Raw genomic sequence first — 60,948 nt, forward strand, 5'->3', positions numbered from 1 at the left:
AAGAAGATATACTACCCCGAGGGGTGGGCCCGACGGCGTGTAGGGAGGAGCTGCGCCTGCGCCCTGATGGCTACGCCCAGCGAGTGTGGGCTAAGCAAACTGCGCAGGCGTGACGGGTGAAGGGCGGGGAGGTTGCTGGGATAAGGGGCGGGGCTTAGCTCCTTCTGGCAGTGCCTTTCCCGAGTGGAGGTCGGGAAACCCGGGAAGCGCAAGAAGGGAGGAGGCACGGCAGCAGCAGGTATAATTATATTTACCGAGCGCTTCTGCATGCCGGGAAGGAATTTTTAAAATCCCTTTTACATATGGGGAAATGCTGCCAGTCTTTTTAAAAACGAGAACGAATTCTGTAAAATTTCTTAAAAGGTTTGCGTGCCTGTATTTTCACCGTGAGAGTTTCTCTTTGAGTAAAGTATTACCCCCAGTAGGTAATGGTGGTTTAAAATAAAAAACGTAAAAAGTTCATTTCTTGCAGAAAACTACCTGCAAATAAATTAATATTTCAACCAACCCCCGACCTTCCCCCAGGCTGCAAGTGTGATGAGGGAGTGAGAGTGCTGCCTTGGGCTTAAGGTAGGCCCTAACTGAGTGTGTTTGCTCCGTTGTGAAATGGAAGTAAACATCCATTCCCTGCCTGTCTCAGGATTGCTGTGAGTGTCTGGCGAGCAATGCTCGTGAAAGAGCCTCTTGGACTTCCTTCCCATCATCCACCCGACAAATGTTCGTTCCCTTTCCCCTTCTAGGCTCAGTCTTCTCATCTGTATGATGGAAGGAGGTCTGGAGGTCTGGAACAATAGGGAACATTCAAGGCTTTGCTAGATTTCCCAGTCTGGGTGACGGCTGGAGGCAGGGCGGGTTCTCCCAAGCTTCTGTATTAAGTAAGTCACTTCCAGAATCTCTCAGTTCAACCTGAAAGCCCCTGTGTAAGTTGACCTCTCCCACCATCACCTTCCAGGCCCATCCAAGCTTCAAATCCTCAGAGGCCGCGCTGGCCTGTTCCCATCTCTGTTCCCTGAATGTCTCAATAGCTAGATGATCCTCAGTCACTCAGGTCTGTGTTCCAACCCAGGTTCTCAAAATTGCTGTGTTCCCTGCATGGCAACCAAGTTCAGTTAACAGCAGAGATGAGGGCTCTGGGGGGCTCAGAGGAGGAACAGCTTAAGGAAGGGCTCCCCAAATCAGATGGAGCTCCAGCCATGCCTGTGGCTCCCTTCACCACACACTCTACACAACTCCTGATAGTGGGGCAGTGGGAGTGGCAGCAGGAAACTTCCAAGAGGCTGCCGTGTTCCTGGGGGCCAAGGGTGGTGGGGCATCTTTTACTCAGCAGGTGAATGCTCTGCTCCAAGGTGGGGAGAATGGCTGGGCAGCTAGGCTGCAGACGGCTTTGTTTTCCTGTTGGCTCAAGATCCATAAGAATATTTGGAGCAGGGAATGAGGAAGCGAGCCAAACTATCCCTCTACCTTCAATACATTGCCTCTCCAAGGATCCTGTCCTGCCAAGTTTTGCCCTATGGGGGCTCTTTTATCTGTGTAGCTGAGGCCTCAGCTCTCTCTCTTTTTTTTTTTTTGGTACGCGGGCCTCTCACTGTTGTGGCCTCTCCCGTTGCGGAGCACAGGCTCCGGACGCGCAGGCTCAGCGGCCATGGCTCACGGGCCCAGCCGCTCCGCGGCATGTGGCATCTTCCCAGACCGGGGCACCAACCCGTGTCCCCTGCATCGGCAGGCGGACTCTCAACCACTGCGCCACCAGGGAAGCCCAGCTCTCTCTTTTATCTTCTCCTTTCTCTGTCTTCTCCAAGCATCCCTCTCTGAATTTCTCAAAGAAGTTTTGTGAGGGCTTCCTGATGTATTCAGACATTCTCATGTAAGGTGCAGGCCTTGGCCACACAGTTCTGAGATAAGTCCATGCTCATATGGTGTATTCCAGAACAACTATGATCCCAGAGCCTGAAGTTTCTAAGAGTCTAAGCTGTCCAGTAATTGAGGAGGTAGTGTGTGACCTGTCATAGGAGGTATGCAAGCAGAGCCACCTTTTAGAATGCTGGACTGGGGCCTCCTCTGGTAAGCCAGAAGAAGGGGCTGCAGAGTGCAGGGCCTTACAGATCCTACAGCAATGAAGGGAGGGATACCGGGCATCAGGAAGGGAGCTAGGCAGCTAGCCAAAGACAAACGATTCAACAAGCTATTATATGTCAAGCATCTAGAGCTGTACCTAACACATAGTATTAGTTATTATTGTGAATGATCCACAGACTGTAATGAAGGAGCTTAGAGATCCATAAGTCCCTCACTCCCACACCTGATCATGAAGTACATGCCAGAGTACCTTGGGGGCTGGGCTGGGACTGGAACCCAGGTCTCTGTCTCCCAGGAGAGGCACTGCACAAAGCCAGGCTGACTCCTTCTCAGGTAGAAGGAAGAGCTCTAGGTGGGCCTTTGCTGACTCTTAAGAACCAAGCTGGTTTTCAACTCTTGGCTGGGCAGTTGAGGGTAAGGGGCAGTGGACTGACAGCAAGACCTGAGCTAAGAGCGTCATGTGTCTCCTGGGGAAGAAGCTCAGGAGTCAGCCCCATGTCTTGCCACCACTTGGAGCTCTAGCCAGCACCCGACAGACAGCCTTCTTTTGAGAAGCGTTTCCTCTGCTGTGATTACAGTTAGGGCTGTATTTCTGCCCTGTACCTTAACCCATTAGCTCCAATAAACCACCCAGATTAAGGGGGTGGAGTGAGAGTAGCCAGTGCCAGGTGACCTGAGCTGAAACAAGGAAAGACTTTCCCAAGAGACTGAGTTCCCCGAAGGCAAGGGCCAGCCCTCCCCACTCTGAGGTTCCTAGCCTAGCCCAGGAATTCTGGGTCTAGGATTCTCAGAGCCCTGGGAAAACTTTGGTGACTCCACCCTGGAGAGCTGGGCCAGACATGACCACATCAGCCAGCCCTCCACATGGCCCAGGACCTCAGGACAAAAAGCCCTCCCTGCCCCATTCTGGCCCAGTTCCTTCTACAGCCTGCCCAGGAGCCATGTGGCACCCAGACCACAGCTTCCCACCAGGGCCTTTAGTTTGCCTCCTTTATTTTACCAAAAATAACAACAATAAAATTTCCCTCTGTTTCACAAAAAAATACATCCCCCGCCCCCTGCCGCGTAATCAGCACTGGCCATAGCCTAGACTCCATCTTCCAATCCACAGTCCTCCTTGGCAGAATCTTTTGACACCGCCCCCCCCACCCCCCCTCACACCAGAGCTTCTGGCAAAGCTGCTGGGCCAGTGCTTCCCTCGGGAACTTCTCTGGAGGCAGCTGTCCCAGGTCCAGCTGGCTGGACCCAGGAGCCCCATCTGCTTCCCCAGAGATCTGGCAGCTGCGGGGCCATGGAGAGGGGCATGATTTTGGAGGTTTGGCTCAGCAGACAACCCCAGCAGACCACAGGGGTGGTGGGGCACTCTGGCATCAGGCTAGAAATCCTTGCTCAAAGCAGGAACAGTTGTATCCTGGAGAGGGGCTGTCAAACCCTCCTTTGGAGTGCATCTCATTTCCCTGTGTAGCAATCCACAGGCCAGGGGTGGGAGTCAGAACCCCTGGTTTCCGCTCCAGCTCCACAAAAGCTTTGCTGGGAGGCCTTGGACAGTTTCTCCCGCCTCTCCTCTGGCTTCAGTTTCCTCCCATGTACGTGGATGATTCTGTGAGTGAGACTGGATGATCCTCAGATTCCTTCTGGCTCTCCATCCTGGCCCCCCAGCCTGGAGTCTCCAGGAGAGGAGGGCCTTGACCCTGCCTCAGTTTCCCCACCTGTGGGTCTGGGCGCAGGGCTGGGCATGGCGGTGCTGAGTAATAAGTGCTGAATGAACATGCCAGTTTCTCTGTGGACAGCTATGCTCTGAGATCCAACCAGCTGGAATGTTTCAGGGATGGTTGGGAAGGAGGCAGGTACTTGCAGGATGGGGGCTCTCCAAGCCTGGAAGAGCCCATTCACAGCTATGTGGTCCTCAATGTCCCAGGCGGGAGATAAGGCTCCGGAGCTTCCCAATTCAAGCTCACTAGCTTTGTGGGTTGGAGGATTATCTTGTGCTGGGCTTCAGATCCTCACAACCACATCTGGAGATTCAGGAAGCTAGATTGGAGTATATGATTCCTGATTTAAGGACTGGGGATCTTTGTGGATATGAAGAATCACCCCTGACGCCCATGAGGCTATCTATAATCAGGCCTCCTGGAGGCAGAGGGATGAGGGAAATGACAGCTCCTGGGCATCTCTAGCTGAGCAAATCAGAACCTATGGTGGGCCAGGATTTTAGTCAGGGCAGGGCCCCCCTTCCTACCTCCCCCCATCAGTAGCTCCCCAGAACTCATGCTGATGGAAGATGGTAGCCTGGAAGATTCAAACATGGAGCTACATCTACAACCACAGTTTGTGCACTTACACACATAGTCAGACACACCAAATGGGGAGACTGACTCGTCATCATTCCTAAGTGGTCATGGTCCGATGGCCCTAATCCCTACTTCCTTCCTTCCTTCCTCCCTTCCATCCATCCATCAATTTACGTAACATTTATGGAGGACCTACTATGTGCCAGGAACAGTCTAAGGCACGTAGCTCTCACAGACACACCCCACAGTCAAAATCATACACATACACACCGATATACACATGTCATCCGTGTCCACTCACACACAGGCTGCTCATGCTCTTGCATCTTTCTTGCCGTCACTTCAGCCACATCCACGTTCCCCAAACAGGCTTGGCAACCACCGTGGAAGGGTCAAGTGTCAGAGCAGACTAGACTTCATGCTAAGGGTTTAGCTGCTCCTTTTTACCTGTCTGCCCACCTTTAAGCTCTTCCCTACTCCACTCACAGTCAGGGGGACATGTGGGCAGACTCCTGAGAACCAGAAGTCCAGGGGCTTTGGGTGTGTGGAGGGGCCCCAGGGCCTTCAGGTCCCTCTGCTACCAGACTTCTGAGGGTCCCCCCCCTGGCCACTCTGTGTTCAGATGGTCCATCTGATGGGCAACAAGGTCCAGGTCTGGGCTCAGTGACAGATCCGCTCTGTCATCTCCCTCTGCAGAGACACAAGGTGGGGAGGGGTCAGTCAGAGCTCAACCTGCCAGGCAGCCCGTTTCCAAACCACAGGGCCCAGCTACTCTTCTACCTGAGCCTGGCCCCTTCCCGCCGCCACCGCCTCCCAACTCCAGGCTGCAGATCTGTGTTTGTAAACTGATACTTGAATGAAGTTGCTATTAAAGTGCAAAATCCATTGTTAAATGAATTGCGGTCCCCTAACATATCCACTTGGATGTTGGATTTTCTTAAAGCAGGTAGCCTTCGGATCTGAAAACTCAGAGGCTAGCTCTGGTTGGGGAGGGCAGTGGGGGCTTGGCCTCACCAGTGGCTCCAGCTCCCGCTGGTCCACCAGGCTGAACTCGCGGATGAAGTAATAGAAGTGCTTGTAACAGGTGTTGACGTGCGCCTCGGCCCCCATGCTGAGAATGCTGTCGAAGTGGTGGATGTAGACATGCACAAAGACGCGGAAGAGGCGGGTCAGGATCTTGGTGCAGACCTGCTGGAAGTTCTTGGGGAAGGGAACTCCTAGGGGGCGGGATGGGCAGATGTGGGGCATCAGCAATCTGATGATGAAACTCTGCCCAACCCTGCCCTCCCCCCCACAGGCAGCCTTTGCCCAAGATGGCCTCTTCCCTAGCACACTTCCCTGTGGGAAACAGAGATCAAGGTTTGCTTTCTCCCATACTTCCCTTTTTAATGAAGCACTGTGCCTCTCCTCTGCTGAAATACAAATCATCTTCTGATTGTCCCATCACCCTGAACAGGACTCTGCTACTTTGTTGGGTCACTGACCAACCCTTCTTAGACTATAATGGAAGTTATGCCAAAACTCTCCCCAGAAACATGTGCATCTGTAGGTGCTCGCACACAACACCCTTGGATGCAATTCCAAGGAGAGTTCATCAATATCTGGGGTCCATTTTTAAAAATATGGGCCTTCAGGATTGAGTTCTAACTTCCCAGCATGGCACCTGCTCAAGGCCTTTCATGATCTGATCCTGACCTGCCTCTCCAGCCCTACCGACTCCTTCCCCTTCGCAACATTCACACAGCAGGCCCTAGACGCCAATCCTGAGAATTACTAAATCTTCATGAACAAGTTCATATATCTCTCAGTCCTTCAAATAGTCAATAAGACTCACAAGAACCTTCCATCTGTGAGCCAGGCCCTGTGCTGGGTCCTTTGCACCTTTGGCCTGGTATGATAATGGGTATGGCAGCCATTCTAGATATGATAAAACAGAGGTGCATAAATGTGGAACCACTTGCCCAAGGCCACACAACTATTAATTAGTACAGACTGGAGGCAGGATTCAAGCCCTCTTTGCACTGCACTGCAGCACCCCTCAGAGATAAATGCCACAGACCCTGCCAGAGACAAGGTCCAGGACCTGCGAAAAAGGCACAATTTCTGTACAGTCCCCCATGCTCACGGTGGAGAACTTGGTGGCTACTCTCTCTTCTCTGCTGTGGCAGAGCCATCCCAGGATTAAGGCACAGGCACCTGGGATCTCACAGGCCTGGGGGTGAAGGCTAGAAGGGAACAAGCGGTCAGACGCAGGCCCACACTGACTCACCCCACTCCATGAGGCCCTTCCCCCTCCTCACTGCTCTCGGGTGAGGCTGAGCCCTGTCTCCCTGTGAGCCCTTCCAGGCCCAGCCCAGGTCCCTCAGACTTGTCCTGTCCATCTAGACGTGGGGCCCTGGGCCTCAAGAGACCTGAGCTGGTTCTGAGTCCCTCCTGATTCGGTGCACTGTCCCTCTCTCGGCCTGTTTCCTCTCATGTGAAATGAAGATACCCATGTTGGACGTGATAGTGCAGGAAATGGAAGGCCACCGACTGGGGAGGGGCGTGGGCACTGATTTGTGACTCAAGGCCCTCAGCATTCAGACTTCTCCCCTCTGGGCCTGACCACCCTGCCCCGCCCATCTCTGATTCCCATAGCCTTAACACAGATGAACAGGAGGCCAGGTGGGGCGCGGCTGCTGTGATGAACACAGGGTCATGCCTGCTCAGCTCCTGAGCCAATACCTTGTCTTGCTGCCCTTGGGTGGGGAAGCCAGGCCAGGATGACATCATTCATCTCCTCTCCCCACCCTCACCTGCCCAGGCTGCCCAGCTAAGAAAAGAAAAGGCTCCATGGATTGGGCTTGACAAGGGAAAATTCTGCCTTTAGAGCCCACTGAGGAGGAGATACCGTCTGGCCCCCATGGGGCCCCACCCCCTTCCCTTTCCTGGGGCCAGGAGTCAGAGGGGACTCCCAGGAGGCAGCAAGTCAGATCAGCCCAAGCAGGGCAACCTGCTAGGAGCACCTTGAGGCACCTGTTCTGGAAGGTTTTGAGAATCATAGTGGTCTTGCCAGGGTGTTCCCTGGAGAGACACTCAAGCTTCAGACAAAAAGAGGCCCCAAACTGGGAGCCAGGCAGCCCTAGCTCAAGATGCCTGATCTTGAGCAGACACGATCTCCCTGAGCCTCCGTTTCCTCTTGGCTGTATCAAGCTAAATGCCTCATCTGCGTGATGGGCCCCGCTGGCTCCCTTCCTCCCTAGCCAGGCCTGACCTGCCTGCCAGGCGGCACTCACCCACGCGCGTGGGAAAGACATCCTCGTCGTTGATGAGGCCCTCAATCCAGTCCATGAGCAACGCCATGTAGCGCGGCGCTGAGAGCTTGGCCGGCCGCCGGTACTGGCGCTCGTCCTGCCAGCGGTACTCGTAGCGGGGCCCGCCGGCCATGACCGGGCAGCTGGTCTCGCTGCAGCGCTCGGCCATGGTGCCGTAGATGAGGTTGATGCGGTTGAAGAAGTCCACCACATGCACGGCGATCCAGTCGTCGATGTTCTCGCCCGGTGGCAGCCTCACCACACTGCGCAGGTCCAGACCCGACTTGAGCGACGCCTGTGCCTTCTTATACAGCTCAAAGCGCTGTGTGCCCGGCTCGAAGCGCTTCCGCGGCCTGAACGTCTTGTCCTTGGCGAACACCTGCTTCAGGCACAGCGCCATGGCCAGGATGGGCCGAGGGCCAGGGGTCCAGGGGCAGGCCCTGCGGATGCCCTGCCAGGGCCAAGGGCATGGGGGAGCATGGTGGTCAGGTCCTTACCAAATGGGCTTGACTTCCCAACACATCATTTCCCTCCCACCTCTCGGCTTTTGGCCTGGAATTCTCTGCCTGGAATCTAAATCCTCCTCATCCCCACAGTCCAGCATCCTGCCCTATTTCCAGATACCCTAGCTCCCCCTGCCAAGCGTCCACAGCCCTCCCATCTTGTTTAGTTTCCTCTCCACTTTCATTGTGTCTCAGAGAGGGCTGGGCCTGGGCTCCAGACAGGTGCTCCTCAGACTTGCTGTGAACCATTAGAGAGCTGGCAGAGGCTTCCTGCAGGCAGAGGCCCCTGCAGGAGGCAGGGGCCTGCACAAGATGACCTCTGGGGATCCCATAGGCTAGTTGGTAAAGCGTGGGAGAGCCGGCCTGCATTGTCCTGGGGGTAGGGGGAGAGCCCCCGCCCTCGGCTTCCTCTGAGATATCCCACAGTCCATCCGGCCACCGGGGATTCCCAGGGAGCATGAGGGACTTTTCTACCAAAAATGTACTTTCCTTTTATTACCCTGAAAGGAAAAAGCTCTCATATGGCCAGCTGGGTGGCCTCTGAGTGTGGCTGCAGGCACTGGAGGGAGGGGGAGGTGGCAGGTCTAGAAGGGCACCACTTCCTCCAGCAGTGGCTGGAGATCCTTCCTCCCAAGCTAGCCTCCTCCAGCCTGAAACACAAACCAGAACAGCCGGTGGCCCCTCCCACTGCACCTGACATTCAGTAGACATTCCTAGAGCACATACTATGTGCCTGGCACTGGAAGGTAGGAAAATGCAGTCAAATCACCCAGCTGGGCCCATCCAGAATTCAGAAGGATTTGCTTTGCCTCTTAGAATTGAAGGATCTCAGTCTCCGAACAGACTTTGGGGACGGTGATAAGAGCCCCAGTCTTTGAGGCTGGAGACCTGGGTTCTAGTCTCATCCACCACTGCTGGGTGACCCCTACAGCAGGCATGAATTGGGCCATGCAACTTCCTCAGTCACTCACAGGCCAAGTTCCTGGGGCTTCCAGGGTAGTCACCTCATCTCCCCTGTGAATGTGTGAGCTCTTGGGAAATGCAGAGCCAAGTACCCACTGGAATTTAGCCACATGAGCACTGATCCTGACCCCAGACTGAGCACTAAGGCTGAGTGTAGGCTAAACACTGAGCTTTTTGGCTGGAGGCTGAATTATGACCTGGCCCTGACCCTGGTCAATTTGAGTCCTGGACTCTAACCCTAGACTGAGGCTTGAATACAGCCACAAAGCCTGGCCTTGACCTCAGAGCTGACACTGGAGTATTTTCCTTTCTCACATCTCTAGAAATCCTGGGACAGGTTTGGGGAAGGGAGGGTGGGAACAAGGTGACAATTGGGTGTAACCAAAGGTACGTGTGGGTCATCATGTCAGACAAGTCAAGCTAGTGGAGAAGTCTAAAACACACAACACACAGGCCAAGAAGGGGAAGTCAAGTAAAATGAGAGGAGTTTGGAGAGTAGGGGCAGGTCTCCCAGCAGGATCTTGTCCTCTTGAAAAAACCTCAAAGGTGTGGCAGGTCATCCATCCCCTACCCCTCAACTTCTCACCCAAAGAAGTCCTCACTGTGGGACTTCCGGATCCAAGAGGAGATTTCCATGCTTGAATTGCAGCCTGCATTCTAAACTCTGCTTGGGGGCAGGAGCTTCCAAAATCATTCAGACTGCAATTAGGTTGGGTCCCTGGGCTCTCCACCTTTGCACAGCCCCCCTCAGTGACAGCTACCAACAGACCCTCACCCTGGCATTCAACACCTCACCCTAGCTTTCCTGCCTCATTTCCCTACAGAAACAACCCTGGGCTTCTTCCTGATCCCTGAACACGCCCCCAACTCCTGCTTCTGTGTGTTTTCTTACACTGGTCCCTTGGCTTGACTCAAACTGTCAGGTTGAATGCTACCTCCTCCCACAGCCCCTCTACTGAACCCAGATCTCTTTGTCCTTGGGTGGAGATTACTCTTTGGCCATTTGGTCCCCCACCAGCCCCACCCCCCAGCCTCAGTCAGGGCCTGGCACATAGCAGATGCTCAGGCTTTCAGGAAAGCTCAAAATCAAGAATCATAGGGTTGAAATAGCCCTGAGAAATCAACTGGCCCAACCCACTTCTTGTATGGATGGGGAAACTGAGGCCCAGTAAGGGGACTTGAGGAGACTGCATTCACAGAGCAAGTTACAGGCAGGGGATCTCCAATGGCAGAACTGGACACTGGGATAAGGTGGGGCATGACAACTAGTAAAGGGCCATTTTCCTGCACTGGCTGGTCGCTGGTCTGGTGGAGATAAGGGGAAAGGAGGGGAGTGGAGGGAAAGGGGAAGCATCTTCCCATCAACTAGACCAACCTAATTCCTGTTCCCCCAGCACACTGAGCCTTCCCCACACCCCACAGCAACTTTGGTGTCCTAACCAGTGAGCTAGAGTCCCACCTTCCTGCTGCAGAATTTCAAGGCCTGGGTCTTTCCCCAGGAAAATGAAAGCTTGGGGGTGGGGGGATGGATAGATGCCCTTGTATCCATGCCACTTGTCTGTCTTCACTTCCCACTCCCATCCGTTTACTGAGTTTCTAACTCTCACAGAATCTCTGTCCCCTCCCTGAACTTCCAAACCATGGCCATTCCCCCTCTTGGCCCCCGTTTCCTAACTCTGGATGTCCTTTCACTCCTAAAGTGGCTAGTGATGGCTCGCTCCCTGGGTGAGCATCTGGGTTTCCCAAATGAAGACCACAGAGGGGCCCTGCCTGCTTCTGATGCTCAGCCACACCTGCCACTCCCCCAGGCCTGGCCCAGGATCTTGGCCCCAGTCTGAAACCAGAATCCAGCCTCGAGTAGTGCGGGTGTGTGTGTGTGTGTGTGTGTGTGTGTGGTGTGTGTGTGGTGGTGTGTGTGTTGTGTGTGTGCGTGTTGTGTGTGTGCTGGTGTGTGTGTGTTGTGTGTGTTGTGTGTGTGTGTTGTGTGTGTGTGTGTGTGTGGTGTGTGTGTGTGTGTGTGTGTGTGTGTGTGTTGGTGTGTTGGGGGTGGGGGCAGGCGGGAGGGCTGAGGGCAGAGATCCAAGAGAAAAGTAGAGGCGAGGACTCCCTGCTCTTCCCCACGGCGCTTGGCCACCTACGACCACTCCTCGGCCTCTCCCAGGACCCCTGACGCCCCTCCCTCCCCAGCCCAGCCGCCGGGACAGACGGGTCGTAGGACCCAGAGGAGCAGGCCTGAAATTTCCGCCTCCGAAGACACGCCCTCCTCCACCGACTCGCCTCAACCCCAGCCCCGACTTTCCAGCTCAGAGCTTCGGACCCGGACCGAGGGCTGTGGCCAGCCTGCTCGGGCACAGGTCGCCTCGCGACGGTGCCAAGCCGGGACGGCCGGAGAAATGAAAGTGGAAACGAGGCTGGGCCGTGTGCACGGCGCGGCGCGAGGGGCACTCACTCACGGGGTCCGCCGGGTGGGCTAGCGCGAGTCTGGTCTGGCCGCGAGGTCACATCCCCAGCAGGCGGTCCCCTCCTTTTGCTCGTCGCCGGCCGCGCCGGTCCTCTCGCCCGTCTGCCTGCCCAGCCCGCGTCGCCCTCCCGCCCCCAGGCGACGCGAACTCCGCCCCGGCCCTCCCTGCCCGGCCACGCTGCGGCCACGGGGCGGGGAAGGGGCGGGGAGAGGGGACCCCCCCCAACCCCAATACCCCCGCCTTTCCGGAGAGTCTGTATCGCTCCCCCAGCTTCCCAGGGGCAAAGGACTAAGAGCTGGCCCTCTCAGGAGGGCCAAGGAGGCAGCCTCAACTTCTTCGACTGTAAAATGGGGACAAGCCCAGCTTCTGTCTGGAGCTGGATAATGGTGGTTTCCTTGCCCTCCTAGAATCTTCTGTGTCTCGTGTGTCCCTGAGCTCGAGATCACTATGCACTCCCATACCCTCAGCTCCTGGCATAGTGCCTGGCACATAGCAGGCACTTAATGAATGAATGCCTTGGGTACAATGAGCTGAGTCCCTTACCCCAGCACTGAAAGGACTGGCCCTCAAGAGTGCTCAAATCACAGACTTTCACCTCCCCCACCAGGGCTGGGGTCTTGGCTTAGGCTGGGCAGATTCTCCTCACTCCTTGGCGGAAGTCACCCCATTTCCCCCACCACATTTTTGTTCCAGCTGTTCCCACTTTGGGATATCTTCTTTCCTTCCTTTCTTCCAGCCAAATCCAAAGCCTTCAAGACCTGATTTGCTTTTGCTACTTTTCTACTTGGGTTCTTCCCCTGAGGGTAGACAAATATTCTGCCGCAGCACAAAATGCACACGGTGCGCCCCAGACCCAGGGACCAGTTGGCTGGCTCTGCCCTAGGGTGGTAGGGAAGGTTCGAGGCCTTCTACGGTGGGAGAGCCAAGGCAGACAGGTGGGCTACAGAAGTCACCTTGGAGGGGTATGAGAGGTGAGCACGCAGGGCTAAGGGAGAGCTCGAGGCAGGAGATGGGCATTTACTTGGCACAGAAGCCCCACTGGGCTCCCCTTGTGTCTGGATCTTCTGCTTGCTGGATGGCATGAGAACACACTGGATCCTTAAAAATCTTAGCTCATAGAACTGAAGGTTCTTTCTTTTGTTGAATACCTATTTTTATCCCAGTCTAAAGCTCTCTTTTTTTTTGACGTCTGAGTCTTAACTCAGCCCCAGATCCTCTATAGGCCAACATTTGCGTGCTCTAGTGTATGCAGAAGGAATTCAAACCTAGTCCTTCATTTATGTGATATCCTAATTAATACCCTTTATTGAGCATGGCTGTGCACTGAGAGCAGGTGACGGAGCTGACCCAGTTGCTGGCCTCAGGTGCTGACAGGTGCTGACACAGAGATAACACAAGGTCAGAGCTTAGTCATCCAGTTGTGAGAACACGGTTATGGACTGACAGCGAGCACTTGGTAAGTGTGGAGTTATTGGCGTGAAACACAATGGAATACCCAAAGTGGGTGCTTTGAGGAGAGTTTAAAGAAAGCAGTGTTTAGAAGTATAGTCAGGGTGTAGGGAAACCACAGGGATAGCATATCACCAAAGGACTAGTAGCCCTTTGCTGTCTATCCTAAGCTGGAGGGAGGGGTAAAAGTGGGAGCCATGAGGATGGCACTACTGACTAGAGCTGTGGCCCGAGCTCAAGGGACATACCCAGCCCACAGCAATCATACTGCAAAGGACTGGGGGTAAAAAGGGGCCCCACTTCCCTCCCTCTGATTTCTGGCAAGATTTCTTCATTGGCCAAATCCTACCAGAAGCCAAGGACAAGGGAACCAGTTGATGCAGCCCATAGAGGTCAGCCTCCTGGGACCTAGAGCTTGGAGGAGGAGGTTGGAGTGCATCTGGAGGGGCAGTGGAAGATACTCAGCACGTGGGCCCAGGGACTTTGACTTCACAAAGGAAGTAGAAACTGCTTGTGCTTTCCTTATCATTCAGTTCTAAATATTTCATAATTTCATTGTCATTTCCTCTTTAACCCATGGATGATTTAGAAGTGTGTTTTTTAGTTTCTCAACCTATGGGAGGTTTATATCTCTTGTTGACTTCTAATTGTATTTCATTGTGGTCAGAGATCATGGACTGTAAGATTCTTTGGAATGTGATGTGACTCCCTCTGTGGCTTTGTACATGGTCATTTGCTGTACCTCTGAGCTGGGTTTTATAAGATAGGCAGGAGTTTGCTTGCTGAAGAGTGAAAAGCATGGAATCTTACACTATGGGAAATTTAGATGATCTATTTTGAAGAAACTTCAGAAGTTCCCAGCTTATCAACAGAGCCCCTGGGTGTCTGCCTCAATACAAGCTGACAGGCTGGCATGTGGGATCGGAGGCAGGTGGAAAGGTTGGGAGAAGCCAGAGATAGCCCAGATCCCACAAACATCCCGTACCCCCTTCCTGTGACTCTCAGTCTGGGCTAGAGAGACTGTGTTCTTCCAGGAGGCTCTTTTGGGGCTGAGAAAACCCAGACCTTGGAGAACAAGGTCCAGGCTTTACCATGTATTAGCTCTGTGTCCTTGGGTTACTCCTGCCTTCTCTGATGGCATGCTGTAATAGCACAGCACTGCATACCTACACAGGACAGGCACTATTCCCTGACACTGTGTCCTGAGTATGATAAGTGCTCACATAAGGCCATCTCTGAAGCTTGGCAGGAGTCGTCAAGGACCTAGTTGAAGATGTACCCTCTCCCACTGCACAGCCCAGGCTCCTTGATGGGAGAGCCAAGTGGCAGTGGAGTGGTGTCCAGACCTGGGCTCCTACCCTGCTCTGTGTCTCTGGGAAAGCCTCTGCCCCTCTCTGGGCCTCACTTTTCCCCATTTGTACCACAAAAGCATCTTCCAGCCGTACCATTCCAAGTGCCTTATCAAGACCAGCTTCCTGCTCCTGCCTCTGTGGGCCTGTACCCACTGACTCCACTGATACAGAGTGACCTCTCCCTGGGAACTCCCCAGCCCCTCCTATGCCAGGAAAGGCCCCCCAATCCCAAACTTCTCCCAGAATGAGCAACAGTAGTCCCAGCTCACCCCACTAGGCATCTGGCTGCTCCTGTAGTCTGATGGGGCCCACCTTTTCCTCACTCTCCCAAGAAAAGGTTCTATTTCAGTTTCTGCCCCTCCCTGCCCAGAAGGCAGGATCTCCCATCCTGGGTCTTCCATCCTGGCACACTGAGGAAAAGCAAAGGACACCCTCATGGCGGTAAGAGGAATTAAGATTGGACTTCCTTTAGCTTGAAGAAGACAAGTTTCAAGGGAATGTGACAGGGGAAGACAAGGTTGAGAAGTATGTACATCAAAATTCTGTGGGACCTCTCTGAGCCTATTTCCGCTTCTGTAATACAGAAACGACAACAACTGGGACTTCCCTGGGGGTCTAGTTGTTAAGACTCCACGTGTCCACTGCAGGGGGCATGGGTTCGATCCCTGGTCGGGGAACTAAGATCCCACATGCTGAGTGGCATGGCAAAACAAAACAAAACAAAACAAAGAAGCAACAACAAAAATAGTAATAATAAGCCTCCCATGGAAGAGCTGTGAGGATCAGATATGCTAGTCCTCGTAAGCAGCAGAAGGGTGCAGCCAGTCTTTCTGGGGGTGCTGCCTTCAAGCACCCTGCAGGCTTTTGTGTAGAAGAGGGATTGCACTTATTTCTCTGGTCCTGGAGGGCATGGGACAGAGACCAGGATAACACGAGGAGACCCTTGGCACATCAGAGCTCTCCAACCATGCAGCCTGGATGGCTACACTCACTTCTCTGGAGGGAAGTGTGCAAGCAAAAATGGCACAGCCCCCCTGTGACATGGGCTTCAGAGGGTTTCAGTCCCTTTGAAGAGCAGGAGTGCCCTCTTGACCTTGAGAACCTTGCCCATGCTCCAAGGTCCTCCTCCCACTCAGCTCCCCATCCACCTCTTGAGTTGGAGGCAAGGAGACCTCTAGAGGCTGTGGTGGAAGACTGGGTGCATAGGGGCCTTAGGACAATTTCACAGACCCCCGACCTGACCCCCAACATGGCCCTGCTAGGCACTGCCCCCTCCCCCAGGTGCACGCCCTCCAATCACTTGGGTTTGTTCTCAGCTCAGAAGTGTCCCAGGAGTGGAGGTGATAGTCGGGTGGGGGGAGGTTCACCAGTGTCCCAGGCTCAGCCTTCCATAGAACCCACCACGAAGCCTGCACAGGACGTTCTGTCCAACCCTAACCCCTCCTCTGCCACAGTGTTGCCTCACATTCAGCCTCTGAAGCTGCCTGCCTGGAGCACCACCCCAGTTCAAAGCCCTTCTCCTACAGGCAAGCCTCCTCAGACTGCCCCAGTCCCCATGGCATTTTCTTCCTTCCTCCGCAGTATCCTTTCTCCAAGTGTGTTCAGTAACACGTGCCTCAGAGTTGCCAGTGGGGATGGAGGTTCCTTACAGAGAACCATCTGATTCTGACTAGGCCTGGAAATCTAACTATCAGTTATATGAAGGACTGGGAATAGAGGAACAAGTGAAATGACACTGGGGATGAAATCAGCAAAATCCAGAATGAGGAAAATTCTATAGGTTAGATTCTCAGTAAATAAATAGCAAGAAAACAAAAGAGATGAAGGGACACCTATTAGTTAAAAGTGACAATATGGAATATTACTCAGCAATAAAAACAAATCAACTATTGATATTTGTAACAACTTGGATGGTTTCAGGGGCATTATGCTGAGTGAAAAAATTCAACCTTAAAAGGTCATATACTATATGATTTCATTTACATAAATTCTCAAAATAACAAAATTATAGTGATGGAGAGCAGATCAGTGGTTGCCAGAAGTTAGAGTTGGCAAGGTGCATGCAACTATAAAGACATAGCACATAAACCATAATGGAAAAGACTATGAAAAAGAATATATATACATATATATGTGTATATATATATGTGGATCACTTTGCTGTACAGTAGAAATTAACACAACATTGTAAATCAACTATACTTCAATAAAATAAAATTTAAAAAAAGATAGCACAGAGGACTTTGTGGGTGACAGTTCTGTATCCTGACAAACCTATGCATGTGATAAAATTTCATAGACTTATATACAAAAGGAAAAAAATGAAAAATGAGTACATACAAAAACTGGTAAAATCCAAATAAAGTCCGTAGTTTTAATAGTATTGTACTGATGCCAATTTCCTGGTTTTGATAATTCTACTATGGTTATGTAAGGCTATCATAGGAGGAGGCTGGGTAAAGGGTACACAGGAATTCTGTATCATTTTTGCAACTTTTATGTGACTCTAAAATTATTAAAAAATAAGAGTTTAAGAAACTGACTTAAAAGACTATCCAGTTGCAAGGTATGGATCTTATTTGGATCCTGATTTGAACAAACCAACTGTAAAAAGAAAAGTTATAGGACTAACAGATACACACTACTATATGTAAAATAGATAAACAGCAAGGACCTACTGTATAGCACAGGGAACTATATTCAATATCTTCTAATAACCTCTAATGGAAAAGAAACTGAAAAAAATATATATATCAATCATTTTGCTGTACATCAGAAACTAGCACAGCATGATAAATCAACTTAAATTTTTTTTAAAACCACCAAAATATTAGGAACACTATTAATAAAATTCATCATTAATAGATCTAGGGTGAAAATCAAATTATCATCTCCATATGTATAGGAAAAACATTTGACAAAATCAACACTTGATTTTTAAAAGTAACTCTTATAAGATAGAAATCAAGGGCATTTTTCCTAATGTGATAGAATATATGTTTTTCAGAGCCAAATGGAGTAGTTATGGTACTAATATTTATTTTTTTAAGAACGGCTAATTGTTAAGCGGTAATTCAAGAATCATTTCTACTAAAGTCACAAACAAGATGAGGATGCCTACGTCTATTATTTAACATTATATTGGAGGTAATAGCCAATGCAATTAGGTAAGAGAAAGACATCAGAAGTGTAAAAATGGAAAAGAAGGAAAATGCTATTATTTGCAGACAATACGGTTGTCTCCCTAGAAAATGCAAGAAGTCAACTAAAAATTTACTATAAACAATACGAGAACTCAGTAAGGTAGCAGAGTACAAAAATATACATAAATTAATAGCTTTCATATATTCAAACTACAGCTAGCTGGAAAATATAATGGAAAAAGAAAGTCCCACTTACAATGGTAACAAAAAATGATAAAATAACTAATAATAAATCTAACAAGAGATGCAAACCTATACGAAAAAACTTTAACACTGATGGATACAAAATAAGATGAGCAAATGGAAAGATACGCATTCTCAGATAGAAACACTGTCATTATTAAAGATGTTGGGATTTCCCTCCTTGTGGCGCAGTAAAGAAGCTGCCTGCCAAAAAAAAAAAAAAAAAAAAAGAAGCTGCCTGCCAATTCAGGGGACACCGGTTCGAGCCCTGGTCCAGGAAGTTTCCACATGTTGCGAGCAACTCAGCCTGTGCGCCACAACTACTGAGCCTGCACTCTAGAGCCCAAGCTCCACAACTACTGAAGCCCATGCGCCTAGAGCCCGTGCTCTGCAACAAGTGAAGCCACCACAATGAGAAGCCTGCACACTGCAAGGAAGAGTAGCCCCCGCTCGCAACTAGAGAAAGCCCGCTCACAGCAACGAAGACCGAATGCAGCCAAAAAATTAATTAATTAAAAAAAAAGATGTTGATTGTCCCCTAAGTTAGTGAATAAATTTAATCTGATTTCAATAAAAATTCCTATAATGTTAAAAAAAGTTATGAGACAATTGGGGAAATTTGGATATGACTGCACTTTTGATAGTATTAAGGAATTATTGTCATTTATTTTAGGAATTTTTAAAAAGTACTTGTCTTTTAGAAATATAAATGGAAGTATATATGGATGAAACAATATGATATCCAGGATTTGGAGGAAAAGTGGGTGGGGATATAAATGAAACCAGATTGTCATGTGTTGAAATTTTTAAATGTTGGATCATAGGGACCTGGTTTCATGCTATTACTGGCTCAATGTCTGAATGTTTCAACAATAAAATGTTTAAAAAAGGAACCACACTAAGGGCAGATTTCTGGGCCTCTTCTCAAAGATTTTGTTTCAGTGTCTCTGGGGTGAGCCCATGAATCTGCCGTTTAGCAAGTTCCCCAGTGGTGTTTATATAGAAGACTAAGGTTTGAGAACCTCTATTATGGACTGAATGCTTGTGTCCCCCCAGATTCATATGTTGAAACCCAACCCCCACTGTGATGGTATTTGGAGATGAAGCCTTTGGGAGGTGATCAGGCCATGAGGGTAGGGCCCTCAGAGATGGGATTAGTGCCCATATAAAAGAGACCCCAGGGAATTCCCTCCCCCCTTCCACCATGTGAGGACACAGTGAGATGACAGCTGTTTATAAACCAGGAAGGAGGTCCTCACCAGACACTGAATCTGTGGATGCCTTCATCTTGGACTCCCCAGCCTCCAGAACTATGAAAAATAAATTTCTGTTGTTTATAAGCCACCACATCTATGGTGTTGTGTTATAGCAGCCTGATGGACTAAGATAACCTCTTCCTGTTCCCCATACTGTTGGTACTTGTGGGGTGGGGTAAAAATGGGGGACTTTCAAGAGGGCTAGGGTGATGTCTTCTAATAATAAAAGTGGTAAATTAGTATAGTTTTAACATCTTACAGAGGCAGCATGGTGGGGTGGAAACAGTATATCTATTTCATTCATTTGTTCATTCATTCATTTATACCATAAGTATTTACTGAGGGCTCATTAGATGGCAGGCACTGTACTGGGGCCAGGTGCAGATATTGCCCTTGCTTTGTAGATGATGACAAAGCCTCAGTCTTCTGAGGAACTTCCACTAGGCCCAGGCGTCCCACTTCATAGCTCATAAGACTGAGGCTGCAGAAGATGCTTAGTAAGCAGCAGGTCAGAGATGGGGTGGTTCTTAAAGGGGAAGGGTCCTTGGCTATCACTCAGTCTAATCTCAACAGAGTACATGAGAAAACTGAGGAGCAGGAAGCAAAAGGGATCAGCCCACAGATAAATACTGATGATGATAGACATTCTCTGAACCGTCTCTACACCTGTGCTGGAGATGCATTGTCTTTTCTTCCTCTCATCAACCCTGGGAAGGAGGGAGATTTGTCTTTCTGTAGCTGTTAAGTTGTCCTTCCCTCCAGAGGGAGGGATGGAGGGGCATGAAAGAGAGAAAGACAATCCCCCTAATGGGGAAGAACGCCTTGGACATGTTAGGATGACACTCCAAACTCTGCCCTGCAGTTCTCTTTGGGAGAACCCTTAGGTGACATCATGGCTTCATTTCCTGGAAGTGGGAAAGCTGTGTCCCCCACATCCAGGAAGCAGCAATTCAGGCAGTGGGCTGGAACTACTTCTTGGTGGAGACCCACACTGCACTCCGTGGAGTCTGGATTCCATGGCAAGTACAGCCTGTGACTTCCAGAAGTTGTTATCCAGCTGGTCATGGGCTGCATTTGGGCCTTTTTCAAGAAGCATCTGTAGGAGCACAGCATTGCCCAAGGCTAAGAGAACTAAGGGCGTGTGCTTTTCTCTTCCAGGAAGTCTTCCTGCCTTATGCCAGCTGCCTGGAACCAACCCTCCTCAGGGGGGAGCCCTTGGCACAGAAAGTTCTTAGTGCTTTGCAGAAATGCTCCTTGCTTAAGCCCATGAGATTATTGTCTTCCCTTTGGATTGTAAACCCTTAAAAGTGGGTTCTTATTTATTTTACCTTCTCCCCTGGAACACTGTAGCAATAGCTGACTGTTGTATGGAATTTTCTGATTCACAAAGTGCTTTCATCACTCCAGACGTTTTTGAGTCCTGCAACAACCATGGGAGGTGAGTATTGGCAGCAAAAGGTGAAATGACTTGGCCAAGGGGTACAGCCTGAAAGTGGCAGAGTTGGGACTCAAACCCACGCCTCCCAACTCCATTCATGGTCCACCCCCTTGCCCAACATTGCCTGAGCGCTTAGCAGATGTAGTCACATGACCCACCCTGTAGGCTAGGGAAAGGAGAACAAATTTGAAAGGGGGTAGGCACTTTTCTAAAAGTGTTCTGGGAAGGTAGATGAATGCAGACATTTGTACCTGGATCCGTGTTAATGCAGTTAACAGCATTAAGATCATCAACCGTCCTCAGTAACCTTGACACCACCTTAGATTTCTTGCTTACTCTTTGATACCCTGGCAAAATCTGCTGGGACAGGTCATACTCCATACAGATAGCACCCAAGAAAGAACGTCATTTAGTGTGAGCCGAGGGTAGAAAAGGAGAAGGAGATAGGAAGGAGACCAAGTACAGAGAGAAGGGGTCCAGGAAACAGAAGGCTACTGGAGGGTCACTTGGCTCCTAGGGTGGAGGGTTGTCTGCCTCTGGGAATAAGGCACGTGGTAGATCACCTCTGAGATATCCAGAGCTTCCTTGACCTTGAGAGCAATTCCTTCTCCACCGGGGCACCCAGAGGACACATTGCAGGCTGCTGTCTCTGAGAAAAAGTGAGAAGGGCGAGAAAGTTCCAGCCAATCAATCCCAGCTCCAGTGGGGTGTGAGTCTCCCAGCTGAGCTTTGTAGCTGAGTTTCCATCCATTCTCCATCATTGCTGCCTGCCCAGCTCTCCATACATCATCCGCCTCTGCTCCCTCACCACAGGCGAGAGCAAATGCACATACGATGGATGGAGAGCTTCAGCCTACACAGGCAACACACAATTCTCCATGCAGCTACAGGGGCCAGGCACAATAATCCAGTGCAACAGATAATCCAGCATTGGGCTCCAGGGGTCATGGGCCTGGGGAATTCTCAGCTCTCATAACTGAATGTGGAAGCTATCTGGACTTCAAGAGTCAGAAGGCCTCTGCTTTCCTCTGTTGTCCCTCAAGGTCCTCACCCAAGACATGCTAGGAACAGCTAGCCTCTTCCCAGAAATTGTCCCTAGAAGCAAATAATAATCAAATCCTTATTTTTCAGATATCTTCCACTTGCGTTGCCTGGGACGAAAGTGCAGAGAAAATTTGCAACAAAAGGATGGAAGGAATGTTGCTACCAATACCCTGTATGATGTAGGGGAAGTCATTTCACCTGGTTTGGGGTCTTTTTCCTCAGCTATAAAATCACTAATTTTTGCAGGGGTTCCCAAACCAGGCTGAGCCTCAGAATTACCTAGAGATTTAAAAAAAAAATTGTTTTCCAGGCCCAGACCCAAATAATCCATATTTCAGTGGTGGGGCCCAAGAATTGACATCTTTGGCAAGTTCTTCAGGTGTTTCTGATGCCCAGCCAGGTGGGTAAATTACAGGTTTTGGTCTCTTTAAGCTGCCAACTGTTATGTGCAGTGAGTCGACAAGGAATTAAGTAAGTAGTGGTCTGTAATCAGGAGTAACTTGGTCTGATAAGCCAAATAATCTGGCAGGCCCTGCACCTTGGCCTGGAACTTCAAGTGCCACCTGGCTCCTGACCCAGATGTCAGCTCCCAAGCTCTGAGTCCTGCATTCACGCTTCCCTTTCTTTGTCCAGGTATGGGCACTGGTTCCAGCCAGCTGGTGGTTAACGAGAGAGAAATAGTGGTCACTCCAACCTGTATGCTCTGGTCTGGGCTTAAGCCAGCCTTCCCCTCCTTGCTCCCACCCGCCAGCTTGTGAATCCAGCCTTGAGATTCCCCAATTCCTAATGTCATGCTCTCTGGCATGATTACTATTGCTCAAGCCTCTTTAAATTCTTGGAAGAGAATTTCTGAAAATGGCAATACAGTGCAGGAAAAATAGCACAACAGAAACTTGTGTTCTAGAAATAGAAGATCTATGTTCCAGAAGCAGAAGTTCCCACCTCGTCTATATAGGAGACGTGTGCCTTGAAAAGGTAAAGAACTTAACCTAACAGCTACTACTCTGTACTTTTATTATGTGTGAAGTATAGAGCTAAGTACTCTACATATATCATTTAATTATTTTCTTAACTTTTGAGATAGGACCATTAATTTTTAAATTTACAGGTGAGAATACAAAAGCTCAGAGAGGACTTCCCTGGTGGCGCAGTGGTTAAGAATCTGCCTGCCAATGCAGGGAACATGGGTTTGAGCCCTGGTCCGGGAAGATCCCACATGCCTCGGAGCAACTAAGCCCATGTGCCACAACTACTGAGCCTTCACTCTAGAGCCCGTGTGCCACAACTACTGAAGCCCATGCGCCTAGAGCCCATGCTCTGCAACGAGAAGCCACCGCAGTGAGAAGCCCCTGAATTGCAACGAAGAGTAGTCCCCACTCTCCACAACTAGAGAAAGCCCGCACGCAGCAATGAAGACCAAACAAACACAGCCAAAAAATAAATTTATTAAAAAAAAAAGGCTCAGAGAGATTAATTTTTCCAAAGGCAGAGCTGAGATTCTAATTTAGTCCTTACTCTTAACATTTACGATGCTGTCTCCCCAGTGTCCTCATTTGTAAGATGGGAGTAATGTTATCCTCATAGTATTGTTGAAAAACATCAAATGGAAGAAACTTAGGTAGCGGAAGCAAATATCTCAGTCTGTTGGAAATCATACACCAAGTGAGACTCAGGAAAACACCTCTGTGCTTCCTCTTTTCCCCTGCGAAATCAGTGTCAAAATATAAGATCTGTCAGCTTCTTCCCACCTGACCAGAAGCAGGGCCAAAATGCGAAAATAAATGTAGATTGAAGAAATAAGAATACAAAGTGGGGATTCACGCCAAATCATGAATGTTGGAACAATAACAAAAGTGATCTGGGGATCACAATGGACCAAAAGTCAAACATGACCCAGTAGTGATGCTTCAAACCAAGGCAAGGATTTTTGTGTGTGGCGGTGGGGGGGAGGGAGGGGGTGGAGTAAGTGAAACTCTTGAGGGGACACCTCTGATTACCTCTGATTACTGCCATGGCAGATGTAGAAGAGCACCAAGGAAAAGCGAGTATCACATCTGTAGGGAGGGACACGGGTTCCGGGCAACAGGCAAGGTTCAAATCAAGATGTGATGGGAATGCTGGGCTGAAACCAGCCAGATGAAATGATGTAGGGATAAGTGTAGAGACCCAAAAGTCAAGAGTTCCAGGTAGGAAAGGCCATGTTTGACAGCAGATCCTGGGAAGACAGCTGAGGGTGGAAGTGGGGACGAGGGTGAGGGGAGGGCACGGTGGAGAGGCAAAGTGGAGAGGTGACTTCGGAGTGGGCCAGGCCAACTCCCAAAGGACTTCCATCCTAAATCCACTCTGGTCACCCCACAAGATTATCTTTGGCTTAACTCCAGGCCCCAACAGTGAGGCAGACACTGGTGAGTTTGTCCAGAAGCAGGGGCTGGGGTTTTGGGTCATATAAGGCAAGACAGAAGTTTGCTCCATTTGCCGAAAAGACTCCAAGGCAACTTGAGAGCTATCTTCACACATCAGCAGGAGATGCTGTGGGGTAGAAAAGCCAACAGACTTTTCTGGGAGGCTCCAGCTATGTGGGGCAGAACAAAGCCCAGTGAGGGGAGGAAGAGATGGTTAGATTTCAGTGCATGGTGGGGACAAACCTGCAATACTCAGAGCTGTCTCTGCAGGGCCCAGGTCAGCTAGCAGGGTAGAGAGCTTGCAGTCCCTGGAAGTTTTCGAACAGTTGCCCAATGGCTTGGAGATGCTGTAGGCAGGGCTGCTGTGGTGGCTGGGAGGTTAAACTTGACCAGGTTTTTTTCGGTCTTTCTTGGAAACAGTTTCTTCAAATGACAGCTTATGGGAAGCCCAGTAAAAAAACAAAAACAAAAACCTTGCTTCTCTCTGGTTGAGTTGGGGATAAGGACCAGGCTCCCAGGATCCCCACTTCTAGGAACTGTTGGGATGTTCTTGAAGTACAGTTGAAAACTAGTTACTAGATAGCGTATGAGATCTTTTTAATGCTAAGCCCTGGTAAGCCAAGACAGGAGCTTGAATGTGCCAGGCTGGTAAAAATAATTGTTTTGCTCCCCAAGTTTGTTCGCTGTCTCAGTTCCTTCTGCTTACAAACCCTGGACCGGCTGCCTCCTCTGATGGCTCCTTGGCTTTGTTTTCACATGCAGCCTCTGCAGTAAGAACAAGCGAAATGGCCACTCCCTGGGGCCGGCCTGGGTCATAATCCCGATGGGTTTGCCAGGGCTGGGTCTCATTGTACAAGGGATGTTTGCGGACACAGGTGGTCTGAGCTGAGCAGTCATCCAAGAGGAATTTATTCAACAGTCACTGGTATCTTCTCTCTCTGTGTTGGGCTTCATGCTGGACCCTGGGAATACAATGTCCAGTAAGATATGACCTGTGTCTCTGAGGAGTGTCCAGTCTATGGGAGAGACAGCCTTGTAGAGGCAGAGCACAAAATGCTGGGGAAGCTCAGGGGAGTATACAACCAGGTGGGGACAGCATAGAGGGGGTTAAGTGCCAGGGAAGGCTCTGGTAGAGATGCTTCAGTGGAGCTTTGAAAGACAAATAAGAATTAACTTGATGAAGGGGGAAAAGCTGGCAAAGTCTATGCTAAGGTCAGAGCACAGGGAAGAACAGCACAGTGTATTTGGAGAACTGCCGGTCATCCGGACTGACTGGAGCTAAGGGAGTCAGAGGGGCCTAGCAATAGATGCACCTGGAGAAGTCACCAGAGACCAGTTCTTAAAGCTCTCGTGAGCTGATCTAAAGGGACTTTGTTCTGAAAGCTCTAGGCAGCTTGGGAGGATTTGTAAGTCGTATGAACTGATTTTTGTTGTGGCTCTTCCAGTTCCTGAGGCCCAGAGGGCTCAGAAGTAGCCCTGTGAATTTGAGGGATGAGCCTGCTCAGTGGGCGTTACCAATGATACCATTAAGTCTGGAGCACGGCCTTCTATTCCTGGCTTGGTTCCTGATGCAGCAACCTTCAAGTCATCTCTTGCCTTTTTGTGCACCAAGTCTCTCCTTTAGCAGAATAGGGATAAAAATGTTGCCACCACCCTGCCACATTAAGAGAATTGCCAAGACCAAAATGTTTCATGTGGTATGAAACAGAGCACAAAAAGGTCCTCCTTTAGGTAGAACATGATGTCTCTTGAAAGAAAGTTTGGATGAATCAGAAATGTATAATGACTGCATTCTGTTCTTAAGTTGTTGGCAGGATAACTGGCACACCTGTTTCTCAGAGCAAGGGTTTGTTCAAGAGACACCCATGACTTCTTAAGGACTGAGCTGGCTATTGGAACGGGTTTGGGGTGATTGGGAAGCTGCCCTCTTTTCTGAGCTGGAGGTGGGGGAAGGCAGGGGGTGCAAGGAGAGCAGCAGCACATCCCACCAACCAGCAGGTTCCTGCTGATCTCATTGGGTTGTTAGAAGGACTGAGACAATCCAAGTAAAGGGCTCAGTACCATGCCTGGCTCATGGTAAGCCCCCAATAATAGATGTTAGTGGTATTGTTAATGTGTATATATTTTGAGACCAACTCTGATCTCAGAGTGCCTCCTGTCTCTTGGATGCAATATATATTCTTTGAGATTTTAATATCATCTACCCTTTATTCCCTGTTAAGCCATGGGTGCTTCAGGGCAGGTACCATGGTCTAGCAAGATTTGCATTCCCCACAGCACCCAGCAGAGTTCTCTAACCCTCCTTGCCCCTCTTCTGAGATGGCACTGGTCAGTTTGCCTTGTATTGTAGTTAGTATTCATGTCAGTGTCTTGCCTCACTGAACTCTGAGCTCATCAATGCTGGACTGAACCTTTAAATCTGTGCCCAGAAACAAGCATGCTTAGCTTGGCCCTGCTTCAAGGCCTCAGCACTTGCTGATCTCTTTACCTGGTACTTTCCCCAGCTCAAGCATCAGCTGTCACCTCTGCAGAGATGGTGTTCCTGACCATTAAGTTATTGCCTTCACTCCACATTCTATCATATTTTAAAATTTTCAGTATTTGAAATAATCTTGTTGGTTTATTCATTTGTCTTCTCCACAAGACTATAAGCTCCATGAGAGCAGGGGCCTTAGTTGTCCCCTTCATTGCTGTATTCCCCAGTTTCCTATAATTGTGCTTGGCATGTAATAGTGCTCCATAAATATCAATGAATGCTGAATTGATTCTAAATTAAATGGCTGGGGGAGTGGGCCTTTGTACCTCTTCTCCAAGACTGAACAACAGGTCAGTATTGCAGAGATTGCAAAAAACAGAGCATGTGGCTCCTGCTTCCCAACAGCTTGGGGAAGAAAGAAACAGCAGTATAAACATCATCAGAACAAGACAAGGCAAACTCTTACGAGGCGCTAGATGTGAGGCACAGAATCAGAGGCAAGAGACACAGGTGGTGGCTGGAACACAGCTTGAGTGCAGGGACCACTGTACTCACTCCACTGTGTCAGCACCTAACTCAGAGGTTGTAGAGGAAGTGCTCTGTGAGCGACTATTGAATTGCACTGAGCAGACAGCCCACCAAAGAAGTGCAGGAGGTTAGCTGAGATACAGAGAATTTGTGTTTAACTTGCTATCTTCCTATTCAGTTAAGTTTTCGACCTGTGTGTGTCAAGAGAGCCTCTTAAATTCAAACTATTTAAATATAAGCATATACAGAACAAGATAATGTTTTGGCTAAAATCCATGTCATTTATTTATTTAACAAAAATCTGAGTATCTTCTCTGTTCCAGACCATGTCCTTGGTGCTGAGAATGGAGATAAACCCTGGCCCTCAAGGAGCTCACAGTCTGGGGGAAAGATACATACATGAGTAAATATAATGTAGCGTATGCCGAGGGGACCCCTACAGGAGGAAAAGAGCAGAGGGACCGGATTCTACGGTTCATGTCCCCAGGAACGAGAGACCTGGCTAACGGGTATTTTTTGTGAAGAACAGAGAAGGTAGTGGTCCTCAGAGTGTGGCTGGCTAATTATCTACATCAGAATCATCTGGAGCACATATTAAAATGCAGATTCCCAGCACTTCAGCAGGTTGGGCTTTGGGACCTGGGAGTCTGCATTCTAAAGTGCTCTAGGTAATTCCACTGCAAATTAAAGTTTGAGAACCTGTGAGATAAGGTTTGCTTATAAAACTGGAATGAAGAATGATCTGCACATCTGAAATGCTAATTTGTGTTGGCCTTTGGTGAGAGGCAGGTCAAGAAGGGGGGAAGAAGGGAGATGACATTTATTAAGCTCTGTATAGTCTCTATATAAGTTAATTTAATTCTCACAATAATCCTGTGAGGTAGATATTATTACTCTCATTTTACAGATAAAGAAACAGAATTAGAGAGCTTAAATAATTTGTTCAACATTTGGAGCTAATGAATCCCAACACTGAACCTAGATTCACTTAACTGTAAAGCCTGTCCACTTTCTATAACACCATGTTGTACCAGGGGACTGATTAATGTAACAATTTTCTTTGAGTTCTTTGCCAGATCTTGCTAGGTAAATATAAAGAACAGCCAGATGGTACTCTGATCATGTCCAATGTAACTGGCCATGGATACATACTTCTCTGGCGAGTGGGGGATTCAGGGCAAAGCTGGGAGGAACAATAAAATGAGCAACCAGTTCTGACTTCTTTCCCCATCATTTTCTCACCTTCTGGTGGAGGTGTTATGAAAGGTACTATGGCTAAAGCCTGGGTCCATCTGGAGGGAAAAGGAAACATATCCATGAGAGTAACTCCACCTGATATCAAAGATTCCTGGGACTCCAAACATCCAGACCCAAGTTTCTCAAAAAAATTAACTGTCAGGAACAGAGGCCTGAATTTGCATTAGGAAACAGCTCAACCTTAAGAGAAACTGTGAAAGACCAGCAACTTTTCCAGGTTAAACAAACACTATCTCTTTCTACACACAGACTCAGAAGTACCTCAAAATAAACACAGCTCAGAAAATAATGGGAAGTCCAACCCCATTTAAAGGACTTGGGGACAAGCCCAACTTATAAAAAGTCTCCTGTAATAAAACACACAAACTGCAAATCCTGGTTACATTCCCACTCACCATATTGTGTCATTCGCCAGACCATAGGCAGGAGCAGCAAAGTGGAGCATGTTAGATGAAGAAAAGGAAAGGTATTATAGTAGAGGCGGCTGACAACAATACTGGCGGCGGGGACACGCTCTGGGGCCTCGAGTTCAGAAGGCAGGTGTGTAACCGACACCGGCTTCTATCGCTGAGCTTGGAGCCACAACAGTGGCACTACTAACCAAACCTGAGTTTCCTGCGCTGGAGAGCTTCTTTCTCATTTCTGGCATTTCAAGTAACTGCTGAGTCCGAAGATGAGTTTTGATGAAATCAGCCCATAGTACTGACGCTATGGATAGCACACAGCTTAGATTTCACTATTTAGTGTAACAAAGATTATAAGCCAGACTTTATTTTATTGCTACATTTTCCCCACACCCAATATGGGTACATTTGCTTCCGCCTACCTTTTCTATAATACTGGCATGGTTTAGAGTTGTTAAAAAAAAAAAAAGCCAATCTGGATTCATCCTCTCTTTACAAAAGTGTTGATTTATTTATACTGCACTTGATTCAGCCCCTCCAAATACACAGCTTCCAACAGGCAGAGTTAGAGAAGCAGGCGCCACACTGTACCCGTTTAACTATAACTGAAATCTGCTGATACTTCAAACCAGCTACACTAAAGCCATCTCTAGGGGCATCTAGACGGAGTCTTAATCCTGATGGTAATATCTGGTTGTTCTAGAGTCTAATAGGATATCTAGGTTATGCCTTTGGCCAGCCAAGTGGGAAGAGTATGTAAAGCCCACATCTAACTACAGCAGGTCTTCAAGCTTATTATCCTGTCACAGTTTATAAAGATGAGGAACTAATCATTTGGGAGCTGTGCAGTCAAAATGTCCAGAAAACAAATATACTATTACAGTGTGTAAAATCAAGTCAACCATCTTGTGGATCCTTGGCTGTCTCTGGTTATGACCTCAAACACTTAAAAAGGAAACCTCAAGTATGCTGGGAGATAATGAACAGAATGCTTGGGTACCTTGGTTCCTGACTATCAAGTAACAGGGCTCACCTCCATGTTACTTCTTGCAATAAGCATACAGGGTAACTCCTTAGAGACTGCTCATTATAGATGCTGAGCTCCCAAGAGGTCAGGGGGTGGGTAGGCTCAGGACTATCCAGGGCTGAGCAAACTCTGTAAACCAACCTTACAGCTCTAAATCTTATCCTGGTTCTAAGAACATTTCAGTTCTGCTCCAAGTCCGCTTTGTTCCAATTCAGCGATGACAGACATATATTTGAACTCATTTGGTCTGAAGTTAAAGGTCTCCACTAACCCGTAGGTCTCTTTTCGATCGGTGGCATAGAAGAGCTGAACTTGGTTGGCAATGCACTGTGCCTCAGCAACATTCTGAAAGGTAAAAAGAACAGTCAGGTCCTTTCCAGCACAGGGCCATGAAGCTCTGTGTCTAAGTCCTATGGCAGTTGGGGGCCCTCAACCAGGAGTCACTGCTTGCAGAAACCTTCCCTGACATCCCAAGTCTTGGTGAGGTGCCCCTTTTCTGTGTATTCAAATTACCCTACACGTCCCTCTAACATAGTATGTATCATACTGTATTGTATCTGTCCTTTTTTTTCCTCTTTTTCTTTTTTGTCTGTCTTGCTTTGTGTGTATTTCTCAAAGTATGTGCTTCTTTTACATCCTGCACCCAGTGAAATCTGGTGAATGTTTGCTAATAAATTAATGCATATGTTAAAAATTTCCCTCTTCATTCAGTTCTTTAGTAACTGTTAAGTTTATCTCAAGGGGGAAAAAATAGCAATAGTTACTCATCTCTAAGAACCAGTTTGTGAGTTACTACTAAGTTCTTGACTAACCAGACATACTCTTGAATGAAACCTGTTCCTCATACCACCTCAGTCAAAAAAGTAGTGCCAAAGCCAGCTATAGTTTTACAATTTGTCCATAAAGTCTATGACACAATGTTTTTTTCTTTTTTCTTTTTTTTTGGCTGTGCTGCGTGGCTTGTGGGATCTTAGTTCCCTGACCAGGGACTGAACCCAGGCCCTCGGCAGTGAAAGTGCGGAGTCCTAACAACTGGACCGCCAGGGGATTCCCTGTGACACTCTTTCTTCTCTGTGATGGAGCCTCGTTTCTCTTTCCTTGAGTGTTGGCTATACATAGTGACTTGCTTCTAACAAATGGACTAAAGTGGCATGATGAAAAATGACTTCTGCTATTCAGTCACAGAAGACATTGCAGCTTCTGTCTTTCTGTCTCTCTTGAATCACTTGCTTTGGGGAAAGTCAGTTGCCATATCATGAGGACATTCAAGTAGCCTACGGAGAAGCCAGTGTGGCAAGGAAATGAGGCCTCCTGCCAACAGCCATGCAAGTGGGGTCAGAGGTGGATCGTCAAGCCCAATCGGCCTTCAAATGACTGTCGTCCTTGCCAACATCTTGACAGCAACTTCATGAGAGACTCTGAGCCAGAAACACCCAGCCATGTTGCTCCTGAACTCCTGACACACAGAAACTGTGAGGCGATAGATATTTGTTATTTTAAGCCACTAAGTTTTGGAGTAGTAATTTGTTATGCAGTCATTTCTAACTAATCCACCCGCAAAGCCTCAGGGAAAAGAAGGGGCCACCTTCTCTAAAGCTCAGTAGCAGGGAAATGGTGACCAGACCACTCTGTGTAACAGAAGTGGGAGCAGGACACAGGCTACACTCTTGAAACCTTACAAGAGAGTTACTTCAAAAACTCTTACTTTTGCTTCCTATACATTCTCTAGTGCTAGCTGATCAGAGGCACTTATTCACAATTACAATGTTCACACAGCCAAAACCCAACCCCAAGCGATAATGGAAAATTCCTACTAAAACTGTCAAAAGTGTGCTATGTCTAGCTACAGTGATGAAAATAGGTTTATAAATACCACAGCCTGCTTCACCTCCATTCCCTCCTATGGGCCTTGCAGGTCATTTCTCATAAGCAGGCACTGATCTCTGAGACTGGATCTTCAATCAAAAGCCATTTTCCAAAATGCTGGCTATTTCAAATTAATAGAATTTTAGAGCTGGAAGGGGCCTTAGAGATCACCCAGTCCTCATTTAATGGACCAGGAGACCAAAGCAGATGAGGGTCAGGGATAGACCCAAGGTCATATGGCTGACAAGTGGCAGAGCAAGGACCAGACCTCTGGACTCCCAGGCTGATACTCCCTCCACTTCACCCTGATAGCATTTCTGGTGGGGCAAATAGTTAAGACTGATCAAGGTCGATAACTCTACTCCATCATTTTTACCTTTCTTATATTCAAACATGCCTCAAGGACAAACCATCTCTAAAGCAAGTGCATAATCTGAGGCAGGTACCACCACTCTCTGAGGCCCTGAACTGTAGGGCCTGTGAGTCAACTTTTATTTGAGGCTTAGGATGGTGGAGGTAAGGGTAATTTCAGTTGTGTACATTCTAGAACAGTGCTGCTCAAACTGCAGAGTCCTAGGTGGAGGTGCCTCTGGTCCCTTCACCTCCCTTTCAGCTGTTATATCCTGGGGTTTTACATAGTAAGATTCTGTGTGGATAAAGGGCTCTGACCACTAGTTTGAAGACCACTAGAATGGTGGATAGAGAGTTAAGATATGGAGATATGTGCAAATGTCTCTCATGGAGGATTATGGAAAGCTCCCCTGCACCCCAACCCCTGCCCACTTATTCACCCCCTGCCTTTTATTCTCTCAACATGAAACAGTAGTCTCTTCCCTTTCCAAGACCCAAGAAGATAAACATATTAATTCCCTATGTTGCTCAACAAGGAGGTTTATTAACAAACCTGATTCCTCCCTCTCTTTCAATCTTAATAGCTACAATCAAATTACCAAGTCTTGCCCATTTTATTCCCTATATATTTCTGGAGTCATTCTCTCTCCTCCATCCCTACTACCACTGCTCTAGTTTAGGTCTTTACTACTTTTTTCCCAGACTATTGCAACTACATTTTAAATGATCACACTGACCAGGCTAGAACTAAAAAATATTTAGGAAGCAAATACTTAAGGTTAATGGTCCTAAAATCCAACTCTTTATGGGTCACCCCCCATTCAAAACCCTTTAATGATCCTTTTGTGCCTGCAGGATAAAGCTGATCCTTTAAACACAACCCACCAAACCTCCTTTTTTAATATACCAGTGATAGCAAACTGTTTGTAATACCCCAAGTCATTTTATGCCTCCTAGCATTTATGTATTCTATTTCCACCACCTGGAACATTCCCCTCCCCCTCCCCACTTTACCCTGCTAAACTCCTGCTAATCTTTGAGGTGCAGCTCAGGTGTCATCTCTAGGAATGCTTCTTCCTCCTTCTGGGCCAGGAACGCTCCCCCTGCCCCCTCCCCCAAAGCTGTGCATGTCTCTATCCTAGCACTTACTACATTCCAATGAAATCATCTGTTGACACACATGTGGACCCAAATAAGGCTTTCTAATACTATACTAAATTTTCATCATTAAAGTTAATCAGTTCAGAAGAAACCTCTAGTTTCCAGGTATTTCTATTCATTTGCTTTACTGTATTTGGAAACACTATGCCTAAAGTGCAAACTCATGCGTGAGTGTGCAGGGGATCATATATTTATATTACATTTCTAGGTTTCCCATCTCTGAATCATGTATCTCTACACTAAATTCTAACATGTCTAATTCTGCACTACATTAGAAACTCATAGTCAAGTTGACTTATACAAGGCAAATGTATGTTGTCTGGTATGATGTTAAATGTTATAAGGCTAGGAAGTAAATTTTAATAATTATGGGTCTGAGACCACTAGGGTGAGGTGGTATAAATGCTAAAACAGAAAGGGTCTCCTCTGACCTCTAGAGTCCACTTCTAATACAGTTAGATATTATGCTTTGCTGAAGATCAGAAAATGCAGTACAATCTCTATGTCACTCACTCCTCTGGTCAAATTTTAAACCTTATCATTATTGATAACCATATCCCCTCCAAATCTCAATTTGAAACATCCGCACTTTGTCTCCTATTTCCTATATTTAACATTCACTCCCAAATTAAAAAATCCTTTAACTCAAGTAGGACTCGCAGTTCTGTCTCTAACCTTTCTGTTTCCACTTCCCTCTTTATCCAACTTGCACTCCATTGTCAATAATTACAATCATTCCTTTGCATTCGCTTTTAACTTCCTGGTCCCTATCTTACTTCATTACATCACTTGGCTAAACCATAACCCTAGTTAAATCCAACTCTCGGTCCTCCCTCTCTGTGCTTGTACCCGCACACCCATTCTCCCTTCCATTTTCCTAGATCACATGTCAACACTTTCTGGAAAGGGCGACTGTTAATATTTTAGGGTCTATGGCCCTATAGTCTCTGTTGCAGCTACTCAACTCTCTGTTGTAGACGTAAAGCAGCCATAGATAACATGTAAATGATAAGCATGGCTGTGTTCCAATATCTATAGACACTGAAATTTGAATTTCATATACTTTTCACAGGCCATGAAATATTATTCTTTTTTAGTTTTTTTGTTTGTTTGTTTCCTCAACTACGTAAAGATGTAGAACACATTCTCAGCTCATGGGCCTGTCCTAGACAACAATTTCACACTTTCTCTTTTCCACTCAAAAGTCCAACACCTATTCTTCCATCCTCACTCTCAGCTGACGATCTTTCTTTTCACTTAGCAATCTGAAGAGAACTTCTTACAAGCTACCATCACCTCTATTCATTTAACTGTATTTGTGTCATTATATCCTGGCTTCTCTCCTGTTGTTAAGTTTCTGGCAAAGATCAACCCCTCATTCCCAAGACTCACCCCACTCAAAAACACCACTTCAACAACTCTCCAGCCTCCTTCTCATGCATTATCAATATTTCCCTCTCTACTGACTCTTTCCATCAGCATATACATATAATGTTATTTCTCTCATTTAGAACAAAACCAAAAAAACATTCTCATCCCCACTTCTTACACCCCATTCTCTCCTTCCCTTCTGAAAAACATCCCTTGAAAGATGTGTTTATGCTTACTCTTTCTCTTCCCATTCTTTCTTAAATGTACTCCAATCATGCTTCTGTCCTACCACTCCTTTGAAACTGCCCTTATAAAGGTCCCCAATGACTTCCATGTTGTGAAATCTAGTAAATTCTCAGTCCTCATCTCATTTGCCCTACCAGCAAGTGAGATTTGGCTAGTTGAGCACCCTTGTTCCTTGAAACATTCTATCTTAGCTTCCAGGGGATTCTACCATCTTAATTTTCCTCCTATCTCACTGACTCTTCCTTTTCAATCTTCTTTGCTGATGCTTCCTCATCACTCCAGGGCTCAGTTCTTAGACCGCTTCTCTTTTCTACCTTCATTAACTTCCCTGGTGATTTCATTCAGTCTCATGGCTTTAAATAACAACCTGTATGCTGACTACTCTCATTTTTATCTCTCTAGCTTGGACCTCTCCCCTGAACTCCAAGCTCATATATCTAACTGCCTACTACTTGGATATCTAATAGGCATCTCAGATTTAATGTGTTGAAAATTGAGCTCCTGATCTTCCTCCCAAACCTCTTCCGCCTGCAATCTTGTCTGTCTCAGTTAATGGCAAGTCCATTCTTCTTGGTAGGATTTTGGGTGACTTCCAGTTGGGTGTGATGGGTAGAAGGAAGAATGGGAGAAATGGGACTGAACAGTTATAGGAATAACAGACAAGGAAGTAGAGTCTCAATTATGTCCTAGACTTGGGGCTTACTGCTACTATGAGATACTAGCTGAGTAGCATAACTTTTCCCTTTCTTGTATGCAGCTGATTAAGAGACAGAGAAAAATAAGTGGGTGTTGTAATAAAGAACCTCAGGAGGAAGAGGCACTAAAGTGCCCACTATCTTGAGGACAACCTGAAGTTAAACCCTACCAGATAAATGAGACTGAAATGAGCAAGGACTAGACGAACAGGCTGAACAGTAATCATAAAACTGCTCCTGGCCCTGGATATGTAAAGAACAAACACAAAAGACATCATTACCTATGGGCATATGGTCAGTGCTCTATCCCAGGAAATGGGAAAAGGAGGAAGGAAATTCACTATGTATGATGAATGCTGTACATGTGAACAGTGTGGAGGAAGATAAAAGATTAAGAACTATTCTAGACTTTGAACTCTTCCCTACATTTAAGAAGCCATTTACTTGTCCATAGTCTCTTGCCTGAAACCCCTAGGGCCAGATGTGTCCTGGAGTCAGAATTACTGGATTTTAGAAAGGTAACAAGTGCAGATACCATATAACTGTATCTGAATACCTTCAGGGTCACCAGGTAAATCCAAAAAGGTAAAAGTGGATTCTTACCAGAAATGTGGAATCCATTTCTGCTGTCATCAGCACTATGCCCTTTTCTTCCTTAAGTTCAGGGTAGTGATATAAAATCAGCTGGCTGGCTGCAGCTTCCCCTCGGGTCTGTAAGGAGGAACACTTAATCAAGGCTCAGTAAGGTGCCACCACAACAAAACTGCGACTTCACAGCAATAAAGAGTCTGGAGGGAATTCTGGCTCTTAACAGCCCCTTGGGTGGCTGGTGAGTCGGAGGACTGGCACGTGGCGGTGGCCAGGTCTGCCAAGGCACATCGAAACTGACAGCTTGCACAGTGTTATTTGTGTCTTCAATTGAAAAAGGTTTGGCTTTTCTCCCGGAAAGTGTTTACAGTAGGCAGTGAATCCTTCATCATGGCCATATATTTAAAAACAAAACGGCACAAGCAGCTACCAGATCAAGTCTTAAATAAAGCAATATGCCTGTGTAATTGCCGCTTTTATGGACTAGTGCATTTCACAGTTGAAATCTACTCCCCTTGGCTGGCTCTGAGGACTGAGCTCTTTTAAGCTGTAGCAAACAGCTGGAGAGTCTGCACATGGGCCAGATTTGTAATGTGCAGTTTTTGTTTTGTTTTTTTTTTGCGCGGTACGCGGGCCTCTCACTGTTGTGGCCTCTCCCGTTGCGGAGCACAGGCTCCGGATGCGCAGGCTCAGTGGCCATGGCTCACGGGCCCAGCCGCTCCACAGCATGTGGGATCCTCCCGGACCAGGGCACGAACCCGTGTCCCCTGCATCAGCAGGTGGACTCTCAACCACTGCGTCACCAGGGAAGCCCTGTAATGTGCAGTTTTAAAATATAATCTGGGTGGGAGGAAGTGGGGAAAGAAGAATGGGAACATCATAATTTCATGAAGAATGGACAGGGCAGTGGTGACTAGACCTCACTCCAGACTAGGAACAGAGGCTAGGTTCAAAGCCTAAGCCCTCATATAGTATAGAAGGAAACAACTATACATTCAAAAGATCTCTGGGTTTCATCTTTAAAATTTCAGCAAAAGTCCTTTTAATCATCAATACCTAATTATTGCTAGGGTACTCTTAATAATAGTTCAGCCTCAGTTCTCTCGAACATACTTCAAATACACATCATTTTGGTCATAATTATGTTTCTGGATCTTTTTCCTATACTTGTATATGAGCTTCACAAAGCTAGTCCTAGCATAGTTTCCAACACAACAGCATAATGGTTAAGTTCATAGACTTTGGAGTCAATAACCTGGAGTCAAGCAAACCCAGCTCTACCACTTATTAGCACTGCGAACTAACTTCTCTGAGCCCACTATTTTTTTTCTTTCCTACTATTTTTTTTAAAAAACAAACACAATATAATTTTTGGATACAATCACAAGGGCTACAGTCATGAGCAAATTCTCAATCTGTTTTGTGCTCCCTTTACCCCAACTTCAAAGCCATTATAATACATTCTTGTTTTTACTAGATTCAGCCTCCAAATATAGAATGTCAATACTGGTGATGATCTCATTTAAAATACTTTTATTTTAAAAGCTTCAAATGCTTTGGATCAAACTTCTTAATCTAATACTTGGGAGTAAAACAAAGAAAAAGGAAGGAGGGAAGCAAACAAAACGCCATCTGTGAAATGAAAACTATGCATCTAGCACCTTAGAAAGTGCTGAATTGGTTAATAAAATACATGTAAGACAAAGAGTCTACCTTAAGTTTATAAAGATAACCATCATCACCCACCCATGTTGTTAAGTGAGGTACATGCAGTAAATGTTATAGATGTATGGGGAAGAGAGGAGAGAGCCAGAAATAGTCAGAGAAGGTGTTTTGGGATCTTTTCAATTTCTAGGTAGTGAGTGGGGCCTAAAAAGCTAGCCCAGCAAAGTACGACAATTCATCAGTGCTACAGCAAATCCTGCTGGTAGTTAGTACATATTCTGTGTCCTCAAGCCTCAGCAAGGGCTCATAATAACACAAAGGGGTAGGCCTCCTTCATCTAGGGGCTGAGCACAGGCCACCTACCTGAATATTTATAAGTGCAGTGAAGTGGAGTTCAGTACCTGTCCAATGCCCGACAAAAAACTCATAACCTTCCCTTCTTGGCAGTGCACACAGAAACTGTGGGAAACAAATACATGAGGAGACAGATGAATAAATAAAATCATTTGCTCTATGTCCAACCACCTGTGTCATTCACTCCATTTCTTCAAAGTTTGGTTTTTAAAACGTTTTTTAAATCATGAAATTCATGTGATAATGTAACAAACACTCATACACTACCCAACCCACCTAAGAAAGAAACCATTAGAGATCCAAATGAAGCTCTCTCTGTAAACCCATTCTAATTCCATTCTAGTATAACAGGTAAACAGCATTTGGTGTCTGTCATTCCCTTTCAGGTTTTTATACTTTTAATGTATAGGTATACATCCATAAACAAGAAATAGTACTGTTTGTATGTTTAAAAACTTAAATCGTATCAAACTATATGTATACTTTTTTTAACATCTTTATTGGAGTATAATTGCTTTACAATGGTTATATGTATACTTTTGCAACTCACTTTTTTTACTTCACATCATACTTCTGAGATTTACTCATGTTGATAAGTATAACTTCTAATTCATTATTTTCACTGTTATAGGGAATTTGACTACAGAAATTTACCACAATTTTATCTATCCTTCTTTTGATGAACTTTTGGGCCTTTTTCAATTTCTAAACTTTCTAATGCTGCTGCATTAATTTTTGTCACAATTATTGTACTCACTTCATATTCTACTATCTGAGGCTGATACTGAAGCATGTCTCTAAACACCAAGAAATAATTAGTTTTATGCTCAAGATGAGTTGTGGAGGAGTGGTGCAGAGAATGGTGCCAGAACAAAACAAAGTATAATCAGTCCAATATGCATTAGTCATGGAATTGTCTCCTTACTGCTAACCACTAAGGTTCTGTTTTATTATTATTACATGAGATAACCTCAGTGCCTAAAGGGTAAACATTTTTTTTAAAGCTTTACTGAGGTATACTTGAAGTATAAGTTGCATATATTTAAAGCGTACAATTAGAATAGTTGTGACATATGTATACAGTGAAACCATTACCACAACCAACACAATGAACATATCTATCATCTCTAAAAATTCCTTTGTAATTCATGTCTCCCTCTCTCCAACTGTTCCTAAGCAGCCACTGACTTGGTTTCTGTCACTACTGGTCAGTCTTCATTTTCTAGAATTTCATATAAATGAAACCACAGAATCTATACTTCTTTTTGGTTTGGCTTCTTTCACTCAGCACAATTGTTTTGTGATCTATCCATGTTGGTGCATATATCAATGGTTCATTCCTTCTTATTGCTGAATCTTACTCCATTATATATGTACTGTATATGATGTATATGTACACACACACACAATTTCTTTATTCTTTCACCTGAGACAGAGTTGGGTATCTTCAGTATTTGGTTATTACAAATAAACCTGCTATGAACACTTGTGTACAAGTCATTGAATGGACATATGCTTTCAGTTCCCTTGGGAAAATATCTAGGAGTAGAATGGCTGGGTCTTAAGGCAGGTATATGCTTAACTTTTAAAGAAACTGCCAGACTGTTTTCTAAAGTGGTTGTACCATTTTACATTATTACCAGCAATATATTAGAGTTCCAGCTGTCCCATATCCTCACCAACACTTGGGATGGTCAATCTTTTTAATTTTAGTCATCTTAGTGGTATCTCACTGTGGTTTTAATTTGCATTTCCATTATGACAAATGATGTTGAACATCTTATAACTTCCATTGCACTTCATTGGTGAATTGTCTGACTCTTTTGCTCATTTTTAAATTGGGTTGCTTGTCCTCTTATAAAGTTGTAAGAGTTTTTAGTATATTCTATATACAAGTCACTTGTCAATGTATGTTTGCAACTATTTTCTCCTAGTCCGTGGCTTACCTTTTCATTTTCACAACGTCTTTCGAAAAGTAGAAATTTTTAATTTTTTTTATTGTGGTAAAATAGACATAACAGTTAGCATTTTAACCATTTAAAGTGCACAATTCAGTGGCATTAAGTACATTCACAATGTTGTGAAACCTTCACCACCATCCATCTCCAGAACTTTTTTCATCTTCCCAAACTGAAACTCCATACCCGTTAAACAATAACTCCCCACCCTGCTTTCCGCTCATCTCCTGGCAACCACTGTCCTTCTTTCTGTATATGAATCTATTCTAGGTACCTCATATAAGTGGAATCATACAGTATTTGTCCTTTTGTGACTGGCTTATTTCACTTAGCATAATGTCTTTAAGGTTCATGAATGTTGTAGCATGTGTCAGAATTTCCTTCCTTTATAAGGCTGAATAATGTTCTACTGCATGTATATATCACATTTTATTTAACCATTCATCTATCAGTGGACACTTGTGTTGCTTCTACCTTTTGGCTACTGTGACAATGCTGTTATGAACATGGGTATACAAAGAGAAAATTTTAATTTTGACAAAATCTCATTTATTGATTTTTTCTTTTATGGTTTTGTGCTTTTTGTGATGTATCGGTACTTAAATCTCTGCCAAGCCCAGGTCACTAAGATTCAATCTTTTTTTTTTCTAGATTTTTTTTTGTGTGTGTGTGGTACACGGGCCTCTCACTGTTGTGGCCTCTCCCATTGCAGAGCACAGGCTCCGGACGCGCAAGCTCAGCGGCCATGGCTCACGAGCCCAGCCGCTCCGCGGCATGTGGGATCTTCCCGGACCGGGGCACGAACCCGTGTCCCCTATATCGGCAGGCGGACTCTCAACCACTGTGCCACCAGGGAAGCCCTTTTTCTAGATCTTGAGTTAATTTTTGGATACTGTGTGAGGTAAGAGTAGAGGTTCATTTTTTTGCATATGGATACTCAAATTGTTTTGCACAATTTGTTGGACATGTGTTGAAAAGATTATCCTTTCTCTATTTAATTACCTTGGCACCTTTGCTGAAAAACAACTGACCATGCATACATTAGTTTACTTCTGAATTCTCTATTCTGTTCCATTGATCTATTTGTCTGTCTTTATGCTGTTACCACATTGTCTTCACTACTGTAGCTTTATAAAAACATAGTCTTGAAATCAGGTAATGTAAGTTCTCTAAATTTGTTCTTCTTTTTCAAAATTTTTTTGTTATTCTAGGTCCTTTGGATATCCAAATAAGTTTTTAAAACTGGCTTGTCAATTTAAAAAAAAAGAAAAAAAAAGCCTATTAGGATTTTGATTGGGATTATATTTTATCTAGAGATCACTTTGGAGAGAAATGACAACAATATTGAGTCATCCAACACAGTATATCTCTCCATTTACTTAGATGTTTTTCATTTTCTCTCAGCAATGTTTAGAAGCATTTTCTGAGAATCTTAGAAATCAGTATAGACACCAAGTCAGCTGATCCATCTCACCTATTCCCTTTCTCTTAGGTCTTCTGGCAGCTCAATACCCCAGCAACAATTTCATAATTCCTTTTAGGTATATATAATCAAAATAGCATGGCCAAAACTGAAAAGAAACTGCCAATAAAAGAGAAACTTAAAGGAGGCTGAAAAGATTAAGGTCTCAGGTGTTGCTTCCAACATTCACTTATATTAATAAATTAAGATCCACATCAGAAAGGGCTGAGATGTTTCAGAGAGCTAAACAGCCACAGGCTTATTGGGCCAAACCCACATGATTTCATAAGGCTAAAAATGTTACTTATCAGTACAATCAACATGTGAGCGTCTTTGTTAAATAACTATAACATGTGAGATGGTATGGAGCATGAAGAGATTGGTTAGGAAACATCCTTGTCTGGCAGCACTGATAAGCAATCCTCATATGGTCACTGGACACTTACTGTTGGACAGGACTGAGCTCGGTTCCAGATCAGATCAAACTTCTCTTTCTGTAGGTTAGAAAAGAATAAAATTCAAAAACAAGAAAACATAAAAGGCCACAATCACATTTAAATTCACCAAGACTGAACTCTAGAACTAAAATACAACTAAAACAATCCCAAGTTCCATCATTTACAAATCCCTCTTACAACAAAGAGGAAAAAGCAGAGGTATGCTTTCCTGTTCAATATCAGAATTATGTGTGAAGAGTGCATACTGCAAATGCTCTAACTCTTCAGGGGACTCTGCCCAGTGTCAGAGACAACAGGTCACTGACTTTGTCCAGGGAGAGCTAAGAAAGCCTGTTCAAACAATGAGTCAGCATTGGAGACCTAAAATATCATGAAAAGTGCTGAGCCTTCTGAATGTTGGACTCATGAAAGGAAAGGGTATATATGTAAAAGATCTTTTTATTTTCTTAAAAGAAAATAAAAGATAGCAATACTCTCACAACAACCAAAAGGCCTGGCTTTATTTTTCCATCTGCAAGTTTTCCTCCTTAAACTTACACATGTAAGCTCAGTATATATTTGGGTGCTTGATATAAACTTAACCTAAAGCTACTTCCTCTTCAGAGAAGAACAATTAAAGAACTAGCTGATAACCCAGTACATTAAATGCTTTCTTCTGGTAGAAGGCAGCAGGACATAAACCAGAAGAAGTCGGCAGCATTCCTTCCCAGTCACAGATCTTAATGGTCAAGCAGTGGCCCGTTACTATCTCCAAGAAAGCAATTTTGAGAAAGCCAAAAAAAAAAAAAAGCCTCTTGCTAAGGGGAAATGCCAGAAAAAGACTAGGAGGAAGCTCCAAGTCAGCTCAGGTATAGGTCACTCATAGACAGGAAGGGAAGAAAGCTAGGCCAGTGGCCCTGTCCTAAATTCCAACAGCTTGGCTGGAAAACACCAAAAAGAAATAAAAGACACTTGGAAATTGCTCAGCAACATAAACTTACACCATGCTCCCTTGTCAGAGACTTGACTCAAAGAGACATTTCTAAACCAGAAAGATGAAAAACAGAAGCCATAAATATACCATATGGAGCTCCCAATCTTTGGTGCTCAGGGCATAATAAAACCCCTCAGAGCTATAAATGTAAGTTCTCAAGAGGCAATAAACATAGGAAAAGTAAAAGCAACTGCCTGCTAAGGTTAGAGCCCTGACCTTCATGTTATAACACTTTCATTTTCCTCTCCAAACTACTTACAGGAATAACTGCGTAGACTGTATCTTTTGCTGCAAAATACTGCTGCCAAATCTGTACAAAAAAGAGAGAGTGTCTGTGACACATCAGTAACCTTTTCAACCTGTACCAAGAAGTGGTGACAGCTTTCATTGCTCGGAGTAATATGCTATTTGATAACAGGGAGGAAAACCCAACGTAATACTTTTATTACTAGTACATGATTACAAAAAAGATTTAATACCACCTACTCTTCTAGATGATTAATCTGTAACTCTTAATAACAAATTCCTATCAGAGAAACAGATTCTGAGACCTTGTTAATCACTTCTCCCAAGGTGTGCCTTGTGTGTAATAGACAAGCTTTTTTTTTTTTTTATCGTATCTTCTCTCTTCTCTCCCAAAACCCGCACTGTCCGGCCAACTGTGGGCCCTCTCGGAGAGCCAGGATCAGTCATTCGGAACCAGGGTCTGAAGTCAGGCAGATCTGGATGCAAATCCCAGCTCTTATCATTTGCTGGCTATGCTACTTTGGGAAAACTACTGGAAATCACTGAACTATATCAATATACTCCTCAATAAAATAGTAATATTAACCTTAGAGGATTACTGTGAAGACTACTGAAATAATGTTTGTGCTTAGCACAACAGAATTACAATGCAAACCAAAGCCAAGGTGCTCCGAGGGCAAAAAAGAGGCACTTAATCCAAGTTAGGGAACAAGTGGCAGAGGAAGCGACACTTGAGCTGTATCCTGAAGAATGATCAGGAGTTAGCCAGGTGAACAGGGAGTCTGGGAAGATAAACAGGTAGGAGAGAAGATAAGAGACACATTCTAAGCAGAGAATGACAAGCAGTAGCAAAGGCACAGAGGTTGGGGAAGGCATCATAGCCAAGGTGACACCTGAGGGAGCTGGTATTGAAGACTGGGTCACCTTCCTTTAGAGCTGCTCTGCTTTGTCAACATTCCCATGAAAATGGGAGGGGAGGGGGGTAACTGAAGATACTAATCAAAGTGTGGTCTCACCAACACAAAGCACAGAAGGACTATTACCTCCTAGGACCTCACTCTATCAATGCAGTAAGGTTGCTTTTCATTTTTTCCCTTTTTTTTTTTTGCATGTCAAAGCACTGTCTCCTCATTTTAAGGACAGCATATCCTGCTTATTTTTATTTAATTTATATTAGAAGATAGTTTATGAATCCACACTGAATTTATGAGACTGACAGATGTTCCCTAACATAGTTGACCTTGGTTACTCAAAATTATATTAATGAACACAAATTCGTATCTAAAAATGTAGGTCTAAATGATATTTGTCATATGATGATCAGGCCTCCTGGGCCTGGTTTCTCTCTCCCCTAAAGGACATGCCTGGTGTCCACTTTCTATTGGCAGTTCTTCCCAAAGGCAGTTTCAGGTCTCCTGGAGAGTTTGCATTAAGCCTCTATTAACAGAAGTTAGAACTCTGTGCTGTTCTCTTTTTGTTTCTGTGTCTGTCTTTCCACTAGGCTGAAACACTTTGAGAGCTGGGGATTCTCTCATTTATTTCTGTGCCTGGTACAGAGGCTGACATTTAATAACTGTCTGCTGAAATCAATGACACAGCGCTCAAGGACACCCACAGCAATTGGCACAGCTTCCCGTAAGGGAATATGATGTAGAGTCAAACAGACAAGGGTTTGAGTCCTAGCTCTGCCACTAAGTTGCTTCATGTCTTTAAGTTACAGTTTCCTCAGCTGTAAATTGGGAATAATAGCACCTACTTTATAAGGGTTATGAGAATACAATGAAACACTGTATATAAAGCACTAAGTACAGTACCTGACACGTAGTATACTGTTTTTATTATTATTTTGATTCTCTCAATAGACCTAAAATATAATTCATGGAACTATAAGGAATGCCAATAAATAGCTTATTATATTCTAATTAGAGAGGAAAGAATCAGATGTGAAAATGTAAATAGCATTTACAAATGCTAATTCAAGCAATATGGAATGCTTGGTATATGGAATGGCCAAACAAGTGGAATAGATCACACATGGTTTGAAGGAAGGTGTCCAGGAAGCTTCCTGCAGAAGGTCCTAAAATAATGGAGGACTCTGAATGTCAAGCAAAGGAATATGGGAAGTCACTGAATATTTGAGAGCAGGTTACTAACATAATATTTATTTATTTAAAAACACAAATATAGCACTTATTCTGTGCCAGGCACTGTTCCAAGTACTTTATAAATATTAACTCATTTAATTCCCCAAATAACTCCATGAGGTAAGTACTATTATTATGTCCACTTTACAGATAGGGAATCTGAGGCCCCCAAAAGTTAACTAACTTATCAAAGTCATTCCGCTAGTAAGTGGCAGAGCTAGGACTTAAAACTGGCAGCTTGGTCCTAGAGTCTGTGTTCTTAACCAATACACTATGTGAAGTAGAACTTTAGGAGGATTGAACTGGTGAGGATATGATAGGGGAGAGGGGGTGGGAAAAGTAGAGCAGGGAAACCTATGTAGAAAGGTAGTCATCCAGGCATAGAGTAGTGACGGTTTTAAATAAGATGTGGACAACAGGAATGAAAAGGAAAGGGGAAATGTGAGTTGATTAGATATATAGGAGTGAGATCAAGTTTTTGTATGCACTATTTTTCATGTAATTCATCATTTTTGCTTTCAGTGATTGCCTTTCATTTTGGCTAGAAAGAGGTGTCAGGAAATGTATGCTCCTTTCTACTTTCAGATTTGGTTCACAGAGCACACATTTTCATAAAGTATGCCAATTCATTTTCATTCATTACCTGTTTTATTTCTTCTGCAGTTTTGTCTTTCACCATCTCAATGTTAAAGATTGAACTGAGAGTCTGAAAGAGAAAATAAAAGGCAATTAACACCCACAATTAAAAAAATAAAACAGTTTATCCGTAAGCCTTGTGGGAAGCAACATGGGAGGACAGTAAAGCAGATCTTCAATAAGTGGAGAATGAGTATAAGAAAACCCACATGCTCAGAAAAGGGAGCCCCCAGGGCAGGTTTCACAGTTCTATTTTCAGGGAATATCTACTGGGCTCCTAAGAGGAGAAAGTTTGGTTGTTACCTTTAACTGCTATTCTGCCAGAAGTGGCTCCTTATTTGCAAGTTAAATGACAGAGTAAACATGTTTTTATTTGATTTTTTAAAACTACTTCCTGGGACTTCCCTGGCGGTCCAGTAGTTATGACTCCACATTTCCACCGCAGGGGGCACGGGTTCAATCCCTGGTTGGAGAACTAAGATCCCGCATGCTGCGCAGCGTGGCCAAAAAAAAAATCTACTTCCTATAGAAAGTAGGAAGTAGTACACTACATTTCCTTCACATTTCCTCTAGCACCCCCAGGACCCACACTATACTAGGAGTCATATCAAGGTCATAACAAAAATTCGTAGAAATATCTCTCATCTCCACAGTTAGAAAATCACAAAATCACTGAACCACAGTAAATATGTTCAAAATTGCAGCCTCTTGTTATAGATGTTCCATATGAATTCACGCTTGGATATTTAATTAGAAACCTACCTTGTCCTTGGTGAATCCTCTGCTCATACGCTGTTTCCCCAATGTGTCTGTCTGAAATATACAATGGAACAGGATATTAAACTATACTTTACTCTTAAGAAGACCACCCTCCCTAGGTGAGGTGCCCAATAACTCATTTAGTAATGTTGCACCTCAGAACTCACTTCTCTCCACTCTATACAGTAACTGTACACACTGTTCTAAGAGTTACTGTTTGTGAGACAACTTTTCTTTGACTGATTCTGAGATACAGAGATGAGAAAGGAGTTCTTTGTTAGTAAACACCATCTACTGGTACTGAGAGTCCATTCTATCCCTGCCACCATGGATGAGGGAATCCTTCCCAGAACAAGCCTACTTGGGTTTCCTGTGCTCTGCTTCCCAGTGAGCCACAGAGGAGGTAAGAATGGAATGATGTATTTTCCAAGCTGCTTCTTATCTGTGACAGCACTTCTGAAGTCAGGCAACCTCAGCAGACTATTGAGTCTTTTCTAGTATTCCATCTTAGTATTCCCTCCCTCAAATTAGACTCCCCCTCAAAAAAGGCCAGGAACAACTGAAAGTGATTATTTTCTCTCCTAGCCCACTCTCAGATAAAGGCCATGGCCAGGAAATACAATTTTGAGTTGTTTCTGACAGTAGGGATGTGTTGTTCTGAGTTTTCCATTCAATTTCTGTGCCTTTCAGAGAGGAGTGCAATCCACACCTGGGATTCTGAACCTGAAACATACTTTCTGCATTAAACCCTGTTTTTCATTACTCTGTGATTTAATGAATCCAAACCTTTCATAAACGATGTCCGTAGAACCAGTACCCACAAATTAGACAAAAGCATGCTGTAGAAAAACCTACTGGATACACCCTATGTGCCCAAAGTCTCAAGAGCAATTAATGAAACATTTAAAGCATGCCTACTACTGATGCTTTGGAAACCTATGGGGACCTGTTTTTTTGTTATCACAATAATTGACTGGATGGTTTCACCTGCATTTATGGGAGAGGCAGCGGTGGTAAATGAGCTGCAATTTTGCAGATGAGTTCTACATAATGAATTTTCCCTCATCCCACACAACTTTCCAATTCTAGCCAGACCTTCTCTCCTTCCTCCCTCCCTCCTTCCTTTCCTTTCTCTTTCTTTCTCCTTTTTAAAACAGTTTTATTCAATACTGAATTTTTCAGAAATGCAACTACTATGTAACTTAAGAGAAGACTGTACATTGTGGAATCTCATGAGGGTCACTGATAACAACACTGCTTATGGTTTGGGAGTTTTTATAATTACCAACATCCCGTACCAGTTTGCATTTGTTGCTTACGTATTTATGGTGATTTCATAGAGGTGAAAGAACCTGATGACTGTACTAGGTCTCACAGCATAGTCGTGCCCAAGAACTTACATGCTGAAATCTGTATTTATAAAGCAAAAAAGATAAAAAATAAAAAAATAAAAATAAAAAAAAATAAAAAATACTTCCCTTTATTACAGTTAAGGCATTATATTTATTTTTTCCCCCTGAAATTATGTGTGTAGGTGGGTTATATTGTCTACATTTCATTTCAGGGTAGAATTAGAGAGAATTAAATATAATTTATTATAAAAAGGGGATGTTGGGTATCACACGGTAGGGAACCAATGACTCAAAGTAAAGAAAAGGCTTTAGAAATGTAGCCATTAGCTATTAGCCTTCCTCTAGCTAGGTAAGAAAGACAGTAAGTGAATATTTACCTGAGTTGCCATAATTTAAATTAAATCTTTACTTATTCTGCTCTTGTCATCGTAAAGCTGAATTTCTAAGTCTTGTTTCAAAAAGGGGCAAAAAGCTTTCCCAGATAATATTGAAAGTTTATAATATAGTAATATTTCCCATAACTATTTATTTGTAATCTTGACACTATAAATGTTTGCTAAAGGAAATTACATTTGATAAAATATTTGTAGTAGAAAGTTATTTGTTCATATAAAATTGTAAACTACGTTTATCACAAGTTGAATTTGCTCCCCAACCTTGTAATGACTAACCCATTAACTATTCTTATTCTAATGAACTCAACCAGTTATTAAAAGACTGAGTGGATTCTCTTAAAATTTAGGATACCCAAGGCAAAAAAAGTTATTTTCCAAGTAAAATAAACATCTCTCCTTTTACAATGTAGAACCCCAATTTTCCACTGTAACTACCTTATTTCAGGCCCATGCAGCCCACACCTGGATATATTCTCCCTGGCTTTGGCCTCTCCCACTCCAATTTGTTCTGTGCACCACCTTAGATTAGTATTTTTCAAATCATAGGTTGTGAAATCAATTTAGTGGACTGTGGCCAAAGTTTTTAAAAGATGAAAATAATAATAAGAGTGCATTGCATGTATCAATAGTAAAAGTAAGCATTTGTTTCAGTTATAATTATATACATATATGTGTAATGAATTGCAAAGTAAAATATATTTCTTACCATGGGTCATGGTCAAAAAGTTTGAGAAGCACTGCATTAGATTAATCTCCCTATACAATTGTCCCCTGGTATCAGTCAGGGATTGGTTCCAGGACCCCTGAAGACACCAGAATCTGTAGGTGCTCAAGTCTCTTGTATAAAATGGTGTAGTATTTGCATATAACCTACGCACATCTTCCCATACACTTTACATCATCTCTAGACTACTTATAATACCCAATACAATGTAAATTCTATGTAAATAGCTGTAAATACAATAAATGCTATGTAAATAGCTACCTGTAAGTGGAAAACTCAAGTGTTGCTTTTTGGAACTTTCTACAGTTTTTTTTTCCCCTGAATACTTTCTATCAGCTGTTGGCTGGATCCACAGATGCAAAATCTGTGGATGAAGAACCTGCAGGTAGGGAGGGCTGACTATACACAGCTTTCAACATGCTTTTCCCCAGTAAGAGCTAACATGTATTAAGCTCTTTTTTCCTCCCTGATCCCTACATGTGTGCCCTTCCTTGACCACTCGACTATACCCCCTGGGAGAAGAGATTACCCTTTTCATCCCCTTATATCTCCACCATGACTACAGTACCTTGCCAGAAAGAGCAGAATACCATTTATGGATGGAGCTGATCCCCTCAATGAGCCCACTCCCAGGATAAGGGTCAGGGGTGGGGATGTAGAGCACTGGTGAGCCAACAACACCCAAAGGGCTAAGTCTTACCTTCTGTTCCACACATTTGATAAAGTCACCTTGCTTGGAGTGCCCCACTGGCTGCTTCCGAAACTCACTGCACTTCTCCAGTCGGGACTCAAAAGCAGTTGGGTCAGACCTGATCAAAGGTAAACCAAAGGATAAACCACCTGGGCCTTTCTTTTTTTAAATAAATTTATTTATTTAATTTATTTTTGGCTGCGTTGGGTCTTCGTTGCTGCACGCGGGCTTGTCTCTAGTTGTGGAGGCAGGGTCTACTCTTCCTTGTGGTGCGCAGGCTTCTCATTGCGGTGGCTTCTCTTGCTGCAGAGCATGGGCTCTAGGCACACGGGCTTCAGTAGTTTTGGCACGCGGGCTCAGTAGTTGCGGCTCATGGGCTCTAGAGTGCAGGCTCAGCAGTTGTGGCGCACGGGCTTAGCTGCTTCGCAGCATGTGGGATCTTCCTGGACCAGGGCTTGAACCCATGTCCCCTGCACTGGCAGGCGGATTCTTAACCACTGTGCCGCCAGGGAAGCCCGCCTCTCTGGATTTTGAAATAACAAAGCACCATGTTCCACTTTCACAGAGAGAGGACAGTCAAAGGCTGAAGGATTTGTCTTAATTTAGTTAGGCCTGAGCACAGGCCTACAAATCAAGAAAGTGGAAAAAGAAATCCACTTATTCAACTGTTATTAATCCTCAAGGGGCCTGTGTAACATTTTTCTCCTGCAGGATATTCCCTAGGGTGACACAGGGCTTGCTCCCTCAGGTACTTACACTCTGGGTATTTGGAATTTAAATCCTTAAGATGGGAAAGGTACTTTGTGGTCATCTTGCTGGGTTAGATGCAAGAATCCTCAGGCAGGAATCCCAGGTGTCAAGCTTTTACTGGAACACATCTAATTCTTAGACATCTCCCTTCCCTCCCCGACTAGGGCAAATCTCTATTTATTCAGATCCCGGCAATTCAGAGGCTTCAGGCAGCCTATTTTGCAGATTTAGCACCTGAGTTCTCCCTGACCCTCTCTCCAAAGAACCTGCTCCAGTTGATGGAACATCAGAATTTGTCCTTTATGTCAAAATGGGGCTGGTCTTCAGGCGTGAAGTCCAGGTTGGGGCTGCCATCTGTTAAGAGTGCTTCAGGCTGTGTAGCTGACAATATTTGGCTGTGTACACTTTGGTGAAGATGTCATCCAGGGGCTCCAGCTCCCGGGCCATGAGAACTGTAGTGTCATGGGTGACGTCTGCAGGCTCCAAGGGCATCCTGGTCACCCCTCTGGTCCTTCTTGGTCAAGGCAACGGAGGGCGCTCCTCCTCCATGTAACTCCTTTCTGGAGGTGATGTCGAACACCACTGCCTTCACTGCCATGTACTTGGATAGATTTTCCTCCCTTCCGGAGGCCAGCTCCTCCTCGATGAAGAGCTGCACCAAGGGCCTCACCTGGTAGGGTGTGGCACCTGCCTGGCCAGGGCTGCAAGTACCAGGGCCTAGGTCAGTGTTGCCAGTGAGCAGATGGAGATGGTGAGGGGTGGCCCAGGCAGTGGAGCCCTGTGTACTCTCACCCTGGACATCTTTTATTATTAAAACATTCAGAGTCTAAGTCGAGCTCTCTGTATCTTTCACTCCCCCAGGAACAAGAGAAAATGTCTAGTTCTTTTTATGAGTACCTGAAAATTGCTCTTATGTCACCTCCTGTTTCTCTTCTCTAGGTTGAATTTCTTCAGTTTTTTTAGCCTCTCTTCATATACATGATTTGTAAATCATTCCTTACCGTGGACCTGCTCTCTGGGAATGTTCGTTTATGCACACTCTAGATACAGTGGGCCTAAAGCTCTCACCAGTGTAGAGTGTGATGCAAAAACCCAGGTACTGGACTGGAGTGGGGTCAGCAGGGCACACAGCCTTGTCTTGCTGTTGGCTCACACTGAACGGGGGTTATAAGTACTCCAAGAGCCCAGGTTTTAGTGAGTATGCTACAGCACTAACCAATCAGGGCTATAATTCCTTTTAAAATATCTCACGATAGCCTACCTGTTAGTCTTGGGCCTCACAGCGAAGCTCTGTCTTGCCTCTTTCCTTGACTTGGCCCAGGTTCTACTGATCCTTTTTTGGCCCTGCTTTCACTGCTTACCTCCCTTTTCCTCTACTTCATGTTCTTTTCCCTTTTGTAGCCACAGTTTTCCCTCCCATCTCACTCAACTTCTTCTAGGACTTATTCCTTCCTCTCTCCCTTTCACTCATTCAACAAACTTGACTTGTTGTCTCTCGCCTGTTGGTTAACTTGCTGGGCTTCAGAGATACAGAAATAAATAAGAAAGAGTCCCTACCTCAAGGAGCTTACCATCTAGTAGGACAGAAAGACATGTAAATAAGTACATGAGAGTGCTACAGGTATTATGATGAAAATTTGCTCAGATATTCCCAAATGGCTGAGGTGGTTTCAGGCTCTGTTGCTCCCCTTACCTGGAACACCTGCCCCCAACATCAGTCCTTTATTCCTTTGCGCTGGGCCATGGAGCTAAAAGGAAGTTTTGGTATTAGATAAAGCTAGGGAGACTGGCAGGTACTAGAGCACAAGGGCCTTGCATGGAACACTAAGGATATGGAGTGGCCTTGGAAAGCCACTCTTTAGGAGATAGCAGTAGTATGTGTAAATACTGACACAGGAATGATCTAGTGGGGAAGGAAAGTAAAACCAGTCATTCATTTGTTCATGAATAAGAATGAACAGGAGCTGTGAAGTATTCAGAATATTAGTAGACCACTCTTCTGAGATGCTTGTCTGTGAAAGGTATCAGTGAGAAAAGGCTGAAGGGGAATGTAGGTCAAGAAAAGGTTTTTAAGATGACAAATACTTGAGTATATCTGAATGCTATTGAAGGAGAGCAAAAATCCTCATTCATTTACTCTGTCATTCTTTCAAAGAAAGATCATTATACTAGCAGTGACATGGACTGGGGGTAGATGGGTCTAAGACCAGAAGTGAGGAAGACTAGTTAGAGCAGGGGTCCCCAACCCCTGGGCCACGGACCGGTACCAGTCCGTGGCCTGTTAGGAACTGGGCCACACAGCAGGAGGTAAGCAGCTGGCAAGCAAGGAAAGTTTCATCTGTATTTACAGCCACTCTCCATCCCTCACATTACTGCCGGAGTTCCGCCTCCTGTCAGATCAGCGGCAGCATTAGTCTCATAGGAGCGCGAACCCTAATGTGAACTGCGCAGGTGAGGGATCTAGGTTGTGCGCTCCTTATGAGAATCTAATGCCTCATGATCTGAGGTGGAGCTGAGGCGCTGATGCTAGCGCTGGGGAGTGGCTGCAAATACAGAGTATCATTAGCAGAGAGGTTTGACTGCACAGAGACCATAATAAATCAATTGCTTGCAGACTCCTGTCAAAACCCTATCAGTAGGGACCTCCCTGGTGGTCCAGTGGTTAAGACTCCACGCTCCCAATGCAGGGGGCACAGGTTCAATCCCTGGTTGGGGAACTAAGGTCCCACATGCTGCACAGTGTGACCAAATAAATAAATAAATAAATGTCTTGGGGCTTCCCTGGTGGCGCAGTGGTTGAGAGTCCGCCTGCCGATGCAGGGGACACGGGTTCGTGCCCCGGTCCGGGAAGATCCCACATGCTGCAGAGCGGCTAGGCCCGTTAGCCATGGCCGCTAAGCCTGCGCGTCCGGAGCCTGTGCTCCGCAACGGGAGAGGCCACAACAGTGAGAGGCCCGCGTACCGCAAACAAAACAAAACAAAACAAAACAAATAAACAAACAAAAACCCTCTCAGTGAATGGCAAGTGAAAACAAGCTCAGGGCTCCCACTGGTTCTGCATTATGGTGAACTGTATAATTATTTCACTATATATTACAATGTAATAATAATAGAAATAAAGTGCACATTAAATGTAATGTACTTGAATCATCCCAAAACCATAACGCGCCTCACCCCCCACCGCAGTCTGTGGAAAAACTGTCTTCCACAAAACCGGCCCCTGGTGCCAAAATGGTTGGGGACCGCTGAGTTAGAGGATGACTGCAATATTCTGGGTGAAGATGATAGAGTAAATTAAGGCTGTGGAAGTAGAGATGAGCTAGAACTCAAAGAAGTTACAGTATCAGTCTTAGGTTTCCTTTCCTAAGACAACTGTCTGCCCACCCTGCCAGATTCTCTCCCAAGTCCCTTCAATTTTCACTTTTGATCTCTTTCAGCTCTTCCCAGTTCAACTCTTTGGACCCTCCAAGGCCCCCTTATACCCACCTCAACCTCCTCTAATCTCCAGGTCCTTCTCTCTGGAAGGTGAAGGGTAGTGTTAGGAACCCCGGATTCTAAGTCAGAGAAATCCCAACCAGCTGTGTGACCTTTGGCAGGCCTCTTGCTCTCTCTGACCCTCAGTTTTCTCATCTTAATGAGAGAGTTCAACTGAGAGCCAACTGTAACACTATTAATCTTTGATGCCCTGCCCCCACCCAATCTCCTTTCCTTACAGTCAGGGTCCTCAGCTAGAAGCCTGGGAACCCGAGTCCTAGGACAGGGCTCAGCTGACTCAAATAGGTGACCTTGAGCAAGTCAAGTCCCTTCTCTGGAAGGCTCCATTTTCCCATTTCGATAATGAGTACAGGTCTCTCGGAGTTGCCTGCCTCCTAAGGGCTGTCGTAAGAGTCGACCTCAGCGTTTTGAGAACTAAAGCAGACAGAAAGATAACTGGGGCTTCGCAGAGACTCCCGGCTCTCACACTAGCTGTGTGATCTTAGCCAAGTGACCGAACCTCTCTGAGCCTAGATAACCATCTGTAGAGTGGGGACAGTGCCAGTGATCCTCTGGCAGGGCTGCTGGAAGGGCTGAGAGCGCCAGATACAGATACACCAGGAGCGCGGGCCGAGCGCCGCCCCTCCTCCCCGCCCGCCGCCGGCCGGGCCCGCACCTGCGCAGCTGCTGGATCTTGTCGCGGTAGCGGTAGTAGAAGGGGTTGGCCTCAATCTCTTTCCCGACCCCGCTGCCTTCGGCGCCCCCCGCGGGCCGGCCCGAGCCGCGGCGCACCGGGAACACGCGCAGCTGCGCGGGTGACACGAGCCCCAGGCCCAGGGCGCGGCTGCGCACCGCGCACAGGCCGCGGTAGAGGCCGGCCACCTGCAGGACGGCCGGGCCCGCGCCACTCGCTGCCGCCACCACGGCAGCCATGGCCGCCCCCGCTTCCTCCTCCTCCTCCTCCTCCCCGGGCACGTCGGCCTCGGCCCGCGGCCCGCGCGCCCGCTCCATCGCCCTCCGGGTCCGCCGTGCCCGCGGTCCAGCAGCGAGGTTCCGCGCGCTCAAGGTTCCGGGAGCCGGTGAAGGGCGCGGTGGGAGGCAGGGGGTTCGCCGCTCCTGCCGCGCCCCCGCGCCCCCGCGCCCCCGCGCCCCCGCGCGCCCCCGCGCCCCTTCTCGCCGAGCCTGCGACCAGCAGCCCTTGCGGGCCAAGTCTCCTCTTGTAAGCTGCTCGGACCTACTGGTCCTCACCGAGCTTGCTCCCTTTTAAATTCTTTAGGCACATGCTGGAGTAGTCATCCTTCAGCATCGAAGGCCCTTTCATCAGCTGTAATCACAGTAGCAGCTTCTCTTTATTGAGCGTTTCTATGTGCAGGACACCATCTGCTTCATACTGTGTGAGGCAGGTTTTATCCCCATTTTACAGACGAGGAAACTGAAGCTGAGAATCATTAAGAGACTTGTCCAAGGGCTGAATTCTTTTAAAGATGCCAGCTGCCTCCGAAGCCTTTTCTTCCTCTGCTTCCTGACACCCACCTTGAACTCCAGCCAAACTGCACTACGCTTCTCCCCAAAGAGACACCTGGATTTGTCCTTGACAAGTCTTTATACCTGGAATGCTGTCTCTCCACCCAATGCCACCATCATCTTCACCCCCGGAACCAGGTGTGAGTGAACTCCTGGGGTCAAGAACGGTGACATCAACACCTGGTCTCACCTGTGCCCAGCACAGGGCCAGGCCTGGAGCAGGCCCCCTGTGATGGCACTGATCAGTCTGCCCTCATGAAAGTCCTCCTGTTAGGTCTTACCTGATAGAAACCCCTCTTGAATGATGGACCTCTCAGGGTCAGGGACAGTGCCTTCAGCTCTGCTCAGTCCAGCCTGCACTTTTGGAGATGGGCCTTGGGCCCTGGCCTGTGCTGGGAGTAGTGTGGTAAACCCTGAGATTAGCAAGTCCTTTAAGTGTGCCAGCCTGTACCTGCCTTAGCATCCTTGCACTGGCTGCTCCCTTTGCACGTGGCTATCTCCTCATCATCTAGGGCTCAGTTCACAAGTCAGCACCTCAAAGGGACTTTTCTTGATGCACCCCCATCACTTTATATTCTTTATCCCACTACCTTATTTTATTTACTTCAGAGCAGTTAAGGCTACCTGAAATTCTTACGTATTTATTTCCTTGTTTACATTAATTCATGGAGCTTACATTCTAGTGGGGTGAGACACAATATGTATACATACCTACATACATACATAAATAATGTTAGGTGATAATACATGTTATGAAAAAACAAAGCAGGCTAAGAGAGACAGAGATAAGGGGCCAGTTGAGCAGAGACCTGAAGGAAATGAGGCATGGTCTGTGTGGATATCTGGGGGAAGAGCTTTCCAGATGGAATAGCAAGTGCAAAGGCCTTGATGCAGGAGCATGCTTGCCCTGCTTGTGGAACAGCAAGAAGGTTATTGTGCGAAGGAGGCATGGGGAGGGGTAGTTTGATCGCTCAGGGCTTTGTAGGCTTTGGTTAAGAACTTTGGTTTTAAATCTGAGTGAGGGTCCTCCTTGGTGGCACAGTGGTTAAGAATCTCCCTGCCAATGCAGGGGACACGGGTTCGATCCCTGGTCCGGGAAGATCCCACATGTCGTGGAGCGACTAAGCCTGCGTGCCACAACTACTGAGCCTGTGTCTAGAGCCCGTGAGCCACAGCTACCGAAGCCCGCGCCTAGAGCCCGTGCTCCGCAACAAGAGAAGCCACTTTAATGAGAAGCCCACGCACTGCAACAAAGAGTAGCCCCCGCTTGCAGCAACTAGAGAAAGCCTGCACATAGCAACGAAGACCCAACACAGCCAACAATAAATAAATAAAAAAAATAATTTATAATAAAATAAAAAAATAAAAAAGGCTCATTCTGACTGCTGGTGGAACATAGGGCGTGGGGGACAAGGATGCAAGCTCTCCCAAGGGTGATTAATTTGTCCTAGTTTACCTGGAATTTTCCTGATTTTTAGCATCAAAAGTCCTATGTCCTGGAAACTCCCTCAGTCCCAGGCAAACAGGGATGGTTGATCACCCTAAAGGGAGACCAGGTGAGAGAGGGTGGTACTTGTATTAAAGTGATGATGATGGAAAAATGGTCAGATTCTGGGTGTTTTGAAAGCAAAGCCTAAAGATTTTGCTACTGGAGTGAATGTGGGTGTGAGAGAATGAAGGGCATCAAGGGTGACTGTCAGGTTTTTGGCCTGAACAACTGGAGGGAGAGAGTTGCCACTTACAAAGAGGAGGAGGCTGGAGTAGGTTTTGGAGATGGACCATCAGGAGTTTGGTTTTGGACATGGTAGTTTGAGATAACTTAACAGACTGGCAAGGAGGATGTCAGCCAGTCTTTTGGGAGTATGAGTCTAAAGTCCTGAGGAATGGTCTGGGCTGGAGGTACAACGTTGAGAGCTGACAGTGTAGATATGGTAGATATGCTATTTAAAGCCATGAGTCTGGGTGAGATCACTGAGGGAACTAATGTGGACAGAGGGCTGAGGACTAAGCCCTAGGGCACCTGACATTTAGAGATCAGGGAAAAGAGGAGAAACTAGCAAAGGAGACTGAAAAGCAGAAGCCAGTGAGGTAGGGCCCAGAGAAAGTGGAACCTGGAGAGAAATCTGTGCTCATTAGTGCCCCAAGTCCCATGCTGGGGGCTTAAAGAGGGAAGTACTTAGATGGTGCCCAGAAGCTGAGCTAGGCCTAGTGGTGCAACCTTTAGGGAGGCTGACGTGGGTTTAGTTAGGGGAGGGCTTTCTAACTGAGCTGCCCATAAATGGATCAAGCTGCTTCAGGAGGTGTGGGCAAGTCCCTGACCCAAGCAATTCCCCACGTATTAGTGCTGGGTAGGGGAGATCTGCCTCTAGGGCTCAATCATGTGCTGGGAGTTGGACTAGACAACTCTCAAAGTGCCTTCAAACTGGAAACGGTGTGATTCTGGGAGGTCAACTGCAAGAACTTTGTCACAGAGTAGGGGGTGTTGAGCTGAGCCTTGAAGGATAAGCAGGTGTTCAGTGGTGGGGGGGAGAGCGGGGAGGGGCACTCCTAGGTGGAGGAGCAGTGTGAGCAAAGCTGTGAATAAGCAGGGTCTGTTAAGCAGGGTCTGGTCAGAAGGGAAAGGTGTGTGAAGGATGGGGAGGAAGGTGAAGCTGAAAAGAGATGTAGGGCCCGATGGTGGGGAGCTCCCATAGGGCCTGAAGCCCCGGAAGCATTTGCCAATACTCGTTGAAGGAAGGTAATGAAACAAAAGAGAAATTGTAAGAGCCAGGGAAGGAGGTGTTGACCACATAGCTCCCTTGAGTGGGTTGTCTCCTGACAAGTCAGTCATAGCAGATTTGACAGCAGGGCTGCCCACTGCTCTGGGTGCTCCCTGCCCAGGGATCCGTCAACTGTTCCTTAAAGCCTAGGGACAAAATAAGCCCCCGAGGAATCTAGGGCCCTTTCCTGGGGGCTGCTCTGTGGGTCAGAGGTAGGGGGCCGACAATTCAAAGGGTGGGTCAGTCCCTGGTAGAAGCAGTAGAGATGCACCGTGCCTAGGAAACACCACTGGTGGAGTCTGTTCCTTCCATTAGACTTCACAATCATTGCGCTTGGATGCTCAGTGTTCAGAACTCCGTGAACCACCTTTAGGGAACAATGGGGTCTGGGCATTCTGGGGACTCCTATTGGCTAGACAGATGGGTAGGTGAGCTCCCTCTCCCCAGAGCCATCGGCCAGCTTGGTACCAAGGTTTGACCTTATGGATTCCCAAAGGGAAGACCTCAGCCTCCCTGGTGGTAAATGTGCTCTGTCCCCAAATCCCTGCCCCTTGCTTTATGCCCTAGGCTTGGGGGCACTCAGGGAAGACCTTCTGCATGGATGGGGGTGATGGCTGCCTGCATGGAAGCATGCTAGGAGTTAGGACAGGGTTTCCTCTAGAAAACTATGGATTTCTTGAGGGCATAGACCATGTCTCTCTGACGGCTCAGAGGGGGTACCACAAATACCCCAGGACATCACAGCTGAATGGTTAGGGGTGTGGTGAAATGGGATGGGACATTGGTGTCCCATCGACTGGTAAACTTTTACTTTCTTGATGGGCTTTGCCTTTAGTGAGGCTTCTCATTCTGGTGGATCAGACGGGGCCAGGGTTGGGAACCAGAGGCTTGAGTAAGCCTGGGCAGGTCGTGCCCCTCTAGACCTAGCTTTCCTTATCGGTGAAGAGCGAAAGGTGGCCTCTTAAACTCCCTGGAAATCCTGCTTTGACTGAATAAAAGAATGATGAGGCCAGTCAATGAGGAGAAAAGGAAGGAATGGAGAGAGTGGTTAAGTGGAGGGAATGATTGGTGAAAGGGCTAAGGAGAGGAATGAGAAACAGCTGAGACCCCAAGCTACAGCTATCAGCCAGTTTGCTTTTTTTCTTATTGCCTTCCTTAGCATGGGTTCCACTGTACTTTGGATTCCTGGGGCTGTGTTCTGTGATAACCGGCGGCTGCATTCTCTTTCTGCACTGGAGGAAGAACCTGCGGCGGGAAAAGCGTGCCCAGGAGTGGATGGAGGTGATGCGAGCAGCCACATTTACCTACAGCCCGCTGTTGTACTGGATTAACAAGCGACGGCACTATGGCATGAACGCAGCCATCAACACGGGCCCTCCCCCTGATGCCACCAAGAGCGAGACTGACACCCAGAATTCAGATCACCCGTGGGAGTTGGACGTCCCTGAGATCAGGAGCTATGCTACTCGAGACAGCAGCCCCAAGGTGGAGGCCCCCAGCCCCCTGCAACCTGCAGTGCAGCTGATCTCACAGCAGCCCCTACCTTCCCCGGTGCTGCAGCCCCAGGCCAGCTCCCAACTCCCGATTCACATTTTTCAGGAGGTGCCCTTTTCCCTCTCGCTGTGTAACCTACCCCCGGTGCTGAACCACTCAGTCTCCTACCCTTCGGCCACTTGTCCTGAAAGGAACATCCACTTCCATTCCCTCCCCACACTGGCCCATGGGGACCACTGCTTAAATGCCAAGCTGTCTGCTTCAGAATTGGGAGCTGAAGGTATCGGGGCGGTGCAGGAAATGGAGCTGGCCTCAGGGAGGTGGTACTGACACAGAGGCCAGGGCCCATCTAGATGTCACATAATGAAAGATTTAAAAAAGTCCAAGGCTCCCTTGCGTCTCATTTGCTGTTAGGAGGGAAAGTGTCTGAGGGGGGCGCTTCACAAACCAAGCTGAAGGTCAGAGTCTCACCAATACCAATGGGAACTGAGGGTTGGCTGTGGGGAGACACGCTGAACCAGTACTTGTGATGGGCTCAACATCCCTCTCAACAGTAGTTAAGAACAAAACCGTATGCCAGACCCTGGGCTAGGTACCCAAAGGCACTGCCATTCTGTGGGACATTAAGCACAGTTGTGACGAGTGACAGCCACTGAAGATGCATGAACGATGGTGACTGGTAGTGGCCAAAACAAGTCAGTATGAAACCCATGAGCCACACTGCACTGCTGCTGGAACTGCATTCTTTGTTAACATCTAAGATGTATTGCATTCTTGTGTGGTTGTCTACATTATTTCTAAGACAAGAACACTGCCAAACGGATATCACAATCCTCCTCTTACAGATGAAGTTTCCAAGGGCGTTTGCCGTATCATTTTTATGTTGCAGAGCAAGGTCTCAAATTTATGTCTGTCTAGCATCAAATTTCCTGATTTTCCCACCATATACCATGGTGTCCATTCCCTAGTGATGTCTTGTTTGAAGACACTTGGAAAATGCTTTATTGTGTACGGGGGTGTAATTAACTTGGTTCAAGGATTGGCTTGGGGGAAGGGCTGGTCAATGAACCTACTAAAAAATGTTTATATGTATTTTTTTAATCTTTCTCAAGGGGATTCACGGCCTCTCCCAAAGTTAAGATCCACTGTGTGCAAATATTAATTTTTGTACCTTCTGGAAACTATTCTAAAAGGAGAGACAAAGATAATACTGGCTATTTGGTCCCAGTTCAAAGATAAGAAAAC

At 46.2% G+C, this 60,948-nt stretch overlaps 3 protein-coding genes across 5 annotated transcripts; 1 reads left to right on the plus strand and 2 right to left on the minus strand.

The window, feature by feature from the left end:
- Positions 1 to 4,944: 4,944 nt before the first annotated feature.
- Positions 4,945 to 8,060, minus strand: MOB3C (MOB kinase activator 3C; the record flags this gene model as incomplete). 2 transcript variants are annotated; one of them, XM_079725247.1, is made up of 3 exons in its annotated part: positions 4,945 to 5,055; positions 5,421 to 5,584; positions 7,643 to 8,060. In XM_079725247.1, 3 exons carry the CDS (start codon positions 8,058 to 8,060, stop codon positions 4,945 to 4,947), a joined length of 693 nt encoding a protein of 230 aa, XP_079581373.1. The 2 variants fall into 2 exon arrangements, with proteins under 2 accessions (XP_079581373.1, XP_079581374.1); XM_079725248.1 differs by having other exon boundaries at positions 5,028 to 5,057; positions 5,382 to 5,584.
- A 21,715-nt stretch (positions 8,061 to 29,775) lies between these two features.
- Positions 29,776 to 54,937, minus strand: ATPAF1 (ATP synthase mitochondrial F1 complex assembly factor 1; the record flags this gene model as incomplete). Of its 2 annotated transcripts, none has more annotated exons than XM_079697874.1 (9): positions 29,776 to 29,952; positions 35,901 to 36,008; positions 37,914 to 38,009; positions 41,771 to 41,818; positions 43,015 to 43,065; positions 45,789 to 45,851; positions 46,544 to 46,588; positions 49,712 to 49,820; positions 54,603 to 54,937. In XM_079697874.1, 9 exons carry the CDS (start codon positions 54,935 to 54,937, stop codon positions 29,776 to 29,778), a joined length of 1,032 nt encoding a protein of 343 aa, XP_079554000.1. The 2 variants fall into 2 exon arrangements, with proteins under 2 accessions (XP_079554000.1, XP_079553999.1); XM_079697873.1 differs by having other exon boundaries at positions 46,544 to 46,594.
- A 3,754-nt stretch (positions 54,938 to 58,691) lies between these two features.
- Positions 58,692 to 60,033, plus strand: TEX38 (testis expressed 38; the record flags this gene model as incomplete). The annotated part of the gene is made up of 2 exons (XM_079720709.1): positions 58,692 to 58,728; positions 59,369 to 60,033. The coding sequence occupies 2 exons, from the start codon at positions 58,692 to 58,694 to the stop codon at positions 60,031 to 60,033; spliced, it is 702 nt and encodes a 233-aa protein (XP_079576835.1).
- Positions 60,034 to 60,948: the final 915 nt, after the last annotated feature.

The sequence above is a fragment of the Hyperoodon ampullatus genome (genome assembly GCF_949752795.1).
Source record: "Hyperoodon ampullatus genome assembly, chromosome: 2".
In the NCBI taxonomy this organism is placed as follows: domain Eukaryota; kingdom Metazoa; phylum Chordata; class Mammalia; order Artiodactyla; family Ziphiidae; genus Hyperoodon; species Hyperoodon ampullatus.